Source organism: Nestor notabilis, unplaced genomic scaffold, assembly GCF_000696875.1.
Source record: "Nestor notabilis isolate BGI_N333 unplaced genomic scaffold, ASM69687v1 scaffold16169, whole genome shotgun sequence".
Taxonomy (NCBI): domain Eukaryota; kingdom Metazoa; phylum Chordata; class Aves; order Psittaciformes; family Psittacidae; genus Nestor; species Nestor notabilis.
The window spans coordinates 49902-112450 of record NW_009943439.1 but is presented as its reverse complement, the minus strand read 5'-3'; the positions used below and the strand labels follow the sequence as shown (position 1 = coordinate 112450).

Sequence of the window (62549 nt, the reverse complement as noted above, 5' to 3'; positions counted from 1 at the left end):
GGGGGCGGGGGGTTGGAGCTGAATGAGCTTTAAGGTGTTTTCCAACCCAAACCATTCTATGTTCTAGCTGAAAGTAATCAGGGGTCGGATGTATTTGCATAGGTAGTAAGTACCAGCAGGTGCCCCCAAGATGTGGCCAGCATGGCTTCGTGTCCTTCCTCTGCCATCCAGTGCCATACACAGGGTGGTTTGGGTCCAGGGAAGGGGAGGGAACTCCAGGGGCTGGTTTCTTTCCCAAACCACCTGCATCAGTAACATCTCATAGAAAATTTGTCTTTGGGATCTGCAACATTTCTGTTTTAAGACCCTCCCTTGTCTTAGTCAGTGTCTTTAGGTAATGATATCCAGCTCCAATCTGGTACTTATTACTAAATCATTAAGCACTTGACATGGGAGCCTTGTATAATGTGCGAGGAAACCTGCCCCACTGAATGAATGTGTGTACATGATTAATATTGGTCTGTCTTCAACAGCCCATGTCTTCCTGTGCTCCTTTTCCAGTTTGGTGGAGCACTTGAGTTGTCAGATGTTTTTACCACATCTGAAAGGCAAACTCCCTTTGGAATATAAATAACAAGTATAAAGAGAAAACATCTTTGTAGCAGTTCTTAAAAAACTTTAATGCTGCTTCCTCTTCAAAACACTGTGTACCTTTTTTTCCCCCAAAGTAACTATGTTTTTGCTTTGTCTTTTATGTGTAAAGAGTGGCAGCCTTTAGAAGGACATCAAGGCAGAGAGAAGTGTCCTGTAATTGTTGTATCAGCTGCATATACCCTGCAGGATAGTGGTGCTCTGGGGTGTTGGCTGCAGTCCCTCGCTGTGACCTGACTGTGTTGGGAGGAAATCTGGGTTTGTTCCATTCCTCCACATATGCTCATATCCTTGGGATGAGTGCTGAGTGTGTTGTGTTGTCTTGCAGATAGCTTGGACTGAATCAGTGGGGAAGCCAGGATTGCTGGGATTGTTTCCTTCTCAATGTAAATAACATAACCTAGGAAAGAGTGCTGCTGTGGAGAGAAGAAACCCAAGTCTGAACTGCTCCCGGGGTACAGAGAGCTGTCTAGCAATGCTCTTTGTCCCCCCTTCCTCATTTGGTCGAGTTCTTTGTCAGTCTAGAAGGGTCACCAGAGGTTTTTCCTGTTTCTACTTGGGTACTTAAACAGAAATGCACACAAAAACTTGCAGACCCATTTACAGTCTTTTCGTAGTAGAGTGTCTGTGTAACGATGCAGGAATTTTACAAGCCTTTGTAAGTGTTTGCAATGGAAAAAAAATACATCTTCACTGGCTTTTGATACTGGGCATCTTCATTTTCAAGTAAAAGATAGTAGGCACAGAAATACACTGACCTGTCTCGGGACAGGAATGAGACCTGATGCTGGGTAAATATCCTAGCTGAGGACATTTCTGACTAGCACTCTGCATCTGGTCTGCCTATGTTTGTAATTGCGAGATAACAGCCACATGTTACAGTAGTTTAGAGGAGATGACTACATAAATGGGAGATAATACACTGGTTTGCTCAGTATTTCTCTGAATTCTTAAAGGTTTTTCATTAATCTACTTAAAATAGTGGTTTTTAGTCTAGACCTGTGTTCTGTTTCTTCTACAAGTCAAACTCCTATTGACTGCTCCCACTGTCTGCTTCTACTGTATATTGAAAATTGTACTCTTCAACTGTTTATGCTTCACCCACATTCAAAAGCTGCTGTGAAACAATTACTTAGAAGTGTGCATTTGTAATGTGCCTCGTATTCTTCTTCTCTTACCTTTCTACACAGTGTCTCTGAATCTTCCTCCACTATGAAACAGCTTTCAGCAGAGACAGTTCGTCTCCTTTCAAGTTCTCAGGTGATTACATCAGTTGTCAGTGTGGTGAAGGAGCTGATAGAAAATTCCTTGGATGCTGATGCCACAAATATTGATATTAAACTGGTAAGACCTCTTTCTTTCTCTTACAAAGAATTGGATGTAAAATAAGAGGCAAGAGAAGTTGTTCCACTGCAAATGTATTTTTTAGGCTATGAAGGTTTGGGGAATGGAAGGGTATTTATACATATATGTTTTAACATCAACTACAAATGGTCCAATATCAGTTTCCATTAGCATTTTTGAGGCCCCACTGAAACAGGAAGACATATTTGTGCTCCCGAGTATATCTTGGGTTAAATGGCAAACTGATCAGTTCCTCTTGCTGCCACGAGTATTTCTGGTTTTGCAGTGTTTTGTCAACAGCTGCTTAGTAGCAGCATCTCCTACTTTGTAAGAAAGTGCGTTGTTACGGTCTCTATAAATGGATGTATCCAGAATTGCACCCATTTCCTTTCCTGCAAATAACAGTGAATGTATAAGCTGTTCTTGAATTAAGTGTTAGACAGTGCTCTTAATTAGGAGAGAAATCAATTTCTGCTTGTTTCTCTGTCCCTGTCACTGCTTTCTTTTCTGAATGAGTCTCAAGTGCTTTCCATCTGAGTCTGGTTTCCTGCAGATGCCAAAGAACATGCTTATTTGCTATTTGCCTTAAGTGAGTTGAAGATACTTTTGTGATCTGTGATGACCTCTATCATCTCTGTGATCTGTGATGACCTCTATCATCTCAGTATTTAGACTGAATAATACCTTGCTTCATGAGTAACTCCAAAGTGAGCAGCATGTGCACAGTTCTGGGGATAAGGGTATCAAATTCTGTGAGATGATCAGTACCTGCAGGAAGCCAACAGATGGTTTTGGAGCCTTCAGAAATTGTTAGAACAAACCTTGTCTCTTTTACTGGAGCGCCACTATGGAGCCATGCAGCTAGCTGGGGAGAGAGCCCTCTAATCAGTGTGGGTTTCACGCTGCAATAACCAGCTGTTTCCATCGTGAGAAGTCCCAAATCAATTAAAAAGAGTATTTGCAACCATTTCTAGTGCATGAGTCATCTCCACTGCTCTTAGATTCTTTATCAGTCCAGCCCAATCCAAATTACTGTATTTCTAGACCAAGCAAACCTGGCTTTACAGAGGTTGTCAGTGAGCAAATGAGATTTGCTGATGAGTTTTTCTGTAGGTACTAGGGGAGAAGAGAAAACCTGTGCTTTGCACAACTATAAAACAGTAATACTGTAAAACAGTGGGGGTTTTTTTCTACATTTTTTTTGTGATAAGAATATTTTTATATCAAAATGCTATTTTTATTACATGAAATTTAAATAAGGTCAACCACATAATGACCACCACTCGATGACCACATAACTCTGGATTAGTTCTAAAGCATAAGGGAGAATGGAAACTTTGAAATTTAATTTTACAGCTTGATTTATTTGTTTTTTTTGCCTGAAACTTGCAGCATTTTCATTGTTTTAACCTTTTCTAGGTGGATTAGGAAGGCTAGCAGATTCATGCAAACTGATTCCATTTGCCTGAACAAAGACAGGAATGGCTTTTTTGGAGGCAGACAGACAGACAAAACTTACCCTGCAGGTGGAATGGTTCTCAGGTAGAAACCGTGGCAGTAATCAGTTGTGGTGGGAAGCTAGTGCTTTATTGTGGTTAGCTTGGTTGACCAAACTGCAATAGGTGATGTTACTGAGCATCTTTGCACTGTGTATCAATTTTGCTTTTACACAACACCAGGCAAACATCAGCTTGTGTTGTAGTTCTAGAAAATGTGGTATTTAATTTCAGTTAAAAGCCAGTCATTTGATTAGAAACTGAACTGTGGCCTTTTTTAAAGGTGTTGAGTGGCATCTATTTATTAATTTGAACCTCAGCTTTGTTGCTTTTAGGAATATGAATATGGTGGATCTTGCCTTGTTAGCAGCACAGTCCACTGCCTCTGTAGCATGACTGTGCATTAAGCATATATAGAATTGTGGTTATATTCCTGATAAGATGTCCTGGCTTCAGATTAAAGTATGCCAAAAAAACACTGCTGCAAGAATGTAATTGCTTTTGTATGCATAAAGAGACTTCATGGGCAGGAATTTATGAGAATAAACTGCACAGTCTGACCGAGACCTGCATATTTTAGTAGAGGTGATGAGCATTAGCCTATGTTAATAGTTGGAGCAAAGTTGGGATTTGGGAACTATGAATCTTAGCTACAGGTTTGCTACTATTGTATGAAATTGCCATTGTAAAAGGCAGACACTACAAAATGGCCATTGTAAAAGGCAGACACCCGTTTCTGCATCTTTTTTTCCAATGCATGAAGTAGGAGCTTTAATCCTTAAAATCTTCTCAGTGGAAATTTAGCTTGGGGTTAGGTTCCACTGTATGCCTGATTGATCTACATCCATCCGCACAACATCACAACATCAGTAAACATTTCTGCCTCTCATAATCCATTCATCTTGCTAATGCAAAAGAAAAGTAACCCAACAAGAAAAGTAGATTATTTGTGCCAGTTTGATAAGCTGAATTGACCTTAGATTTGTCATGAGTTATAGAGCTGTAGCTGAAATAAAGATGGGACTAAGTAGTTATGAACGAAAGAGGAGAGAGTTGAACCATATGGTGATCCGGTAGAGCAACTTGAACATCACAGAGGATCATGACTTAAGTAGTATTTAGGTCATGTAGCATGGTAGAAGGTGTTACAAAGCATAAAAAAGTTTAAGCACTGTAATATTTTGAGTGAAACGTGCAAGTAAAAATGACTAATATTAGAAAAGAAATAGACTCATTCTTGTAACATTCTGACAAAAGCTGAAGGGGATAAATCTTGCTTTTCCTAAGAAGTAAAGCGGTTTGGAAGTGAAAAGTAGAATGGAAACAGGGGTTTGTTGTAAAATGCTCAAACCCTTCATTAGTGCACAGAGCAGCAGGGTAGAAGGCTTCCTGTTTATATCTCCTAATGTATTTTTATGTTCAGCTGAGGTGTATTGCTTTAGGTTCCATTTTGCTTTCCAGTGGGAGAATTGTTTTTCACCTGGAGATAGGTTGAGCACCATTCACTAATGTGGAAAGTGAAAGGTAACCACATTTCTCTTTTGTATCGATTAAATATATATAGTTTTGTACCTACCTGAGAGAATTGTGATGTTTCCTAGTGCAGATCATGTGTGCACACAGATAATACCTTTAGATACCTTCCTTTTGTTTTTAATTGCACTATTTTTTTATTTCAAGAACTAACCCTGGGATCACACTATTTTTTCATAACTGTTTTAAGTATATGTCCAGGTGGCACAGCAAGGTTAGTTGTGTTTAATCAGTCAGCTTTCTGTGAGCAACCATCACATGCTCTGCATAGCATCAGTGGTGGCAGCCACTCATTCAAGATACTCTTTCTGAGCAAAACCAGTTTTCAGGTAGCCTGGATGTATTATGCACTGCAGCACATTTTCTGTATGATGCATCATAATCTTTCAAAGAGCCAGGCGCGCTCCTGTGAAAGAAGTTTAGTGGTCCTGCAGCTCTAGTTACTTTCTCCTTCTGGCCTGTGGTTCTTCTGGGTGTGATTTACATGTGTAAGCTGTAATGTAGCTGGAAGGAAGCATTTGTTTGCTGCACCTTTTTGAGATCTTATAGAACCTGGATTCCATCTTCCATTTAGCTCTCCTCATTATCTGGCTTTTCAGAGTTTGACCCTATTTATGCTGGTGCTTATTGAAATGACACATTTAAATGAGAATTCAGGAAAATACGTATTGCATATATGTAAAGGTAAATCACAAAGATTGAACTTTGCTTCCTCCAAAGCTGTTTTTTAAAAGAGCCTCTAGGAACCTTTACTGCTTTCTGTAAGGTATTGTACCTCTTTACAAGTTTCTTTATTTCTGCCTCCATTAGAAATTCACTTCTGTATACTGAGACATGATAGAGACAACAGAAAACTACTGAAATACTGAAATCACATAAATCAACACTGAAACTGAAAACAGTTTTAAGTGAGGACCCACTGATGGATGTGGGGCTGTTTGTGGTGATTTAAAAACAAAAAAAGATACCAAGTGGGCAAGAGAGGTGAAAAGAGGTCAAAAAGTCTAGCTTTCCAGCCATAGATCTCTCTCTAAGCTTACGGTTTGCAGATTTCATCAGAGTATTTTTTTTAAATTACTCAATTACTGTTTTGATTTTAGTGTATTTATATTAGCATGATGTTTCCAAACTGTAGGATATGAATGACACTAATTAGAGAAACCATAAACAGGGGTAGTCAGGTTAGATATAAGGAAGAAGTTCTTTACTGTGAAGGTAGTGAGGCACTGGAAGGGATTGCCCAGAGAAGTGGTAAATGCTCCATCCCTGGCAGTGTTCAAGGCCAGGTTGGACAAAGCCTTGGGCGACATAGTCTAGTGTGAGGTGTCCCTGCCTATGGCAGGGGATTAGAACTAGCTGATCCTAAGGTCCTTTTCAACCCAAACTTTTCTATGATTCTATAGCCATGTTGTAGGTTGTTTTTTAACATTTATTTATTCATTCATTTATTTATTTTTAAGCAGAGACATTTAATGGTTGCTCAGTTTCTCCAAATAAGCAAGCTAGAAGCTGTAACCTTAACTGCTTCAAACTTGTCTCTCAATGCATTCAGTTGTTCTAGTGCTCAGTTATGCTTTGTTCTTTTTCTAGGAGAATTATGGGTTTGACAAAATAGAAGTAAGAGACAATGGCAGTGGAATCAAGGTTGCTGATGTTCCAGTTATGGCAATTAAACACTACACCTCAAAGATAAGCTCTTCTGAGGATCTTGAAAGGTTGACAACATACGGTTTTCGTGGGGAAGCTTTGGGATCAATTTGCAGCATATCAGAGGTAAGCAGTTGCTGTAAATGTGTTGAGTCTTGTGTTGTGATTTTTTTGTGTGTGATTGTTAAAATATCAGTGCAAAGACTGATTTGTTCCAGCAGCCTGCCAGTGGTAGGTTTTCTGAATAGTTTAGCTTGCGTGTGCTGTGTATCCCCTGCTCACAGAAATCATGTCATACAGTTAGGAAGCAGTATGGATTTCTTGTTGATGTCAGTCCTGCCTTTCTGTCACACTCCAGCACTCCATTTATTTTCCTCAGTCAGAAGAGATTGGAGATAGATTGCTTAGTGTTTTCTTTTGAATTGAGATAATGATTCCTTATACATAGATCGAGATGATGTTTCCTTATACATAGACATATAGATACATGCTTCCTTACAACACTGGCTTATCCTTCTTAGTGTTTGGTAGCAAATGTAATGTCAAAGGGTATGGCTGAGTTTGCTCCTTGAATTGGGATAAATCAAAATGAGGAACAGCAGGTGGTGGCCAGGAGAAATAATTTTAGGAGACTGATGGCCCACATAGCTACCATTCCAGTAATGATTTCTGCCTTGATGTTATCTAGGTGATTGGCAGTCATGGGATGTCGCTGGGCTCCATGTTGCTCTTTGACATGTATTTGACTGCAGTTGCACAACCTTTGTTGTCCATATGAGTAAACAGGAACCTGTACCCTGGCCTGGGTCTGATCCATATGTTTGTGTTAAGAGGACTGACAGTGTATTGATATTTTGGATTTAACTTGTTTTTGAAAGTAAGTAAACTTGTTCAAAACCATCTGAATAGCGTTCAGTGTTAAGGGCACAGCATCTACCTGTTCCACTGTGCTCTGCCTTTCTGTATTCACATTGTGCCAAGGTCAAGCTTTAGATCCTTCTGCCTGTCTGCTAAGCATTAGATCCTGCAGGACAATACTGATACCTGTGTCTGATTAGAAACATCAACTGTCAAGGTCAGGAGAGATGTTACAGCTTGACTCCTTGCTACCTTGGGCTACGTTCATGTTGTACTAAGCAGGAGCAGGTTGTGTGTTTGGAGATTTCCCAAGATGCTTTCAAAAGTGCTGGTGTTTTGACAGATCATGATGGACCTCAGTTATTGGCTCTTTCTAATGAGTTGTCAGAGCACAATGCCATCTGTTGTGACTTTATAATCAGCTCTGTGGTACGTTTTGTAAGAGATGGGAGGTGGCCCAAGTGTATCAAGTACTTTAATAGGTATCACTTTAGTCTTTGAATCAGTAATTATGTTAATTAAATGCTCCTGGCATTAATTGCGTTCTGCCTACCCAGACTGCCCCCTGAAGTTTCAGTTAAGAGGTACTTTACTATTGGCCCTTAAGTAGGTCTGTAATACTGTCATTTCCATGTAATCAAGTACTGTTTTTTTTTTTTTTCTCTAAGAGGCATGGCTGAACTCTGAACAATTCGTAGGAGACACTGAAATTAACCAAAATATCCTGAAGCTCTGTGTGTGTGTGATAACCTTTATGTCTTTCAGGTGGTTAAAGTGCACTGGTTCTGTTGTTCAAAATGTCAATACCTCAATTCAGGGAATGGCAGTTTTATTGAACTTCTGGTTTATGACTGGTCTTGCTAAAGCTGATCTGTTTATTAACTTAATAGCTTACAAAACATGCTACCACTGATTGCTAGATATGTTTGGGTGTGGAAAGATAAGATACTGTTTGTTTGATAGGAGTTATGTTTGTGAAATGTCACATGAATTTAAGAAGCTGTCATAGTATGCCTTCTCTCATGAATGATGAAAAGGCAAAATTGTCGATAGATACAGCTGTTTGTTTAACCTGTGTTAGAATAGAAGATACAGGAGTGTGTGTTGTAGATAGCAGGAATTGCTATGCTTTGGTTTTAGTGTGATAGAAATGCATGGCTTTAAGTTAAATGGATGGGAAAATGAATAATAGTGCAGGATATGACTGAGAAACACCCAAGGAAGAAAAACTTTATAAACTGTAATTGTGGTGACTAAACTAATGCAGTGGTAAGTGTGGCAGTATTGCTGAACTTTGTGAATCCTTCATTAACATATTTTTTTAAAAATCACTCTTTTCAGGTTTTGATCACAACAAAGACAGCTGATGATGATATCAGCACTCAGTATGCTTTGGATAGCAATGGGCATGTAGCTTCTAAAAAGCCCTCCCACCTTGGACAAGGTAGGATGTTCTGGTATTGCACTGTGACAGAAGTATTTTAGGTTTGTCTGAGGCTCTATTTGATGTTGAAGTACCTGTTCTGTACTTGAAGGCTGAGTATGAAATCTTTGCAGCTGTAAACATTTCTTGCCTTATGTCTGTCAACTGAGGATGTGTTATCATAAGAAATAATATGTCTTGTAAGTTGCTTTAGATAGCAATTATAAACTAATTTCTCCTTCTCTGACTCACTTCTTCAAGCTGTCAGCGGAAATAAAAGCTGTAAAAATTCAATGCCCCAGGTCCAGGCAGACTTACTATATAAATGTATGAAAGATTTGTTCAGGACTAAAATAACATTTCTGTATTTAGCAAAATCCTTGCTCGGAAGGAGGAAGAGCTGCCCTGCTGCTATGTGAATGAGTTGCAGGAAGCAACGTGGCTCTAGGACTAGGCAAAGTCCCAGTTCTTTCTAACCTGCAGGAAGGGTGTGTTGCTGGCAATCTTTCTGCATATTTGTGTGAAAGATTAAAGGTTGCCCTCACCTCAGAGGCAGCCTTGGTGGTTCAGGCATGGTGCAGGTTTGGGGCAGCCCATCCTCTACCTTGTGCTCTGCTCAGCCACTTGTTGCTCAGTGAGGACTTTAAGACCACACTGTGTCCACACATTCACAGGGTGTATTCCTAGAAGGGGTGCGTGCACCTTTCTTGTAACAAGGATGTGCTCCTGAGCACACTTGCAGCTTTTCCCAGCTGAGCTGCAGCGGCTGCTTGTCAATATTGTGCCCACAAGCTGCCCTGCAGCTGCCTGCAGTGCTCGTACCCCAACAGGGACCTGGCTGCAGCCTGGCACCCCTCCTCAGTGCCAACTGGCCACAGGGGCCCATTAAGCCAGAAGGAGCTGCTGAGATCCAGTACATGGACAATACTGAAGAAAGCTGGGAGCTCTAATTTTAGCTAATACCAACCAGGGACTCTTTTTAGGATTTAGACTGTAGTATTTTCCATGGCTGGAAAACCCGTGGGTTGTGTTGCCGTGGTTTTGTCAAAATTGTTGAAGGATTGACTGAATTCTGTGACATGTTTAATACTTGGCAATATCATTACGAGGTAGGAATTTATGTGGTAGTGTTGGTAGGTGAATATTCCACCCCCTTACTGTGTGTGTTGAACAGAGTTACCTGGCTTTTCAGGTACTACCCTAAAGAAAATGCTTGTGAAAGGCCTTAGTAGAGCACAGTGTTCCTTTGCCTCCAGATATGTCTGATTAGATTCTAGTGTGTAAATTGTTTCACTAATGAAAGTTAACTTAATATGCACTGAAAGTGTTTTCAGCTTTTTTTAGTGCTGATTCTCACCATTGTCAGTGTGTACAAAAGAAAGCTTAATGCTGCAGTCATAACTCTAAATAAAGGAGGGGAATCAACAGCTATTGAAGTTCTTTTTGGGGGAGGATGACTGCTAATTTGGTATATTTCTTCTCATACTAAATTACTGAAGTACTAGATTAATATACTCTAGTGTTACTAGGTTTTATTTTATATGCAGCAGCATACGGACAGGTCTCTTCAAGTAAAAAAGAAGTTTCTCAATATCCCGTCAGTGTTAGGCTTTCATAGTAATTTCTGCTTTTTTTGGTCACCTGCTTGCAGGTACTACAGTTACAGTTCTAAAGTTGTTTAAGAATCTTCCTGTAAGAAAGCAGTTTTATTCAACAAATAGAAAATGCAAGGAAGAACTGAAGAAAGTGCAAGATCTACTGACAGCGTATGGTATCATAAAACCAGACCTGAGGATAACCTTAACACATAATAAGGTAATAATGAGTTTTTCCTCTGTCAGTTGTCTTAAGGATCAGTTTCTGATGACTTTATGCAGTTCATCTAATACTTGCATAAGGTCTTTCCTTCTTGGGAATTTTCTTTCATCATAGGCTTGTTTCAGACTTCCACTTCTGTTTTCCCTTCACAGAGGTGCATTTATGCTGGTTACAGATTTGGATGCTAAATTTCTCAAACTTGGGTTCAGATGGTTTTGGTCCAGATGCCTGGTTAGGTGTATAAAGTATAAAAATTATTTTACATGCTAGTAGTATAAAAGTTACTTTACATGTTAGTGGTTAGTAACAATGGTGGTGGTGGTCTGCAGAACACAAAAGTGAGACCTTACTAGACCATGGAGCCTGATCAAGGCCAGCTGAAAAAACTCTCAAAACTGAATTGGTCAGGGTTATTTTGCTGTATGCTGAGTCATAAGAGCTTAATACATGATGATGGTTCTATTTAAAAAGGCTGAAAAATTCAAAACAATTTGCTAGATGGATGTAAGTAAGAGTAATGTGTAACAACAGGCTTTAGTTGAGATGGTTGTTCCTTGTTTAGACTTGGAACAGATTCAGAGGCTGCTTGGAGGCTACTTTATATTCACAGCATGTTGAACATAGCTAATTTTATTGGCTGTACTCCTGCTTATTTTCCTTTTTTTAGGAATACTCTGCTAATGAATTTCTAAGTTGCCACAAAGTAGAGAGGGACATCTTGTGGCCAGATCCCTCAGCAATGCTTTTTCTGTTCTAAAATACTTCTGTTTGTTGTTCTTGCTACGGGGCCTGTTCATTGAGCAATTTTCATCAGTTACTCTATGAACCAAACATTCATACTTCAGTTCCTTTTCAGTGGGAATGATTAATGACACTGCTTTCTTGAAATGACAACAGATTGCCCATCCTTTTCTAGAGCTGTAAAACACTCTGACTATATTTATGTATGTATTTCTCAACAGCAAAGTGTAGATACTGTGAAAAACAAAAGCCATCCTTGTGGCTACAGAATTAGTATTGCAAAGCTGAGAGTGTAGCTACTTTCAGTCTTACTTCATTGGGACTGCAGAGAGTCTGAAACCAGAGGTCTCAGGGGTATGCACTTCTTAGATTGTGTTAAGCTCCTTGACATACCTAGCAGTGGTTCACAGTGCTGGTCTTAAATGTTGGTTAATAAAACAAGTTTTGTCTTTTATTGGTGGTTTGGTTTTTGATTTCATCCCCTATTGCATATCTTGGTTTTCTTTGTTTTCTCTGCTTATCTTAATACAATAATGTGCAATTAGTTGATCACATCCCTTTGTCACAATACTTACTGCAAAAATGGTGTGGAGAGCAGCATGATAGCTATTACACGTTGGTTTTGACAAACTGTTGGTTTTGACAAAGCTTCAGAGATAAATTCTTCCATACACGTTTTGATTAGGTAAGATAAATCAGTACAGTTGCTATCTGCAGGCAGTATCATTCATTGTAATGACAGAGATGCTACTGAGTTTTTCGGCTTTTCATGTTGCACTGCCAGCCTTAGGTTCGTTTTGATTTGTTTAGGAAAAAAGAAACTGAGTAAGAAACTGCTCAAGCGTTTCAACACAAGAGGTCGCTCAGTAGCTGTTGCTGAGGAGGGAAAATTAAAGGCTTAAGAAATCATGCAAAAAGTGTAGTCAGTCTCTCTGCGTGTGTGAATTCTTTACAGTAGTTTGAAAATGTTAACCTGTGAATGAGATTCCTGTCTTTTTACTGCTGTTGTCATTTGTCGCAAACCAAAACATTACCTACTGCATCACACCTTTTAGGAAACTTGAAATTCTTAAATTCTACTGAATTGGGCTGTCTGGGCTTGGGGTTTTTTTTTGGGGGGTGGAGGGTTGAGGGGTTGGGGGTTGGTTTTGTTCTTGGTTTGTGGGGTTTTGTGGTGGTGGCTGTTATTTCTGTTTGAAATGTATTCAGAGAAAGAATCGACTTCTTAGAATGGCTTTATCTTTCATGTAGCTCATAGATTATGTATTAAAGAAAATGTATGTGCAGTTATTCAGAGGAGTTCCTAGAATCCCAAATTCTTGAGGCTGAGCCAACACTTTCTGTTGCAATGGAAGAAGATACATGTCAGGAGTATGGTCAGGTTCTGAGGCTTAAAAGAGCATGAAGGTAGCAGAGATGTGGTATTACAGGAGGAGATGAGGAAAGATGGGTTGAAAGAGTAGAAGAAGTAGTAAGTGAAAAAAGTGTAAATGAAAGTGTATTTCAGAGGAATCTTCAAAATAAATGACAACACCAGGACATTAAAGGAAAAAAACCAAAACCCAACCAAGCAGTCTTTGAAGTCCTGTATTTTGTAAGAAACTAAAGGGGGATGGAAGAAAGCGTAGCCCTAGCTTTACTGAGGAAGAATGTAGGAAGGCTGAAGCTTTCACAGAGGTGTCTGAGGCTGGGCATCTGAAATGGCTGCCTAATTGATTCTGGCAGAAACTTATTTTGGTGAGTCAGGCCTCTTATGAAGCTGTTGAGTAGAGATATATGTATATATGTTTTTAGGATGCACAATATGTTGCATGTTTTATTTCCACCATGGTTTTTTTTTGAAGGTGTGTCTTGTGCTTCTGAATGAGATTCCTAGAAATTTTTCTTCTTGTTGTGCCATGTTTTATCTCTGTGTTGGTTAAGAAAGTATCACTGTTAAGTGTCTGATCTCTTTTCTGTGAAGAGTTTTTCCTGCCTTTGGGTTGTTTTTTAATAAGTAAGAAAATAGATATCCTTTTATTAGTTGTCGTAAGGTTCATTTATTGTGTGTTCTCTGTCAGTGGATTTTCAAGATAGAAAATAATTCCTCTTTCTGCTCAGAATGTTTTATTTGCATTAGCAATAAATAATGAGTCACTTTGCAGATCAACCTTTGAAGTACTATTGCTATTTTGACAACTTGGATTAGCTAGTGCTCCTTCTTTTTATGAAGGTTTATCCTGCCAAGACATTCTTTGAATACTGATAATGTTGATCCTCTTGCCAGTATGGTTATGTTAGAAAGAGGTATTTTTCTTCTTTCATCACCATGTTCCTTGAAAGCATATTGAATAATGAGACAGCCAAATGGAAATAATTTACATGAGTATTCGGCAAGTTTATTTAAAGTTAATGTTATCTGAAGGCATGCTAAGGGCATTCCAAAGTCAGCTACCGCTTAAGCCGCATCAAACTCTTCAGCCCCAAATGCCATGTTCTGGCCACCTATGAGCTCTGGTTATAATTTACCCAAGGTGGTGGAGGGTTCTTCCCCTCAACTCAGTCTTGCAAGCCACTTACAAGTTCAAGAAATGCCTTTGTGTGTTGAAAGGCTGATGACATGGAATACTTTAATTCTGTTCTACTTGCCTGTATTCCACAAATGCTGAAACAAGAGAGGACACCCAATAACTATACCTGATTTAACAATTTCAGATATGATAGGGCTGAACAAATTATGGCAACAGGTGGCTTAGATGGTGCCTATCAGCAGGTCATACCATACGCAACTGGTCCCATGTCTTGTGCAAAGCACAGGTGGGCCATAAGGAGACTCAATAAATTTTCCAGTTCCTGTTGAGGAAAAACATGCATAAGGCAGTATTTTTTTTATCTGGTGTTTTTCATGCATAATATTTTGAAGCATTGCTCACACACAGTTCTGCCTTGAACTAGGTCTTATTTGTTTCTTAGGAGAATAATGGGTCAGAACTTCTGGATGCAAGAGGTCCATTTTAAAGCTGTTATTATAACTGTGGATGGTATTTTTCCCCAAACCCCGTTGTGGTTGGTGTTGACCTAAAGGATACCATCCTCTTTTCGTGTTCTTTTCAGTAAGTCTCCTCTTATTTCCAGAGTTGGATAATCTCAACCCACAGTCTGTATCCCATAGTCCCAAACCAGTTTGTTTTTTGTGTCTGAGTTCTCTGTAATAAGTGTGGGGATTTTGAAACAGAGTAAGTGCATTAGGGTAAATTTACCATTTTTAATAATGCCATTATACTTTGCATTCATTCATTGTGCTTCCAAACTCTACTGTAGCTGGATGTTGGAAAGAAATCTGCATTGAGCAGAAACAGCAGCATGTAAGCTCTTTCTTGAGTTGGAAAGGCCACTCTGTTTAATGTAATGATGATAAATGAAGTCCCTCCCTGATCTGTGTATCTTAAAATATAAAGAGGAATTATGATTAAGAATCTGCAGTGCTGTGCTTTCATGCTGACCTGGAATATAGCTCAGTCTTTATTCTTATTCGTTGTTCAGTGGCTTTGCTGAGAAAGCCAAACAGAGAGTTAATTATGGTGTTTTTTGTGCTGAGGACACCTGTCCACTAGGAAATGCGCTGAGACCCTCAACTCAATTTACATCAGCCAGGGAACAGCTGCCAGATGGTAACTACTTTTGGTCACTACCAACCTGGTTGAATTTGAACTGGTGACCCAGAGGTGAAATGCTTTATATCCTATTACTAATTCCTTGAGGTTTCCAGTTTCTCATCCATCACTTTTTTCAAATGACAGCACAGTATATGTCTGAAATCTCAAAACAATTACTGTTTCACATATGTGGGGAGTGTTGCAGAATCTGAGAGGTGCCCTTAGCTCTTGCAGGGCTTTCACACTCACTTTGTACACTTAAAAAAGGTTAGCAGAAAAAGGGTGTTTCCAGAGCTGCCTGGGAGTTTTCCCTTTTCCTTACCAATGTACCTTTATTTTTAAGTGCTGTTTACAAAAGGCTTTTAAACCTCCCTTTATTTAAATGGAGTTTTCTGTGTTGATGTACATCTTCTGAATGACAGTTTAGGATTTGAAACTGTGGGGTTTTGACAGCAGTTTAATTGTGAGGGTTTACTTTTTCTTTTTTTTTTTTTTTTTCTCCATTCTGCTATGGAAGTCAATTTCTGTAAACACTTGTAGCTGAACATGCCTGGTTAAAGCAGCCAAAAGCCTTACAGCTCTCCATAGTCTTTGTAATTCTTGAAAGGCTCTGAAGACGTGTTACCAGATAAAGGTCCTTGGTTCCTTTTAATATATTAGCTCCTCTCCTAACTTACCTCCCAGCTCCCAAATCCAAGCATTTCTCCGCTGCATGGTGCTCAAGAAAGCCTTTTCATTGAGCAATATCACAAAAGGGAAATTGAGGCAGGAAACACATGGGAATGTGTAGGATGAACATCACTGTGGAACATTACTGTCTTTCAACAAGTCCCCTTGATAGCTGTAATGCTGATGCCCATGGGATAACTGGGTGTGTCAGCTGCATCCAATGAGGGGAAAAACGGTGCCTTGAGTTTCTCTATTGCATACCTCTACTGGTAGTTGTTCCACCATCACTTCTGAAATGGATGGGACACCTGGTTCCTCATGGCAAGTATAAAATATATGGGGAAGCCAATTATGATTATGTAGAGTTGTGTTACTTTAAGCTGAATTGAAACACTGCTGTGATCTCTGTTTTCAAGGAAAGATCGCACAAGCTCTCTTTTTGTGAGCTAATTTACCATTGGTTTTAAAACAAGACATCAGTTATGGCATGGAGCTGATAAACAACATCAATGCTTTTCAAGGCTGGGATTTTAAAGGATGTGGTTAGGACTTTATTCTAATCTCTTCTTGACCTTAGCTGATAGGCTTTCTTCCACTGCTGAGAATGTGCCAGCCCTTGCAGCTAGGTATAAGGTGATGTCTTGTCTTGGATATATCTGCCTGGCTTTGTTCCTGTTTATAAAAACAGATAGGCAGTGATGTTTTCAGTTATGCTGGGGCCTAATAAACTATCAGGTTTTAAGTCAGGAAAGCTAAGTACAGGATTTTGTAGCATGTAAAAGACAATTAGACTGTGAAATACAGTTCTCTTTTACAGAGCTGACTCATGTTATGTTACCAACCTACTGTTCATGTACCATGCTTGCTCTGCTAGACTTTTACACCCTTGAGCTTTATTACAGAATAAACACAAGGATCATCACAAAACAAATGAAGAAATTAGGGGGGTTCTGGGCAGTAAAGGTCCACATCATTGCATTAACTATCATTACGTAGTAATAACATAAACGAGATGAATCTGTTTAACCTGTAGCATCATGGTTCCACTGAAGTAGTCACAGCAGCAACATCCAATCCCCAGATCTAATTAATGTTTTTATTTTGTCTGTGATTGCAAATCATTGTGGCTGCTGATAGAAGTTCTGAAATATGAAAGGTAGTTAGAGATGAGGAGTGGCCACATTTTTTCCTCTGTCCTTCCTTAGTGTCTGAGGAGACAAATATGAGCAGGTCTTACCTAGTGCCGTATACCAGGGACCCCAGTAGGAAGAGGTTGCATACTCTTTCTAAAGGTATCCTGGGCTATGTGTATGTGTCCCTAAATGGGAGATGCCTTCTCCATGTGTCAGTTGTCAACCTCCACAAAAATATGCGTATATCCTAGGTCTGGATGGGGTGGAGAAATCTCATACACAGAGACACACACACACGTGCTTATCTTCTGTATATGTGCAATAGATTTTATATACGTTATGACATTTTGTAGGACCTAGATCAGGTAATCCCCCTCAATGAAGCAAGGTAGGACGTGAGATATACTTGGCTAGCTCTAGGAAAACCTAAGATGGGCCATATGTAATAATATATCTTTGAGTAGGCTGTTTCTGCAGTGTCATCATACTGACTAGAGTCATATTCTTCCTTGGCTCATCCTGGACACCCGCTTTATATGACCTAGAAAGAAAATACAGGGGGGAGTGTGGGGGTGTATTTTTAGCTAAACTAAAGGGTATCAGCAAGGTTAAAAAAATAGGGTGTTGCAGGAACCTCATGGAAACAGGCACTTGCTAAAATAAACGAAAGGAACGGGCATTGCTTCTTTGTGGTGATATATCTGTTGATACATCTGGAGTGTGTAGAAAACCAATTTTCTTTAAATTATCAGCTATTTCCGTGTTACTGCTTCATAACATGCAGGCAGGGCTAAAAATTAACACACAATCTAATCTGTGCTTATGTAGTATAGAAACTTAGGAGTTGCCTGGCCTTTTTAGTATGTAGGCTTTAATTTAATGTGCAGTGGCAACCAGTTACTGAAACTTTGTCTGTAGTTCTGAGCATTAATATCTGATGGATATATGACTAGTTAAAAAATACCCCCTGAACTTATTAACAGTATCTAATTCTAGCAAGGTTGCGTTTAATAAGTTTTCATTCTCCGGAGTTTTCTTACAACCACCTTACTGAAGTGATCTTTTCACAGTCCTGAGTATCAGCCGTTCAACAGGTCAAGCAGTGTAATAACCTTGCATTAATCAGCAGCTAAGATTTATATTTGTACCTGCAGCATCACACTAGTATAACCTAAAATAAACAGCATGATGTTTATATTAGTCATGTAACAAGTGTCTTTCTCAGTTTGGTCACATGCATTTAATTTAAAGTATATCCAGTAAAGAAAAAAAAAAAAGGCTTGGCACTCTGTGTTTCCATTTTAAGTAATCAATTTTAAAATAGAAACAGTACAGGATATGTTTTATAAGAGGAGCTCTAAAGAAGAGGACAAATTCTTTCATCACTCCAAAATGTCTTTGAGGAGATTTAAAGCAGGTGTTAAGGAGAGAGGCTGAGAGGCAGCATGCTTTGGGCAGCCCTGGGCTGTCCTTTGCCTGCTGCCGAAGCATGGTGGGGGCTCCCTGCCAGAGCTGTGGACACGCGGCCCGTGGCTCTGCCTGCTTGCTTCAGCTTCTCTTCTGCCCTCCCTGAAGTACATTGTCCTTTATGTTCGAGGGGTTTGTGCTCCCTGTAGGATGGCTGAGCTGTGATCCAGAATGTGCAAAGGGCTGACAGGCTTGTGTCTAGGAGGTTTGTTAGATTCAGGCAGACTGGAAAGCCCCACTTTGCAAATGCTGCAGAATGTAAACAGAAATTAAAAATTAAAGATTTGGGGAATAGTTTTAGGCTCAACAGTTTCAAAGCTTTACAATTCCACCTGTCCTGTAGGAAGGGAATATCATTTTACAGGAGCACCGTGTTCTTCTGTGGAATTCACCCCTGAAGGGCAGCAAATACCCCACTAGACAGGTGGAATTTTAGGGCTGTGTATTGCATTTCTTGAGATGGGTGCATGTGTATTCCTTGCTCACTCACCGTGCTTTCACATAATATCCTATACTCAGATACTGTGAACTCATTTTGAATTTGGTGGACAACCAGCACCTATTGAAAACATCCATTTTAAACAGCACTGTAATACCAGGTTTAAACTGCAACTTGCTGCATTTTTTTTCTTTTGTGTTTCAGTGTTGCAGATTGAAATACACTCTGTCAGCTAATAGTGACAGACATAAAGTGGATCTGAATCGAGCAGTAGCAGTTGCCTAGAAGCAGAAAGGCAATTAAGAAAGCTTTTTTAATTGTTGATACACACCAATAAAAGTCAGCAGATTTGGAGTTCAATTCATGGCTGTTTTGTATAGGATTTCTCATTAGTGAGAGAATTTCATGCCCCGAAGTAGCTAATATTTACTGCATATGTAAGAGGACTGACAGGTAACTTCTGATGCAAGTTGCAGTCATACTGCTTTACTGTATTTAGTAAATCTTTGCAATACTGTTGCAACATGTATAGCTAATAGAGGAGATATCCTTTTATCCTTCTAATGTTTACGAAGTTTTCATTGGCTAAACAACTGCTTGCTTTATGCTTCCTTAGATACTGCCTCCCTTTCTAAATAGCAGGCTTGCCATAGAGTATCCAGATGAGAGCTATGAATGGACATTAAATAGCCAGATTTCTACCAAAATGGCCTGTATCTTGAGTATAGGTACCATAAGTATTGCAGTGCTCACCTTCAAATGTTGACCACTGTGCCAGAGACATGTCATAAAACCCTCAGTGTATATGCTTGGTAAAAACACAAAGCCTACTGCTGTACATCAAAGAGGAGAAGTAGTATTTGTGTTGATTTGTTTCTAACAATTATTTCCTGTGCAGAAGTCCAGATTAGCCATATAACATCCGTAAATACAACCTTGCTTAATTTTCCAATCACTATGAGTCTAAGTAAGAAATACAGTATGAGAAGACATGCCAAAAAGTACCATATCTTGTGTTAACACTGAAAGTTGTGATTGTAAAAGGGTCAAAGTACAGAATGTTACATATACAGTATGTGTGCAGTTGCATATGCATGTTCATAGACACGACTTGAGTTCAACAAATATAATGTCAAAAATTTGACTCTGTGCCATTTGTTTCAGGCAGTTATTTGGCAGAAGTCCAGGGTATCAGATCACAAAATGGCCTGTATGTCAGTTCTGGGAACAGCCGTTATGGGCAGTATGGTACCTTTTCAACACTGCTGTGAAGATCCTGAGGTGAGTTTAAACTTCCTTCTCCTATATCCACTTAAAGCCTCAATGAAGTCACCTCAGTCCGTATTCCAAAAGAAGGAGACTTCGAAAAAGAGGCTATTATCTCCAGATTGACACGTGATTAATGCATTTGATTCTATTACTGTCCTCTCTGTAAAATTAATTGGTTTGGTGATTGAAAATCCACTCCAAAGAATCATCTAGTCAGGACTCATGTGGCACTGATCAAATGGCAGTAAAAACAGTTGCGATGACAAATGCAGAATTGCTGATTGCTCAGAGCTGTGTAAGGGGGTGAATTCAGCATAGTAAGTTGTATTTAACAGCATTATTCAGACTTCAGTAGTCTGAATATATATATGTATTACAGTTTAATAGCATTATTCAGACTTAAATCTTGAGTTTGTCAGAATGCTTGTAGTATACATACACAGGGAAATGAGGGGAAAAAAGTAATGTTGCATCTTGTAGTTCACAGAGTTTTAGTTACGCATTTCTGAACAGAACATCCAGAGTCGTTCTTACCTGAATGCAGGCTGGATGTGTCCCACAGGTCAAGTGCAGGGAGTTCCAAAGGGAAGACATGGGGGTATTTAGAAGGGCTTGAAGGAGGCGCTCAGGTTCTCACATTACCTCCCTGCTATATCATGAGGCATCCATATTCCTTGAATAGAAGTGGGGGAACATTCCATCTCTCCCTCTCCCTCTCTAAATAGTGTGTAGAATACCATGTGCATCATTTATAGGTGTATAAGTGATCCATGCATATTGCTCACGCACTAATCTACGTTCAGAAACCACGGGCATTTCTAAATTAAGAATCCAAACACTATGAAATGACAGAATTAGGGTTGCCTGCGTAACCCTTTCTTTCTGTGTGCAGGTATTGGGATAGGTATTTAATAACAAGGCATGTGCTGCTTTTTTCCTTCACATTAGGTCCATGCCTCTTTCAGTACACAAACCAGAGGGCAGCTTTTTCAGTTTTTTTCTTTCCTACTTATTCATTGTGTAGTTTCATACTCCTTTTGTCTTTTCTTCAGAGACAAAATTAATCTTGCTATAAACAACTTTCTCTAAGCTGTGCCTTACTAACTACAGAGTTAAAACTTCTGTAAAAAGTGATCCAGGGGTTTTAAAGACTGGCCTTCTTCAAAACATCTCCATGAAACAAGAACACATTTCAAGCTGATTCCAAAGCATGCACATGAAAACTTGGGAACTACTTGTAAAATGAAAAACTAAGCAAATAAAGAATTGGCACAATTTTTTACATGTACAAAACAGCATCAGTGCTTTTCACATCCCCAGCCTTGTAAATGGATGAATCTATTTTGGCTGAAAACTTTCACACAGGAAATTTTCCTTGTTCCTCCTTCTGTGGAGGTTAAGTTTAGCAGATACAAGTGAAACTGGGAAAAAGATAAATGCTTAAGAAACACATTGTACTGTCAACAGAGATATATTTTAATACTTGTATAACTTGTTTTTTATTAAAGTTACTAATTTTGAAAACAGTTGATACTTAAAAGCAAAAATTCTGTAATATTTTCTAGTCTGTGATTTTGTGTCTATACTTATCTTTTTGTATATCAAAATTCTAATAATTAAGCACTAGTTGTAGAAATTGTTACTGACTTTAATGAGCACACTGATATTCTGCGTGGCTTTAAATAGTAACAGCAGTCAGCCACTTCTCAATCTGGCAACTTCTTAAATGAGTTATTTAGAGACTTTCAGTTTTGCTTTAATGTTGTCTGTATATAAGAAATACAGTTTAGGGTGAAAGACTTTTTTCACAAATATTTGGAAATTAGAAAAGGAGCTTGAAGCATAGAGGGGGAACATTCAGGGAGGGTATGATAAAGTTGCAGAATAAAATCTAGAAGTGCTGCATGTTGTTTTCTGATAATCATCCAACAGATACTTGACACCTCTTTAACTTGACCAGTGGTGTTTGGTTATGTACGACGTTGCTGACCAGAACACTCCAGCTTTAGCACAGAATGCTTATTACAAGGTCAAGGGGGAATAGGGGAGTACATGAGCAGATAGCTGGTGTGACGTAGATGAATGGGAAGGATAGGCCAAATCCCAGGGATTTTAAATTCCATTTCAAATGCATGATAATTTGGATTTTAGTAAATACAAGTGGTTCTGCCAAAAGCAAGGCTAACAAGGTCTGATTTCTGTGTTCAGTGGTCCGCTACCAGAACATTCTACAGTCCATATCTCCAAAATCTCCATCCTCACAATGTTCCTTCAGCTATTAGTTGGGGCAAGTGGCAGTGGGGCGATACGTGGGGCAATATGTGGGCTGGTTGAAACATCAATTCTTGCATGCTGATGGGTCCTGGCTCTTGGAAAGTTACAATTGCCTTTCTCTTGAGGCTCTCCAAACAGCTGTCAGTTATCACAAGAATTGTGGATATATAACATCTTTGGGATTTCTGCTTCTTCATCAGATTGAATTGAAATTGGTCCAGCAGTTTCAAAGTTGCTTGGTAGGGGAGAGGGGGAGGTGATGGGACAAGCAGCACAAGTCATCGGCCTCGTTTTGACCTGAAAAAACTAAGCTGAAGAATCCCCACAGAAAACTCTGAAAACTTGGAGTTTGTTAGGTGCTCAAATTGTGTGAGTTTTTGAGGCTCCTTGGCAGTGCTGTGTGCTCACACGTTGTGCTGGGGTCATGGGTGCTCAGCGCTCTTGAGAGTCAGATGATTTGGATACAGGTGGCGTAGGTAAATTTAGGTGCCCTGAATAAATGCCCTGTGACAGGCTATTTAAGGTGCCCTGCATGTAGAAGGGGAAGGACTGTGTGTTTTGGGCTTTCCCCACAGGGTTAATTCGCTTACTGCCTTCAGGTTGGGCAGCAGTGTATGCCTTTAGCTTGTACAGGGGTTAAGTTGGAAATCCCACAGTCAGCAAGCCTAATGCTGGCCAGTGTTGTTCTCTGCAGCCTTTGGCTGCAAACAGCAACATGGTGCAACTCATAGCCCAGGGGGGAAATTTCCCAATGATTTCATCAAGAAGAATAGGTACAAAACCACCCTTCTCAAAGTCTTTATTTTTTTTTAATTGCTTTTATTTTTATTTTTTTTTAATCATAACTTTCAAGAAGCAATGCATGTGTTTGACTGGGACTCCTGTACAATTTCATCTTAATATCTCACCTCTAAAAAAAGCCCACACTTGTTTGAAAGACTTTTTCACTGTATTTTTTTTATTATTGCAGATAAATCTTTCTGGATTTCTCCCAAAAGCTGAGTCAGACAGTTCTTTGACAAGCCTTTCAAGTTCAGAAAGGAGTTTTGTTTTTATAAATAATCGTCCAGTTCATCAGAAGGAAATACTGAAGGTAACATTCTCTAGCTTTTTATTCAAGGAATAGAAACATTACTTCTTTGAGGACAGAGACACCTATGTAATCTACAACCTTTTTCCCACGTAATATAACTAGAATATTACAGGCAAAGATTACTAGCGTTGTTTCTTGTAAGAGAATTCTTCTAAAAGTAGCTTTGATTTTGTCTACTTCTTGCTGTGGGCATGTCAAGGAAATACACATACTTTCCCTTTAAATTTCTGTATGCGTTGGATAAAAATGAAAGTGATAGTGCAGCAGCATTGGCTGCAGCTAGGCATTGTGCAGGCAGAATTTGATACTCTTGGGTTTCTCACACTACTGAACCTTACAACACCTCACTTGGAGCAGCCTTGCTGTCCTAATGCTTGCCCTCTCCAGAAAAGAAAATCATATTCGTGCCAAAGTGTACATGTAGGTTTTAAGGTGGAGTCAGTGAAGAGTTTTCAGCTGCAAGCAAAGCTTTATAGATGTAAACCCTGAACCTGCGTTGGTATGTTAAGTGCTAACTAATGCTAATCCACCTCCAGGCAGTATTTGATGTGCCTGGTTCTTCTGTGAGTTTAAAGCCCAGCTTGAGTCCCACAGTAGAACCAACTGTTAAACCACTGCACAGAGGCCTAGATTCAAAGTGGGATTCTCATGTAGGGTTGTTCTTGTGCAAACGATGGTGTTTCACTGCCTCTGTGTGTGTGTGTCCAGGTTTTTGCTTTTTGGAGGAGGGTGGTTGGGCTTTCTTTCAACCAGGTGAGAATAACAATACATCTGTAAGAACACATTTTGATGGATTTGGAAAACAAGCTATAGGTCACTTTTATTTCCATGCAGTGTATGGGGAAGAAGTGCTGGTGGACCTCTTATTACTACAGTTCAGTGCCAGCTGAGGACAGACTGTGGGAATATTAAGGTTAAAATAACTTGAAAATATTTAAAGAATTTTAATGTCATTTAAAAAAAACTCAGGAATTTAAAAACCCCACACAATTAAAAAGTTTAAATTTAATCTGCTGTGGCTTTTTGGTTTTTACAATCAATTTATGATTTCTTTGTCTTGTTAATGTATTCTTTTCTTCAGGATGTACATCTGTGGAAGGATCCCTGATACTACAGGGAAATGCAAGGATCTTTATGTGACCCTTCTAGTTAATGAGATCAAAATTCTGAAACAACTGAATAATTCTGTAGTCTTTTGGAGGAGTTTTTGGGAGGATTATAGAGAAAATAGTAAGGACAAGCAGAGTTTGAGAAAAGCTGTAAATGTATAATTGGGTTTAAAAAAGGACCAAATTAATCCCGGTTTGGCTGAAAGCGACAGCAGTGAAGTTACATGCTATATAAGTAGATTTTACTTAAAAAACAACCAACCAAATAATAGTATTTGTGTTCATGAGGAAGTAAGTTATTTGAGTGCAGTCCAATTGGGACATACCATCTTTTCTTCAAAGTGTGATCAATGTATTCGTTCAGAAAGTTGAAGTAGCAACCATTAGTGTCTTGGAATTGGTCCCAGCCAAGGCCCCAACAAATCTTTTGTGCTTTTATAATGTCAAATTTTGTTTCTGTGCCTTTGTGTCTATTTTATTGCCTTTACTGACATCTCTTTATTAAATCAATATGCAGTTAATTCGACAGTACTACAGTCTGGTGACACACAAGGACTGTACTCGTTTATATCCTGTATTCTTTTTGAATATTACTGTACCTGCCTCTGCTGTGGATGTGAATTTAACACCTGATAAAACTCAAGTTTTACTGCATTATAAGGTAACTAAGGTTTTAATCTGGTTTTCAGTTGTCAACCTTTTACTTATGTAAGCATAACAAGGGCTTCTGGGACTATGGAAATGTTTGCATGTAAGCAGTGCCACTTTTTTTTGTTGTTTTATTGGGGTTTTTTATTTGCTTTAGTTACATGATAGCTTGGATATCACAGGACTGTTTTGTTTGAGATGTATTGAATGTGTTAAATGGAGTATTATTCAAAATTCATTTCCCAGTTGATGTCAAGGATTTTTACACTGTCAGATATATGTGTGTATCACTTGGTTTTCAGATGGCTTTATAGTGAGAGAAGCTAAATGGAACTCTGATGTGTCCCTACATAAAACTCATGCTTAACTTGATAATTACATGAAGTAATCACTTTTTAAACACCACGTACATGAAGGGAGAGTGTGTGGGTGAATTGATTTCTGGTCAAAGCAATATTTTGCTATTATGTGTATAAATTGTTGTTGACATCACTTAAGTTTCAGGACATCCTTTTCATGCTATCAAGACCTGAAATTTAGACCATATATACCTGTGTTTTAAAGGCTCCATAATGATAAATTTCCATAAAGTTACTTTCACTTATGAGCACTTCATATGAAAAACAGTGCCACAGAATTTAAGGAGGCAAATAGATAAGGTGGTAAATGTAGATAGTCGCACCAGTATGTTGATGATCTTCTTCACTGCAAGTTTTTGTATGTTAATCTTGTACTGCCTGTCAGATGTCAGTCATGAAAATTAACACAGCATTCTCCCATTTGATCCAGTTAAAATCTTTTCCTTTGGTGTTCAAAAAAAGGTTGTGGTGTTTTGGTTTGGATTTTTTTTCTTTTTCATTTCCATCATTTGGTGCAAAGCTGTCTTGGAAGCATGCACCATAAAAGCACCTACACAAACATTGCTTACGTGAAAAGGGATGTTGTTGGTGCATCTGTCTTGACTATAAGGTTCTAACTCCATATTAGGTGGGAATAGCTTTACGTGATACTGTAGCAGTCAGTATAAGCAGTCAGCAAGTTTAAACAGGTTTAAGCAGTCAGTACCCTGTTAGAAAGAAAGCATTTTGTGATATCAGAGTAAACCAGTGAAGCAGAATACCTAGCACAAAATATTTGAGGTATCCAGGTCAAAGTCTTTTTGAGCATGTGTGAACAACTGCACTGCAATAATCTGTCTAGATTTGCTTGAAAAATATTCTGAATAAGATTACTTTGCTTATTGTTCTATATCCTTAATATCTGTCAGTTACATTTTCAGGTGTGCTTGTGTGTGTGGCTTTTCTGTTTTGTTTTTTTTCTTTCTTTTTTTTTCCCCAGGAATCTGTCTTACTCGCTGTTGAAAATGTGTTGAAATCACTGTATGGGCCACTACCTGCTACAGTCCCTGGTGAAAGTGATAAAACAGATGTTACCTCAGAAGACATGTTTGTTCATAGAACAGAACAAACAGATGTGGTTGTTAATGAAATGGGACCATCTGGAAACGATGATCTACATGCTCATACTTCATTCCTTTCATTCAGCAGTGATGTGCAAAACTGTCAAGCAGGAAAAAACATGGAGATCTGCTTAAATCATCAGACGTTTTGTGGTGATAATGTACATAGTTGCCTGGACAAAAAAGAGATTTCTGAGAGTGACGCCTTTCCAGACAGTTCCTTAAATTTATTGTGTGAGGATGAACAGAATGGACAGAATATGACTGATATTCAAAGTGACAGTGTTACTGTGGACTCCAATTCTAAAAAAGCTGATGAGTGTCTTTTGAGTTCTGGTAATATTGACAAAATAGAAAAAAATGGGGAAGCTTTAGTCTCTAAAGACTTACCTGAAATCTCTGCTGATAGCTGGAGTATGGGAAGTGGATTTAAAAACTTTCTAGGAGACAACCTGGAACCTGTTAAGCTTTTGATTCCTGAAGCTGGAGGAAAAATTAGTAAGCAAAATGGACATCCTAGTGAACAAAGCAGTGATCCACAAATCTCAAATCAAAGCACAGAGAAAAGAAATGTGATAAGTGATAAATTTGGACATGTGACAGCTTATGACTTAATTAGCAGTAGAATAATAAAGAAACCAAAGTCTGCTATTGGATTTTTCACTCAAGAATATCGTCCAAAATTGATAACTGATAACCCAAAGACCAGCATGGAGGATATTCTGCTGCAAATTGAAGAGCAGTGGAATAATTTGACTGAAGAGGAAAAAAAGAAGTAAGTTTTCAGGTGGTGACTTGCTTCTGTATCTGGTAGATACCAGTAAGTCACATGTAGTGAATTAACAAAAAAAAAACCTTCCCAGTTACTTATTAAAAAATAGACTAGAAGATGGGTTTTGACTTTTTAAGATCAGTGTCAGTATTGTGAGTTGTCACATTTTGCTCTGCGAAGACATGCACTGCTGATTTGAGTTCTGCCACTGTGTCATGCAGCAGTTAGGTGGGGACAGTTTTGCTGAATTATTATTTAGAAATAACAGGCAAGTAAATGTACTGTTTGATTCCTGCAAACTTCTGTTTAATAAGGGCTGCCTCTATGTTATCACTCCTGATGCTCTGTCAGTGAAAACCAGGAGGGTGATGGATGAGGCACTGTATCGTTCCTCCAGAGCTTTTCCAATGCACAATTCTTTTTTATTGTTACGAAGTGAGAATTCTTTTTCAATATCTTTAGTACTTGAACATTTGGTAAATTCCTTTCCTTTAAATTCAGTAAGTGTCCCAATCCAGACTACCTCAGGATTATATTTGTAAAACCCAATCAAATGACACAAGGAATTTCTTTTTCCTTAAACAGCTATTCCAGTGCTATTCAAACAATACTACAATTTGAATGTTAATCTCTTTCCGTCAGAACCAAATCTTTTCTTAGATTACAGTCTCAGTAGCTGAATTCCATATGTTTCTGAAACGAATTGTCACTGGTTTTTTTGAAATCCATTTGCAAGCAAGGGAATTATTTTACCCTAATTTGGGGTGGAGGTTCAATCGGTTAAAATATTAGGTATATGTCATACTTTATGTGGAACTTATAGTAAAAGATGAATTAAAAAAACAGATTTTGAGACATTCTAAGACAGCTGAAAAAAAAGAAACACCAAACCTTTGACATCTTATTTGTAATTTTATAAAATGTAAAGCACTCCAAGGCATCATACAAATGAGGAAAATAGTTCTTTAGTAATTTTACATGATTTACATTAGTAAATTTAATGATTTGAATGCATATTGTGATTTGTAGCAGAAAGTTTGGAAAATGAAATTTTAGTTCTGAAAAACTCATTGGAAGTGTCATGAAAATGTGTTTTCTTAATGTGATGGGAGCAAGGAGAGGGAATTAAGGAAGACCACTGAAGAGGAAATGATACTAGCAATGTAATTTTAACACTAATGATAGAGAAGACTAGCAGTGTGATAAGAAAGAGAAGCTACACCTATTGAGTTCTTGTTAATGTATCTGTGGTTTCCTTGACGTTTTACTTTGTTTGAAAACATCTGCCTTGTTCTGAATACCAGCTGCATCAGAGTTAAGTAAAACCTTTTTTATCTAGGTTCTGATTTACCTCATTTAAAGCTCGCTAAGCAAGCAACATGCTGTGATCATAAAACCATACATGTGAGAAAGTGTTTTGTCCATCTCTGCATTAGCAGAAACATTAATGTAATAGTAGGAATCTGCTCCAATTATATTCACACTTTTAATGAAATGAAACAAAAGGTTCTGCCAGCTGTTTCAGAAAATTTTAATTTGCTCTGCTTTAGCTTTTCAGATTTCATGGTTGCTTTCCTGGTACAACTGTTATGTTAAAGAGTGTGCCTGCAGATTAACTTTATATTAGTTCAGGAAGGAGACCTCTCTGGTAATTAAGTTTTCCTTATATGTAGGGTTGAACGCAGCATATTGTATAAACTATATGCGTTTTCCATATACATAGAATTGAATCAAGTGGATGCTGAAGTGAATCACTAGTTTTTTTCATACATTTCAACGTTGGTGTACCTCTTTTCTGCTTTAAATCTTTTTAAATTGCCTCAGAAAATAACAAATATGAAGAGATGCATAGGCATCTTTCCCTCCAATGCAGCAATCCACAAGAACTTTGGTTCATCTGGCAAAGAACGTAAACTGTTGCCTATCAGATACTCTGGATAAATTGGGCCACCTAGAGGTAACAACAAATGTATATGCAACAGGGCAGCCAAAGTGCCACAGTCCTACTGAGCACGCTATACCCCTAACTTCATGCAGCCTTGCTGGCAAGGCACCACTTTTCCTGGGCTCTAGTTCTCCATCCTTCTGTGATAAAGTCACACGTTTATTACAATGGGTGCACTTGGCTTCAGCATCTCTGTTTCTCTCTGTGGTTCCATCGGCAGGTCTAAATGAGTTTAAATCCCTTTTGGGAGCAATACAACGAACAGATGTCTCATAGTGACATAGGATGGCCTTTTCAAAACAAGCCAGCATTTATTACTCAACCGGAATGTAAAATGTTACGGTCTTTAGGTTATAATAGAAGAGGAAAGCTTCCATGCATGTCTGTGTTGGCAGCATCACATATCCCCCTGCTTTGCAAAGCCAGGATTTAATTTATTGCACTTGCTCAGCTCTTACTTAATACAGCTTGCTTATGTTTCTGACCTTAACATTTCTTGCATATCAGGCTCAGGTAGGAGTGGGAGAAATCTCTCAAAGTGCCATGGCAGTGGCAGCAGTACTTATCCTGATGATGTAGGAAAGGTTCAGAGCTACATGCACATTATCGTGGGACTAACAAATTACCTTGTCAGCACTCTAAGGTTATTCTTCATGAGTATATTTGTACCTTGGGAGAAGCATCATTTCAGGTGTATGATGGCCTTTGCTGTCTGTTGACAGGTAAGAGCATGCAGATAGTCACTAGTGGCTAGTAGTAACTCCCTCACGTGTGGTAGTTTCTTATTGCCTGATAAACTTCCCATGCATCTCATGGCTTGTGTGTATGTGCATATTTACAACTCTTTCACACTGGGGTAAATATACTTGCTTAGGAATTCCAGAAAAATTATTTTTTACTGGATTTTAACTTTATAGTTAACATGTTCTCTTTCCTTCGGATGGAGATCATTTTGTGGTACCATCTAGTCATTGGCCATCCATTGTATCTCTAGCCATCTTCATTCATATACTGCCAGATAGCAAATAATGGTATTAGTAATTGGTATCAGTCCTTTCATGCTGTTGCCTGTTCCCAGCATCTGTTAAGTCATAGTAGTAGGTCCATATTGTTCACAACTAGAAAACAGTGCTAGTCCCCTGAAACCTGTGCATATAAAAAGTAAACTGGAAAGCTTATATGGGCAATTGAAAACTTTTGTTTTATTATGCTTTTATTTGCCTCTTCACAAAGCAGGGAAACACAGAAGCTGAATATTACACTTGTGATGACAGCTGAGTTGATTGGTTTCATTATGCGAAGAGGCTGATGCTGAGATGTGTTACGTTCAGAATGGGATGCCTCTTTATTCTGGGCACATATGAATCTACAGAAGGGGCTCTTTCCAGTCAGAGTTCACTCCAAATAGTCAAATGCAGATTATTTGTCTTATAAGGTCTGAGACACCTTACATTAAAAGGTTTCTGTTATTTGCTAAGTATTTCATTTGGGTTTAAAATGCAAGGGGAAAATATTAAATTGTGGATGCATTTTTCTAGTTAAACCAAAGCTGCCATTAAAACTAGACTTCATTCTAGTTTTCCACTCCCTCCTTATACCCAGTTTTGCAAATTTCCTTGGCTTTAGGTTTTGTAGCTTCGGGAAAGGATCGTGAATTCACAAAGCAGAGAAGCAACTGTTCTTGTAGCACATGTTGATTATAATTCTGTCTGTGGAAGGATTTTTGAAAAAGCAGAGGTGTTCCATTGTAGTTTGTACACCTGCTGAGCAAACCCCTGGTTGTGATGTATGCAAACTTGCAAAACTCACAATCAAAGCTTGTAAGGCTAGAATTTTTCTGATGATAGTCTAAAATGTCAGGCAAGTTGGGCTTTCTTTGGAGGTGCTTTCGTTTTGGATTATCAGTGTATCACTGAAAGCTCAGTTCTCATAGTTTTCTCCTGCATTATGATTGGGTCTGTTCGGAACAAAGTATTTATTGATCTGGTCAAATCTAAAAATGTATTTGGGATTTAAAAAAAAAAAATTCTGTTCAAGTGATTTCATCCATTCATTTTAAAGGGAGCAGATGTTTTTTATCTTAACGTTCACTCCATATTTTCTCGGACATGATTTATTGCAAGAAACTATTTAAGCTGACTTTTTTAGTTAACTAAATATTGGTACCATATGTGAATGCTAGCACATCATAATTAATTGCAAATGGTGACCCTTTTGTTGACCTTAATTTTCCAGCATGCATACACATAATTGAATCAAACTGTTCCAGCAAGTAGCAATAAATAAATATGACCAGCTAAAATACTTATTTCTAATACTTACATATGATAGTACTGCTTTTTTTCCTTGAAGTTTGGACTTGTTTGAATTACCTGCTAGAATTCAGGATATCAAATAAGGGCAAAAAGAGGGAGTTAGCAAATCATCTTTTTGGCCTTCAAAAAAGCAAGATTCATATGCAGTAGGCAAGCATAAACCTGGCATCCATAAAAGTTTAGTTCTCTTCCTGACATTTGTAAACTCATTAAGAATCCATTCAGGTTGTAGAGATTTAGTATGTAGTAATGTTTTAACCATTTAGACAGCATTTAGGAGTAGTTCATTATTGAGTACTTTTTGGAAAAATCTGAGCCTGTTACAGAATTCTGTGACAATCATATCTATTCTGTATTCTCACACTTTTTATTTATGTGGGTAATTTTAGACCATTTGAAATCAAATGTACTTCTTTGTATTAAGTAAAGCCTGAGGCTTATGAAGTTAGGCTGCAGACTCCTACCTAACTGCATGGACTCCCCTTGAAATCTGTAGAGCTCTAGAAGCTTATATGACTTTGTGACAAAACTACTTCCAAAACTATTTGTATGAGTGTGAATTAGGGTTAAACACAGTCTTTGGGACTGAGGTCAAAAGCAACTTGCTGTAGCGCTTTATATGAGGCAGTCTACTCCTCCCCCTTCTGTAATTCAGGTTTTGCTGGCTGTCATGGTAAAGGAAAATTTCCAACTCATTGTTTTCAGAGGGTACAGTCCCCTCTGTCCTTCTTTCTTCCATTGTAGTGGAAAGCACATTGATGTGGCTACTTGAATGAACTATGGACATTGCTCTTGTCCGTTGAAATGGTTACCTTGCCTGTTGTTTTAGTTTGTTAGCAGCTGGGGTTTGGGATTTTTAATCTGATTTGTTAGCAGCTGGGGTTTGGGATTTTTAATCTGATTATGCTACTGGTTTGTTTTCTCTTTTAAGTTATGAAATAAAAGCTGATAGAGACCTGGAACGATACAACAGAGAGGTCAAGAAAGCTATGGGACAGAAAGCACGCTGGCCAACAAAAGAGACAGAAAAACAGAAACCCAAGCTGAAGACTTCCCCATCCGACCAGCCGAAACTTGACAAGATATTTCATGCTCAAATTGAAAAGAAACGGAAACCCGAACAGTCTATGAAAATTGTGACAGTGCCGTTTTCTCTGAGTTTCTGTAGACATCAGCGTCAAAGACATGAGAAGAATTATTCAGATGAACATGAGCTTTTCCTGATCCGTCATCGAAGTTTTCCTGATGTCTGGATATTTGCTACTGACAAAAAGCTCAAGTTACTGAATCCATATAGATTGGAAGAAGCCCTGCTATGTAAAAGATTACTCATGAATCATAAGCTTCCAGTAGAGAAACTGGACAAGCCAATTGTATTAACAGACAGGTATAGTACAACTGAGCAAAAATTTGTATGTTAGAGAATCATAGAATCACAGAATAGTTAGGGTTGGAAAGGACCTTAAGATCATCTAGTTCCAACCCCCCTGCCATGAGCAGGGACACCACACACTAAACTACATTGCCCAAGGCTCTGTCCAGCCTGGCCTTGAACACCTCCAGGGTTGGAGCATTCACAACTTCCCTGGGCAACCAATTCCAGTGCCCCACCACCCTCACTGTGAATTTCAAGTATTGTTTGGTAATTATTTACAGTAAATTCTGGTAGGGCCCTGTTAGCTAATTCTGTAATTATTTGTACATTCCTTTATCTGTAAGAACAGACTTTTGTGTCTTGTATAGTTTTACTTTACTGTAGTGAGCAGGCCTGGTCATACTCCAGTTGAAATAAGTAGGAGTTTTGACCAGTTTATCAGTAATGCAGTGAAGACAGATTTCTTCCCCCAGAGAAGAATTAAATGCTCCTCATTTTCACGACTTCAGTGTAGCTAACTTTCCCTCATGGACTAAGGAATAGCTCATGTAATTTTTATTATATGCCTAAATTTGGTCACTCTTTAAGATATGTGAATACTTGTGATTTTGTTCCTTTAACAAATTGCTTTCTCAGAATACTTTTAAAAATCTAGATTGTTCCTCACCACTTACTACTTGTTTTCCTGTATTTTTCTCACAGTTTTAATTTTCATATTTTGGTTTGTAACACTTTGGGGATATTTTTTTTTTTTCCAGTCTGATTGGTGGATCTCAGTATATGGCTGCTCTTTATAAAATGCAGAAGGATTACCCCTGTTTCAATGGATCGGCTTATTTGTCCGATCCAAGGCTTGTAGCAAATGGGTTCCAGATAAAACTGATAGAAGGTATGATGCTTTTAAAATCTTTCGGTTGTATTGGGGCTTGTTTCTTCTGATTTAAGGATTTAAATAATTGTTAATGTAGATCGGTACATTCTACATCACCTTATCATTTAAAGCACTAACATCCTGCTTTTATTAACATCGAGATTTTATTACTTGGCAAAGAATGTATTCTTTATAGAACACTGAGTAATGGAAACTGATAACTGAACAGAAAACTTTAATAGTATTTCAAAGAATGCTCTAAAATCCATGTTTTCCTTGCTTTTATTTTTTCTACTTTTCTCTAAATGCTGAATGCTGATATCCTTAATTGCCATTCTCACAGAATTTAAATTACACTGATGAAAATTCTTTAGTCTTGGCAGCTGCTTCCCAGGTGATACTCACAGAAGCTTCTACAAGCATGTGCTTTATGTGACAACTACTCTGCTTTGAGCAGTTGAGGAGGTCCAGTAAGGAGCTTGATCTGGTTATTGATTTACTTTCATATCAGACATGAAACCCAGAGCCCAAAAAGGCTGGTAAAGACAAGGTCACCTTTTGACAGGGTTCAACCTGAACTTTATTTTGAGAGCACCTACTTCTCAGTGTCTCTACATTCATCACAGAATAAATGTTTCATGTACTTTAGCAAGAGAGAGCAAATGTGTGTAAGTTTTCCTGAAGAATGATTTATAGGGATGCTGTTGGAAACCTGGGGGCAACCCACCCAGTGTCAGTTCTGCAGATAAGGGTTTCTCTAGCAGAATTCCAAGAAAAGCAAAAAAGTCTTTGGGGGTAGTACCTAGCTGACAGCTCAGAGGAAAGATTCACTATAAGAGCTGTTAGAAATGCTATAGCTTCATGTGTTATAGATCCCTACATATGTACAGTGATGACAGATGTACTGTAACATATGGGATCTTTTAAGGGTAGGTACAAAAATGGGTTGTAGAGCAACTTCTTCACTTGGTGGCTGGCTCTTGAGACGAACAGAGCCTAAACTGTTTTCTTTGCTAAATCATGCACAGCAAAAACAAGGCAACTTTTTTCTGACTGGCTAAATCACTATATAAATAACAGACTTTGTAGAAGAGGTGTTCATTGTAAGTTTGGATTGAATGATTAGGGGAATAAAGCACATATTATAAGAGCCAGCTCTTGAAAGTTTTATTCAGCCTAGCAAATCAAAAGCTGAGGAGGTCTATGATATGTCTCTAGACAAATATGGGAGAAAGGAATTGCTGCTTAGCCTTTTTGCTCACATACCACCTTTTTTCCCACCTCCTGATGTTGTAAGTTTGCTCAAAATCTACTTAATGTAAACTGGGTGTGAATAAATTGACTGTGAAAGTTTGAAGAGAGTTTCTAGGCAACAACGGAGGAGAGTTGTTGATTGATCTTGTGGTACTGGAGATGTGTTGTGGTTTAACCCCAGCCAGCAACTAAGCTCCACACAGCAACTCACTCTCTTCCCCTTGGGTGGGATGAGGGAGAAGATCTGAAGAGTAAAAGTGAGAAAACTCATGGCTTCAGATAAAGACAGTTTCATATGTAAAGCAAGAGCCATGCTCACAAGCAAAGCAGAACAAGGAATTCATTCCCCACTTCCCATGGTCAGGCAGGTCTTCAGCCATCCCCAGGACAGCAGGGCTCCATCATGTGTAATGGTTACTTGGGAAGAAAATGCCATCAGTCCAAACATCACCCGCTTCCTTCTTCTTCCCACAGCTCCATATGCTGAGCATGACCCCATATGGTATGGAACATCCCTTTGGTCAGTTGGGGTCAGCTGTCCCAGCTGCGTCCCCTCCCAGCTCCTTGTGCCCCCCATCCTGCTCACTATTGGGGTGGGGTGAGAAGCAGAAAACACCTTGACTCTGTGTAAGCTCTGCTGAGCAATAACTAAAACATCCCTGTGTTACCAACACTGTTTCCAGCACAAATCCAACACGCAGCCCCGTTCTAGCTGCTATCAAAAAAATTATCTCAGCCAAAACCAGCACAAGATGGGGAAATGAGTTTTAAGATAGCTTGATTAGTGCAAGAGCAGACTTATACAGTGTAACAGCAAGTGACTCAATAAGTAACTAGGAATCATAACCACCTTCCAAACCTGTGTTCTGAAGTATGTAAAATTAGGGAAATGAAATCTTATGGGGCAAGTGTTCTCGTTTGGTTTACAGTTAGTGGAAGTAAGAGTGCTTTATATGCACTACATAGTTTGACAAACCATGGTCATGGACTTGACCTATACGGATAACCCAGATGAAGAATGGGAATCTAATTCAGTTCTTTGTCCCAGTGTTATATTTTAACTATTTGAGTGAAATATTAGTAACATCTGAGGCTTGTCAGTCATGTTTATAAGCTTCTGCTGATGACATTAGAGCAGTTACAGCCTCTCTTATTAAAAGAGCATACCACTGCAGATGAAGCTAGAAGTATCGGCAAACAAATGGAATTTCTCACAGCCCTTTTTCCAACTGACCCAAGGATTTTTACTCAATACTTCATCAGACCCTCTTTTTTTTTTTTTCTTTAAACTCATCCCTGAAATATGCTGCCTTCTACAGATACGCTACTGTCTGCCACAAATACTTATTAAAACTGATTTTTAGAAACACAGGTATTAATTACAAAGACTTGTTATGTGTCCTTCTCTGGGAATTTCCTTGTGCAGTCACGTTCTTTAATTTATGGATTCTTGTTATGTAATATTTATGTAAAGTGACCAGGAGTGATTTGTCCCATTTACTCCTAAGTATTCCATAGGATTTCTCAACTTTGAGAGAACAGGTTTGTCTTATAAAACATTTTTCACTATCCTTATAGAAACATTTTGTCGTTGTTTGCTGTCTGAATTCAGTCTGTTTTAGTGGCTTATTTGAAACTCAGGCAAAGCCTGAAAGGAAGGCATTCCGATGTTGAACTAGAGGTTGTCTCCAAAAAGTTTTGTTTCTTCAGGAATATTGTTAACTTTTGGGGACAGGGGTTGCCACTTTGCATGGCTTGTTGTAGAGAGGTGTCAAGAATACAAACGTACACTTAAATCCATGGTAGCTAGAGAGTTTCATCTTAGCAGCATCCATAGGAGCATACCTGAACCCTATTCTCTGTGCATGTACCTTTACAAGTAATCTTTCTCATTTTTGGGTGTGAATTGGATCAGTCCTAGTATTTGCAGTTTCTCAACTGAACTATCAACTTTTTCTTGCTGTCAGGTTCCACTGTAGAATATTTGAAGGTCTGTACTTTCCTTTGATACTTCAACCTTGACATGATCAGATGTCCGTTTCTTACTGCCAGTTGATTAATAGCTGCTAGTGCATGGCTTCCTTTTTCATCCTAGGTTGAGTTCTGTTTTCTCTACTAGTAGAATATTTCCTTTTTCTGACAGAGACATCCTCTTTTATATCACAAGCAAAGGTTCCATTTCTTTAGCTTTGAATTTGAATGTGAGAAGAGTATTTTAGTGTTTTCTTCTTGCAAAATAACAAGACTATCTGTTGATCCATGTGGATAAGTCTGTTATGCCACAAGTGGCTCTAAGATACCTTCCAAAACAAGAATAAAGGAAATTTAGCTGCTCCAATGTGATATTTAGCAGCTTTGGCTGCAGAAGAAGGGGCATTCCTTGACCCATAGTGACCTCTGAAGAGGACTGCGAACCTACTAGCTTGCATTGGTTATTTGTTTAAGTCTCAACACATATTCTGCCAAAAAGAAGGACCCTTCCTTTTGAGAAAGGAAAGTGTATTGGTGCCCATTATCATGTATTGAATCTCAGATATTAATTTGGAATGCAAGATCTCTTGCTTTGGTATTGATCACCTCGCTAGGGCTGTTCCCTAGATAAGTGTAATGAATATAGGACTCTAGATTCATTCCTTACTTCCTCTTGGTGTGGGGAATGTTTTACAGGACTGACTGTTTACTTAATAACAAGAAAATCTGAACAGCTGCCTTAATTTGGAAGGTGTCTTTGGTAATTCCCTTGTTGCACTGGGCTTGCACCTCAGCTGGTCTTTTTGTTAAAGATGTTTCTTCATAGGTTAAATTCCTACCTTTTGGCAACTTCTGGCACAGAGGATCCTGATTCTTTCTCACTAAAAAAAAAGACCACAAACCAACCACCACATAATATTGGTTTTTCCTTATTTGGATGACTGGTCTGAAAGGGACAACTTCCGTCATAGGATTAAAAAAAAATAGTTAATTAGTCCTGCACTAAATTTGACGCAACCTGGGATTAATACTTGGAAATCGAATCTCACTCCCTTGCAGTGCTTGGCATTCATAGAAATACAACTATACTCTTTAATGGCAAAGACCTTTTAGCTAGTGGAGTGGTTCTGACCTTTAGTTACTCTAATAACCTATCAGGCATCTTTTCTCACAAGCACAGCACGGGACATGCTTCACTCTGAACAGCATGGCACCATGTGACACCAGATACTCTACTCCTAGTAGGTTTTTGAAAGGTCTAATTAGACCTTTTCTTCCTAACAGGGTCTCAATTCTACATGGAGTTTTGTTCTTGTTCTGTTATTTCAGTGGAAAAACTTCGAACTTCTGGCAGTGTTTTCCTTTTTCGCAAATATCTGGATAGTTACTTTTACAAGAGCAGAAGAGTTTCAGGCCTTGCTTCCTATTGTTTCATTTGAAGATAAATCTGTCCTTTGAATGCTGTCTTGTTGTAAGACAGGAGTGTAGTTTTGCTCCATATTGTTCAAAGACTCTGTATGGCTGCAGCCAAAACTGTTCCAGTTGATCCTGGATCTTGGATGTGCCCTATCTTCTTCTTTTGGTAGACCAAGATCTTTTGTAATGTCTCCTTTTTTCTCTTTTTATTGATTCCTCAGCAATCTAAGGAGTTTTCAACTAGATCTTTCTCTGGATAGCTGACAGTGAAAAACATGTTGTGAAACAGCTCAGAAAATGCTTCTTGCTGTAAGTATGTCTGGCAAAATCAATGGTTTCTTTGTGGAACGTGCCAGTTGTTGTGATTTGCAAAGCTGTGACGCTGAGCTCCAATCTGTCTTTGCTGCCCTCCCACCCCCTCATGTTCTGGCATTACTGAGGCTTCAAGTGATGCTACCTTTGGGAAAGCAGTCTGTTTGCTTTTACTTAACTCAGTGTTCTTGGATCTGCCAGGCATTTGTTTGCTGGATATAACTTGCAATGACCCCTACGTACAGAGAGCATTTCAAGAAGTAAGATGGATTACTTTCTGTCCAGTTCTTCTTAAGATGTGTTTGTTATATGTACCTTCCCTGCACATCTGTCTGCCTTTGTGGAAGTCCTAGAGAGAGATGTGAATTCTTGGCTAGAAAGGAACTGAGAGTAAGGAACACGTCTTACCTGGTTTTGTAACAATAGTGGGCCTTGGGCGATGCTCCAAAGCAGGCTTTTAGGGTAGAATTGTCTACCTGATAGAATATGTGTATCCAACATATGTGTATGCAGAGAATGTACTTAGGCCTTAAAGAGCTGTAATAGGTAAATAACCCATCTTCCTTGGTAGTGTAAGCTGCTTCAGCTCTTGTAACCGACAGTGGAAAGTCATGCTGCTACTTAATTTCAGTTTGATTTTGACTATAGACTGGAAGATAGTCTTATAATGTCACCTAATCTAGGTGGCAGCTGGAAGAGAACAGTTTTTCCTGGCCATCAAGAAGGAATTATCCAAAAATGATTGTGAATGCTTTGTTTGGAAAGAGAAAGGGGAAATTTGTAGCAATGAGAAATCCACATTTTTAGTCGATTGAAAGATAGTTTATTTGTTCATGGAGATATTTTCCTTGGAAGTTGCAAAGCATTTCATAGACACTACCATGGAAACTGCTTGAAGACTGCTGTTTGAATACTCAAAAAATCTTCAAGTATATTTTATCAAAAATTTACAAGTACACTGAGGCTTGGACATCTGCTTATATCATCAAATGTTGCCAATATCAGAATTCCTGCAAAGACTTGCAGAGATAAATATATGTTCATCAGCATGCAGTGGGCTAATTTGCAGTCTAAAGACTCTAAGCAGAAAAGGAGAATTATACACAAACAAAAATACCAAAGAAGAAAACTTCTCTTAGCCAGGATTTTTATGTTTTGTTCTTATCTTAGACTCTTTAAATCCCTCTTTGTCTTTCAAAATAATGGTGAAGTCAAATCTGGCTGTCAAAATTTGCAGATAGGAAAAATGCTATTGGTACAATTGAAGAGTATCAAGAAGTAACAGTCTTGGTAGCAAGCTGTACCCAGGTATGATTGGTTTATTGGACTGGTGGAGGGGGAAAGGGGAGGGTAGTTTTGCAAATCCAGAACCTTACTGTCATGAAATTTCCAGAGGATGCACTGGAAACACAAGTTTTTAAACTGAAAATCTTAGTACTTGAAACTTAATGAATCTTGTTTCCTCTCTTTGCTAGCACACAGACAGGTAATTATTGAAAGCTTGTCAAGTAGATTGAGTTCTCATTTTAGAGAGAAAGTGGCATAATCAACTGTCCTGTGATCGTTACTCAAATCTAGTCTTTCATTAAAGTAAAATTGGGATAAAAATGAAGTGAAAGAGCTGAAGAAGATTAAAACCAGACTTTATCTTTTGCTCTTGTCTCTTTACTGGCAGCCTTTCCCATGGGGAAATACTGGCAAAGCACATCATCTTATCTCACCTTTAATAACTGGCGAACTTTCACATAGTTTAACTTTGCTTTAAGCTGAATCTGATCACAGTCTTACAGCAGTACATAAAAAATGTCTGGGTTTGCTGGCCACGATTATTCAGCTTGGAAAAGAGAACGAAGACAATGCTGGGTGAAAAAGGAAATAAAGTTTCAAATCTAAAGCAGTGTTAGATATATAACTGGAAGGAGGTTATGTGATTTGGGGGGGTGGGGTTGTTCTCTATATCAAATTGCTACTCTGGTCAAAGTGTCTCTTGCTATGAAGCATAAAAAGGCCCAACAATGTTGTTTACCCAGTGATACCCCCATATTTAGAAGAATTTACAGCCTGCACAGTCTTTGTAACATTTATTTAATGACTCTCAAATAAGCAATGCCTGGTCATGGATAACAGCCTCCTTCTACTGGCTAATGAAAGTACATTGTGGTGACTTAAATTGCATATATATTTATCTCGCTTTTGAAATCTGTCACGTTGTTTGGGTTAGGAACCTGAATGATCCCTTATCCCAGTTTTTTAATTTAATGCACTTTGTAGCAATCTGTTTGTCTCCAGCTCTTTTGACTATGCCAAAACCATTAGTGACTCAGGCTGTGAACGTAATTTATCCTACCTGGAACCATTACACAAGAGTGGATTTGTTTTTGTTATGAATTGTGTTCTTCCATGCTTACCGTGTGACTTGTAGCGGAAGAAAAGGGAAGGTGGCCATGTGGGGTGCGTTGGGATTTCTGTGCACCTAGCATGAATGAGAGAAGGAGCTGTGAGGGACTGTACAAGAATATGTGAGCCTGACCTCTACAGAACTTAGGAGAATTAACTGCAAAGTAGCAACTGCATTCAAATCCTTTGCAAGTAGTGTGAATAAGAAGTGAAATCTCTTATACCTAAAGGATTTAACAGGTACCTTGTTGAGAAGGTTGTTTAAATGTTTTATCATCTGTATTTAGAGTGGTACCTGCTGTAGCAGATACCATATGAATGATAGTATGAAGCCTGTCACAGAGCCTTTAGTTAAATGGCTTGAGTTCTTCCTCTGCTGTGGTAGGAGAAAAAACTGCTTTTTGTTTCGGTAGAAGCTGAATTTGTTATTGTGACATTTGAACTCTACAGATGTTAAAACCAATTACATAGGAAATAGTGCCAACACTCTGTTTTGGTTTTTTTTTCCAAATTAAATTGTATTTTATTACTAGCTTCTACTTCAATTTCCTAAGTTTCCTAATTGTATTTGATTTGTGAGACTAATTTACTAAGTGATTTTACATCATTTAATTTTTTCTGAATTACTCCAGAAGAGAAATGAAAGCAGTGTATAAATTACTGTTTTGGTTTTGTATTTTCAGGTGCTTCAGCTACAGAAAGTCATCTGGAAATAGAAGGAATGGCAAATTGTCTGCCATATTATGGTATTTCTGATTTGAAGGAAATTCTGAATGCAGTAGTAAATGGAAATGCAAAGGAAGTGTATGAATGTAGACCCCTCAAAGTGATGAATTACTTGGAGGTAAGACAGAAGTTTGCTTCTAAGTATTGGCCAGCTAATAGTAAATCCTTAAACAGCCTGAAAATCTTTCTGCATCTTTCTGGTTTAATTAATGTAGTTCTGTTCTAAACAGAAGTTACTTCTGGAAAGGAGAATATCATTTCCTCTCTGAGGCATATGGATTCTGCATTGCTTACCAGAATACTTCCATCAGACACATCCAGAAGTAGTAGCCAGTGTGATACAATATATGCTGAAAGCTCATGTTCATGAAGTGTTTCTACATAGGCAATTTTCAGACTAGAAAGACATTCCTCCATGTTAGAATACAGAACTACCATAAAATTGCTTTACAAAGTCTAGAAGGCAGTTGAATCCCAACAGTCATCAAGATTTAACTCCATTGTAAGTAAGTCTATGAAGAAGTTATAGGTAATTTAAAGTAATGGTTTACAAAAAGTAGGTGCAAATTGAAGCTTAATTTTCATGTAAGCCTCAATGAGATGCACATCGTGAAAATCAAAGTACACAATTTTCACTTAAAGAAGAAAAATCCCTGATTCTTTCAAAGAAATGGCAGAGAGAGATAAATGGAAACTTTTTTTTTGCCAGAAAAGCAAGCTATCACTCGTGTTAAAGCATTGAACTATAAACGAAGTCTCACATACAATGAAGCCCATATGCCTCTGCAAATGCTTGTGTTTAGTTAACACTAGTAACACTAGTTAACACTAGTAACTTCTGCTGTTAAAGGAAGCACATACTGACAACCAACAGTATTGTAAGTCCACTCTGATGCAATAGTGACTAAGTTCTGTAGTGCACTGACAGAGGACACCATGTGTTTGTTCTGCACAAGCAGCCAGCATTATTAATTACTAGAAATACGGTGCTTGAATAAAAGAATCTTTAATCTGTTTTCTTGCAGAAGTTACTATGCAACAGTTGGAACTGGAATGACTCTTGTCAATATTTGATACGCAAATAGATAAACTCATCCATCCAGAGACAATAACAGGGTGAAGTTTCAGAGACAACTAATATATATGGTACTAGTTAAAACTAGAGTAACTAACAATAGTAGTTATCTATCACTTCTTATCTAGATGTTTCACTAATGCTGTCTTTAATCCTAATTCTTAAGATCTCTGTTCAGAAAGGTTACCAAGATATGTGTTAGTCTCTTCTTACTTACGCATTTGCTAGCATGCTTTCCTTCAAAGTGTGGACTAGGTATTTACACAAGAATATGTGCTTTATCTTTTGAATATTTATTACACAAATCTTTCCCTGTCTTTTTGGGACAATAAGTTTGCAGCTGTCTTTGGAGCAAGCGATTCTGTTGTGTACTACTGAACCATTCTTGTGCATTCATGAAAGAAGCTTAAAGAAGGGATGAGTTAAGCGTTGAGACAGGAATGGTTTGTAACTCAGTGGTCAACTTACAAACTTGGTTATAAACTTGGAAAATCCCAGACAAACAAAATAAGATTCAGATTAAAATGTTATGAACACTGCTTCAGGTTTGTACCACATGAGCGGAGATTGTATGCCACATGCATTTCTGTCTAGGCAACGTTACTCAAGAGAGTATTGCCTTCTCTTACAGAAGAGAAGGCAATAGCAGGATGGCCTATCTTGGAGGGGGAAACAAAAAAACTTGACAATTTCTTTTTGAAGTTGTTCGATTCTTTGAGGATGGATACTTCAGTAATTGTGTTTAGCATTCACTTCTGCTTTGTAGTATTGAGAGATAGCTGGATGCAACAAACAGTTGTTAATACAACATTAATCTACGATTTCACCATAGCATTTTTGAAACTTTATTTAGCTGACTGACTTCACATTAATTCTAAAATGTGTCTTGTGAACTGGTAAGCGTCTTCAGCTGATACTGGTGCCCACAGAAAGTAAGATATTCAGAAACACAAAGCATCTTGCAAAAGTGGACCCTAAAAGAAAGAGTGCAAGCATGACCAGGAGACTTACTGTGTGTGACTCCATTATAGAACTGTCATGAAATGACCAATAAGATATGTTGGGAATTACGTTTGGGTTTCTGGGATTCTGAAAAAAAGGGTGGCCTTTAACAGTGAGTGCTTAATTCCTGCTTTCTGGTAGCTGCAGGTTAATGTGTTAAAAAGTAGTACTTTAAAACTACTGGGGTTTTGTTTTTGTTTTTCCTTTCCACAGGGAGAAGCAGTACGTTTAGCTCGGCAGCTGCCCTTACATTTGTCAAAAGAAGATGTACAAAACACAATTTACAGGATGAAGCAACAGCTTGGAAAGGAAAATAAAGGCTGTGTTCATGGTCGTCCTTTCTTTCATCACTTAACAGATATTCCAGAAGTTGACAAGCACAACTCCACGGAAATTATTCAGTAAATGGAACATTTTGTTTGGGATCATATTTCTCTTGCTTAATTTTCATCATTACTGTGTAATTTCAGTATGTTTTGTACAAAGCTTTTGTATAATGACTTTTCATTATATGTTCATCTTCTAGAGACTTGTATTTAAATTCATGGCTACTTGAAAGCTGGAAATAAATACTGTAGAGAAACAACTCGCTACTATTTTTAAAAAGAATTCATTAAAGAAGCGTTCTTAACTGGTTTGATTTGTTTCTTATTGCTGCAGGTTCAGAAAATGCCAGTATGTCACAATTTTTTAGATGGGAAGTGTTTAGAAATTGGTTTCGACAGAGCCTGGCAAAGTTCATTGTACTGAGGACGCGAGATGTTAATTTTCAAAGGAATGCCAGGTAGCTGTAGGTATTGTGACAGGACAAGGAGGAATGGCTTTAAATAGAAAGAAGGTAGATTTAGATTAGATATTGGGAGGAAATTCCCTACTGTGAGGGTGGTGAGACACTGGCACAGGTTCCCCAGAGAAGCTGTGGCTGCCCCATCCCTGGCAGTGTTCAAGGCCAGGTTGGACAACAGGGGCTTGGAGCATCCTGCTCTAGTGGAAGGTGTCCCTGCCCATGGCAGGGGAGGAGCTGGAACTAGATGAGCTTTAAGGTGCTTTCTGACCCAAACTATCCTATGATTCTGTTGATGCTATGATTTAAATGTAGTGTTGCCATATGCAGTCATTATAGTTAACACTTCTATGGTGGTGTACTTCTGTTTGGAAACTGTTAGCTTGTGTAAATGAGCATTGAAGTCCTAGTGTCCAATCTCTAAAAAGCTTTTTTACACGTAAAAATGTGATTCTTAAAAGTACCTTCTTAAAATTTTTGATCAGCAACAACTGGCCAATGTCTTGAAAGGTAAAAGAATCAGAGTCACAGGAGCACAGGTCAGCACCGAACACAGCTGCCAATACCTGTGTATTGGTGCAATGCTATATTCAAACTGTTTGGGGGTGTGAAACATAACCTGTCCTCACTCAAGGAGAATGTGTTATCGCTAGAGCGAGGTCTGCTATACGGAAAGCTACTTATTCTGGTAAACTCATTCACTCTCTTTCTACCAGAATAGAATGTTTATTCCTCTGTTTCAAGTAGTAACCTGCTTCCATAAAACTACCAAATTGTGCTCTCTGTGCATAGCAGATGTAATGTCTCTGGAAGAATATGTTTTAAGAGTTTCAAGAAAGATACTTGGAAAATCCTGTCCATCCCTAGCGAATCTTGGCACTATGAAAACGTGATGGTAAGATTTAGATTTGTGGTGTTCCTGCAGCTGTTAGGTAAATGGTTGAAGGTTGCTGGAAGACCAAAGTGCAAGCTAGTTTGTAGACAGTATTGGACCAGAGAAGCAGATGTACAATCTGAAAATGTAAATTACTGATCTATTGCTCTGTATTGATGCTGAACTGGTGAATTAAGTTAAGAAACCACATCATAGCAATACATGACAACATCTAATTTCTAAAATGAAAGGGTTTATGCTCTTAAAGTGAATTTATCCTTTTTGTAAGTAGCAGGGATGATCAGAGGACACAAGCAGGATGTCTTTCCAAACTTAACCGGTAAGCAGGGCACAAGATGAGAATGTCACAGCAAAACTGGACACTTGTTGGCTGTAAATGTCACTCGGTGCAGAAGATGTGAATTTTTAGAATGGAAGTGAGAAGGTGGATGGAGACACAGGAAGGAGACGTGACTCTTGGCTCTGAGGGGGAAACAGGATCCCAGCCTTGTGGTAGATGCAGAAGGTTATAGTTTGTTTATTTTTATTCTTGTTTGGATACAAACTGTGAGAGTTTAGAGAGTAGCCATTACAGTGAGAAAAACCAAATGCAAGCTGGAGAATGCAAATCTATCTTCAAACTTAAGTCTGTTGGAACTTAAATGAATATGTGCACCAATTTCAGTCAGTTGGGAATATAATGTGTAGTGTTTAATGAGATTAATAATTGCTAGTTCCTTTTGAAAAGGTAAACCAGCTGTATCCCAATTATACTGGAGCAAATATTGATATCTTTGATCAGACCAGAATCAACATCAAGTGCTTAATAGGTATTCAGGCCCTAGGCTGAAGATGAAAAGCGATGGGTAAATTGGGATTCACAGGTGCCATGGAAGCAAATCAGTGTCAGGTGTTCCTGTGGGTGCAGGTGTACCAGGTTTGGCAATTTGAAGCTGGGCTTTCCCTCCTTCTTTCTGGCTGGGTTTGCTATCCTTCACCTCGGAGGGCTGCTGTGGATTTCTTTCTTAGGTTACACGTATGTACAGCTTGTTTTCTGTTGCTGTGGGGTATGGGTGGATTGTTGGGTGGCTGGGTGCCAGCAAGCACTGTAGCACCAATTCAGAGCTATAAGTCTGGTACTCATGGTTGGGGGTGCAGGTTGAATTTGTGAGGTGCTCTGGTACTGTGCTGATGGGAGATGGCTTCGGACAGGGTGGGTGTCCTTGCTTGATCCAGTGTGAACGGAGGGAAATGTTACTTTTTGTTGCTAGATGTGCTTTTACTGTTGCCTCTGTTGATGCATCCATTTTATGTTCCTTATTCAAACAACAGAAATACCCCAGTTCTAGATTTACAAGTTTAAAAGAAGGAAAATGGTGTGCTTGATTTAATGGTTCTCAAAATGGGAGGCATATCAGCTTATTGCCGTTGCATGAACACCTGGTGCCTCTTAGATGTCCCATTAAGCGATGAACACCATGAGGTCTCCCTGGAGTGCATGCAGAGGCTGCCTGTGCTTTCAGTCAGTCAGTGCCTAGCTGTATGGGCTGTCTGAAAGGAAGAAAATTGACCTAAAATGTGTAATACTGAGTAGACTAGGTTATTGGTGTGCTTGACCTCGAGTCAAAACCAGGGAGGCAGGACCTGGTGGGTGCATGTCACAGCGGCAAGGGGATAGGCTGCCCCATCGTTGTACCTCGCACCATGGACCCACGGGAGACTTCTAGTATTTGCAGTGCCCTCTGGTGGCACTTTATTTTTGTACAATTTTGACGACTTGAAATGATGGGTAGGCAGGTCGGAGTTGACCATGAACCCGTATTGTTCCTTCCTTACCTTCAGGTCAAAGTGCTGTTGCTTATGGTGCTTCTCATGGTGCATGTTTGCCTTCCCAATGTATGCCTAGTGCAGGTAGCAGTGTTCTCTAAGTGATAATCAGGACCTTTCCAGGCTAAAGCATGGTTTTGTAATAAAACATAGAAAACCTTTTGGTTGTTGCATTTTTCAGAGGATCATTTGTAGGGTTGGTTTGGGCAGGTTCAGCTCTGGTGATGTATTTGTGGCTGGGGTGTCCACGTCACCCAAATTTTGGAACTTTCTAGGTTATTTTAATAGGAGACCATTGAATATAAATTTTCTCTTCAAATGCAGGAAAACCTCATTGCAAAAATAATTATTTTTCCCTGCATATAAGTATGGGAATAAACATGAAATAGAGGTAGTGCCTTCTACATGTTTCTTTTGTGAATGTATTTAGGAATTTTGATAGTGCAGTTCCTGTGTCCTCTCAGTTAAGAAATGTGTGTGCGGGAAGGGGTTTGGATTATTTCTGGGGATTTTTTTCTTCCTTCAGCATGAATAGTAGAATTTCAGGGAATAATACCAAAACAGAGGAACGCTTCACTTATTTCAGGAGCACTTAGGAGTTTCTGGCAACAGTAAAACCTGGTTGATGTAATTTGTGATTTGTTAAAATGGATTCTTCTTCTTCTATATTCCCCGTGTTTTTATACGTGTGTTTAAAATATCCAGCAATAGAATCAATACTCATAAGGAACACTTTATGTAGTTGAACAAGCACCCATTCCTTGGTCTTTATTTATGCAAGTTGGTTGGGGTTTTGGGTTTTTTTTTCCCCTTATATATATTGGTATTACCTTCATGAAACTAATCATCAAAGAGCAACTTTCTTGTCTTCAGAGCTTGTTTTACCTTCTGTAAAGCAGGTCTAGTTTTGGTTTGGTGCGGGGATTGGTGGGTGTTTGTTTTGCAAAGCAATCCTATGATTCTGAGTTAATTTTTTTGGCTGTAGTAGCAATATTAAAGGATTCTTGAATGTTTTGGTTCTTTTGTGCATTTAGCAGTCAGGGTTGGAAATAGTAAGAAACTTATGGTACATCCATTTAATTTTGCAAATGGAAGGCTACCAGAAATAGCTTTTATTTTTTCCCCTCTCTCTCTCAAAGTATGGAGTATCATATTTGAAATTATGGAGAGTATAAATGTGGAAATGTTAAATGTTTTGTTAATGGCTTCAAATTAAGCACACATTGTTGCAGATGATTTGGAGGACTTATTTAAAGTAAATATACAATTTCAAGCTCAATTATCATTCATAGTTTAACTGAACTTAGTGAGGTATTAGGTCTGTGAATTTGATACAGTGTTACTTCATAATTACGATGCTTTTTTACAGTAAATTTGATATAGAACATTTGCTAAAGGAAAGCTGCTGAATAGTGTGACCAACCGTTTTATGGGACACATCTGGTGCATTAGTTCAGGATGTGCACTGCAGAAGAACAGAGCCTTTTGCACAAAATGAGAAGGAAGCTAACTCCACATGTATACATTTTTGCGGACATGCGAAGAGGTTAAACAATTACGAGTTAATTGTGTAAGCTAATAGGAGGGGTGTTTGTAACGTCATTTCAAAATAGCTAAGGAGGAAATGGAGGGGAATTATTGTTTTAAAATCTCAAATGAACGGTTTACACCTGTTAATGTTACATTTAGAACAGCTGTTTCTTTTATTATCAGTAAACAGATGCAGAAAGTAATGGAATGTTTTAAAGCAATATGTTAATCCTGTCTTCCACTACTGAGCATTCTCACAATATCGTGATAAAATATTGACTGTAATGCTGCTGTCATCTGCAGTTACAGAATTCTTACTTATTTTGTAAATCACTTTTGTATCTGAAGTTCTAAATGTTTATCCAAAGTGTTTTGCACATCACTAGTTTAATAAAACAGTGATTTCATTGGGCTGAGTTACTCCAACAAAGCAACCCTGACTTTGGTTTTGTTCAAAGGTATTTTCTGTATTTGTAATTTCACCCTGAAATGAAACAAGCTATATTTATAACTTAAATTAAAAATTGCTCTTGAGAGCCCAAGCTAACCCATTTTGTATGAACTCCCTATGGAGCTGGTTGGTATTTTAGGTGATGTTTTGCCAGAGCATGCTCAGTGAAGTCCAGCACTGCATATTGGGATAGTACTGATGAGGTGGTACAGGGAGAGTCTTGTTTAGAGCATGGAATTCCTTGTTTTCCCTGAAAATAATTTTAATCCTTGTTCACTTATTTTCTGTATGTCTTATAACAAACGTATTGTGCTACTAAGGTTTTGAAATGAAGAACAGCTACGGTTCTGAGAGCCTCTTGGAAAGAAATACCTCAAAACTGCAGATGGAATACCACATGTACCTAGAAAAAAAACCCAAGGAAAAACCTAAACACAAACCCCAAGTATTTAAAAATATTAGAAAGTTAGTGCCTAAACTGACCTGAAGTTTCCTAGAAACTGGTACCTGCCACTCAGATGCTCAGAGGTGGCAGTAGTAGTTCTTCAACTGGAAAATATATCAGTCTTGATTTGAGAATTACAGCATCTTTAAATGTTCCAAAAAATGTAGCATTTGACTGAAATAACGTGTGATTGTGGAGCATTACTAACGCAGCACTCCAAGAACGGAAGCACAGAAGATTAATACTGTGTAACTTGTTTGGCAGATTAGTTTTCAGGAAATGTAGAGACCAATGAATATGGCAGCTGCATTATGAAAATACTGTATTCAAGCCCAGGTCAAATTGTTCATTCATGCATGGAGTAACTCAGCATTAATTGAATCATTACATTTTTTAGATGTTTTAGATCACTGATATTTTTTGCTTCAGCACTTGAAATTTCTGTTTAAATTACAATATTCACAAGGAGCAAGCCTTCTGACAGAGGAGTGCTGCACAGAGCATTTAAATGTGAGTTCGCTTGTCAGGTCACTGCAGTAATAAGATTGCATTGGTAGAACTGAGGCTCTACCTTATTTCTAATGTCAGAACAGCCTATTTTTGGAGGATTTTAAAGATGCTTGATCAGGTAAAATTAAGTGGATATAAAATAACAAAGAACTTATGTCTTCCCTTGTGCTTGTTAGCCTGGTATTATTTATGTTAGATAAATTAGAGTGTTCCTCATGAAAGGTAAGAGAATTTATTTTCTCAGTTAAAAAAATAGTGGGAAGGGAGGGAGAAACCTTCTATTGTTCATTAAGCAGCTTTTGAAGAGTGCTGTCATCTCACTTGAAGAGAATGGAAAGGAAAATTCTTTTTAAAATAATTTGAGTTTATTTCTTATGAAGTGGTTGTTGAAAGGCAAGTAGTTTCAGCTCTGAGGAGCAAATCTAGGTATGATTCTTGTGAGACTTGGCCAATACTGACTAGTAGTAAATAGATTAATTCAAAGCAATGTGCTGTTGGATTTCTGTTCTTCTTTGCTTAAAGAGGTAAGAGTTTGACTATTACTTATTCATTCAACATTCTTGACGTTCTCTGACAGTTTAGGTGTGTATAGTTAAGAACAAGATCCTGTAAATAGTTACCAAAAAGTGTGAAACTACGTATGTGTAGTTCAAAGAGAAATGTTCCCTCATCAGAGGAATTCATACAGTTGCTTCTCCCACAAGGTAGCTTCTGTTACAGTACATTTCCTTAATTGTTGCACTTAAAACTTCACATCCAGCTTCAAAACCCCCGTTTTCAAAACTGCTTGCCCAAGATCCCATTGCCATTTAGGAGAGCCATACTTTCTATGCTTTATTTGCAATGACCTTTGAGCAACTGAAAATGCTGCCAACCCTTTAGGAAGTGTGGATCTGAAATTCAATTTTGGTCTCTGTCTGCAAATAAGTAAATGTGATTATGTATCAACTGTAACAGCAATAAAATAGATACTGGCCTTTTAGAGCAGTTATTTTATACTATTAGTGAGCTTCACTGTAGAACCTGAAAACACTTAATAGCGCACCAACCACATGGAGATTATGGAAGCTGAAGAAACAGCTTAATCAGTTTATGGGGGGCGAGGGTGGGGGTAACCCCAAACTCTGCAATTTAGCTTACACTGTTGCATTTTACTATGATGAGCATGAACCTAATGGTTAATGTGTAGGTGCAGTTTAGCCTTGAGGACATCTGAAGTCCACAGGGCTGTATAATTCCTGATTCTTTACTACTCTGAGCCATCAAAAGTTATGCATTTTTTCATCATTACTGCACTGTGATTCTTCTAAATTTATTTGGATGCTATATAGCAACAAAGTGTTGTGTTGAATTCTCTAATCATGTAAAATAATGAGGGTTTCAAGCACCACTATGATTTTTTTCTTTTCTTTAAACCCTGTGTGGATGCAGAATTACTAAGACTAAAATCAAGTCGATTTAAGGAAAGGTTTAAATGATAGAATACATTGCCATAATAACTGTCTTGCCAGTTTTCTTCTGGTTGCCAGTCTAAGTCTTTCAACTGTAGCTCAAAAATCTGGAGCAAGTATTTTGGCATAGCACAGTTTGTTGTAAGGAAGATTTAATAGCTTGTTATGTCCTATTTCTATAAACAGAAGTCATTTAGAGTTCAGCAGATATATTTAGAATCAGCATTTGTGCTGGTAGTTACAAGCTGAATAAAATAATCTTTGAAAAGCTCAATATACAGATGGGAATTTGCAAGTTCAAATCTGCTTCACAATCCATTTTCTTTCAAGAGATTTAGGCATAGTCACAAATAATAACCTACAAAATTATGAATCACATTTACTGTTTTATTTACAAATATTTTTCATAATGGATTGAAGTGTTGTGTGCAAAGTTTAATAGTTCTAAGAGAGTTTTATGATTACTGCTGTACAAGTCTGCTCCTGCACTCTTTACCCTAACAAAAGTCCCCGATCTTCATAGAGGAGGATTCCTCTGTCTCAAGGAGTGCAGTGTAAGGCCCAATAAAATTGACAGCTGGAAGCTATGAAAAGGTCTCTATTCTGGGCTGGTTTGGGTCAAAATATTAATAGGAGTTTACATTGAGGGATTTGTAATCTAACCTGTGATTTGTTGACTTCAGGGTATGCATAGTGCCTGAAAAACGTATGTGAAGTCAGTTTAAGATACAAGTTTTATAGCAAATAGTAAATTAAAACCATAGTGACCTTTTGGTCTTGCTGATCATGTGCATAAAGATGTTCATCTGTTGGTCTGTACTAATCACAGTAACAGAGCTCTTGCTGAGGGAATAGCAGGAATTGCTTGAGTAATACTCTTGTATATTTGTTCTTCTACTGTGGTTTTCATTAAGAAAATTTTGTGCTTAAAATATTTATAATCACAACTTGATGCAATTTTTGCATTGGAAAATATAGTAGGTTTTTTCTTATGAAAATGGGTTTGCTTAGTGGTGCAAATAGAGATCAGTGCCCTATTTTAAATATCAGTTGACATTTCTGTCCCGATTGCTGGCTCTGGCCACACTGGTGTAAAGTCTAATAATTTCTATTATATAATTTCTGGTATAGAATTTGACAAACACTTGGGAGCTTGAAGACTACTAATTAAAATCATATTATAGGTTGCACTTAAACATCTCATCCCTCTTGTATTTTGACACAATAATAACTGTTGTCCTTTCTTTTATATGAAGTGTCCATGCTTTCAGCAGCGTGAAAAGTGTCACCTCATCTGATCACCCCATCATCAAAAAGTTACCTTGCAAGGATTGTTTTGCAAATACCTAAACCCTTAATTTTATATTTTCATCTCTAAACAGGAGATTTTTCAGTTTTTACCATGTTTGAATTTTGATTTTTAGTGAGGATCAAAGAAGTTTTCATATAGTTGTATTTTTTTAAATGTCATTACTGAAGACAGAGAACATGAGCACTTTTTTTTTATCTCGTCTTACAGGGATTATAAAATGACACTTTAGGGTGTTCATTGCTGCTCATCCAAGTGTCAGAAACATGAAGTTGTATACACACGAGGGTCATATCAAGCCCTCATTAAACTGGCATACTGAAAAGAGGACTGGCCACATAGCTAGCTATTGGCAAACCTGGGAACAGAACCTAACATGCTGACTGTGTTTCCCCAGTTTAACTACACTGGAAGCCTACTTGTTGGTGAAAATGATATTCTGGTACCAAATGATATATATGATGTGCAACACAAAAGATTTCCTGTTTTCAGTTTATATGACATGACCTGTGGGCTAACTGAAGAAAACATCACTGAGAAAGTGCTATATCTACAAGTGTTCCTATTGATACGTTATTTTTCTAAGATTTTGCTGAGTAAAGCTATTTCCATACATAAGGGTTTTGGCCATCTGCAACTGCTTGTCAGTGAGCCTGGTTTGAGAACACTGGTCGTAATTGTAACCTCAGGAATGTGTGACCAGCTCGCGGCCAGCTGTGCATGCCCTGACTTTTCCCAGGTGTTAAGATACATGGCCACTTTTGTTCGCTTTAACCAATGGGGCAAAATACAGTCCTTGTTTTTCCCCACCTTGCATTAAACCTAAAAACTGCTGGGTTTTATTATTTTTTAGTGTGTCATTGCAAAGAACTGGATGAAGTTCTCAATGTGCCATGCTTGTTCTGGAAGTTTACAGTGCTGTCCCTGAAAATCACAGAAATGATCTTTCTTGTTTGTTTGTTCGAAAAATATTGTACTTATGCTTCAAGAGCATAGATATTTCTGCAGTTTAAGCGTCTTCAACTTGAGTTTCAGTGAGTTTGGCTACATTTTCTAATCAGTTTATTTTAATGATCCGTTAGCTGTCTTCTGCATGGGAGCCCAATTGGAACTCCTCCTAAATCCAACCTGGAGTTATCTGCACAGGGTGGTTTGTGTTTTATCTTTACTTGTGAGCACTTGCTTTACTTGTGCAGCATTTTCTATATTCAAGGCGTGGCACGACTTGCTTGAAATATATATGAGCACAGGTCTCCTCCTTACAGGTTTTGGAGGGGGAGAGAACTTCTAGTAACCACCATGACAAAATTTACTCCACGGGCTGTGACACTGTTTAGTCAAGAAAAAAGTGAAAGTATGAGATTAATTTATAGACATGATAATGTGCACAGCATGATTGTTATAAAGGAATGAGTCCATTTCTCAAGTCACAGCTGTTGGCTTTTATTTGCCAACAAGCTGACATGATCTCCCCATAGTTGATATGGACAAGAAATGTGTTTGTAACTTGAACCGATTCTTTATATTGGTAAAAAGACACGTTATCCTTAAAAGTCACCTACCTATTTGGATCAATTTCCATGGAACGAACTCAGATCTTCAAGCAGAGCAGGTCTGTGTCTTCTGCAACAAGCTCTAAGTTCATGAAGCAGGAATTTCTGCCTTTTATGGGCTTTCAAAGACTGTTGGTTTTGATCATCTTTGAATATAGTGAGAACACACAGATTCTAAACCACCACAGGGTTTTCCTCAATGTTCAGAAGTCAGTGAGGGATGAGCACATCTGAAAAACTTGTATGTGCTTAAATGCTTTTCAAAGTCTAGTTGTTAGCGACTCAGAAAAGCTTATTTAGTCCTGGAAGTCGGGAAAAATTAGGCTCCTAAACACTTGCTTAGTCCTTGAAAAACCTATTGAAACTATTTGGGGAGGAGGAGAGGATCACACCAGTCCAGTGCTGAGACCTGCTTAAACATAAACTTGTAACAAGACAAGTTCTCCCTTATAGCTGCAATGATATGGAGCACTCTTGCATGATGGTCTTCCATAAAACCCTGAATTATGTGATTTTTCAAAGGTATTTTTGTAGTTAAAGTACTGGGTTTTGAATCCTCTTTATAAAGCAGGGACTGTCAGCTCTTCACCAGAGCACACAGAGGAGCTGCTAAGACCCAGGATAAAGCTGCATGGTACAAATCACTCGTGATTTGTGCCTCTGACTGACGTCTCTCCAGTGAAGACTCTCAGATACATCCCAGAGCTGTGAGATTCCTGTAACTACTGGTCTTCGGTATTTCCTCTGAAACTTAAACCTAATGTTCAAAATCTGCATCAGCACTAAACTATTCTGTCCTTTGTTTTCTGTTCGTCAAGGTGGCTTTTCTCATTAGCATAAATCACAACGCTCCTGCAGCAGTAGCGTTGTCCACATGATATACAGCATCTCTGCTGTGGCCAAGGAATATTTACAACCCAAAATGCTTCGCTTTGCTTGATTTGGAGAAGCCTTTCATTGTTTCTTCTTTCACAGTTTCTTGCATCCTAATGAGTAATTCTGGTTATAAGATGGAACAAGTAAGAGCTTTAAGAGAAAACCATACGAAACACTGTGATACTTCCATTATTATTATGCGTGTCTGATGAGAACAAAATATATCAGCCAAAGGCAAATAAAATGCACCCCTCAGAACAGGCAGAAGTTTAAAACCAACAAAACAAAAATATCTATGGTGCATTGCATTAGACTCTGGTAAAGAAGTTAAATGGCTCAAAATTTTGTGTAACCAAGTTGAAGAAATAACATACACATATGGAGCATGGATACAGAATGTAAACAATTCCAAAGAGTATTTGGCAGTCTTTTGGAATTTCCTCCAAATGCTTTTGGTTAAATGGGAGTGAAAAGCTATGCTCCATTATAGCCTAAATTGATATTTTATTTTGGAGGAAGGAAACTTGGAAACAAGTCTACTCTTTTTTATTGCTTAAAGGTGACAGTGGAAAAAAAGTAAGATGAGTTGCATGCTTATATTTCTTCCTACCTGCTCATCTTTCTTACTTTCATTGTTGCCTTTAATTTTCAGTCTTACTTAAGAAAAAGGAATTAAAATGCACAGACATGTCTACTAACATAAGGTATATTAATAAGACTAACTGGTCACAACTGCTTACTTCATATGTGAAAGAAACTGATCTGTACATGTGCTGTAGTTTCCTGCCTTTTCTCAGAGTTTGCTCTTGGAGAGGGAATAGGTATTTCTGATGCTATCTTCCTATCTGTGTATCTATATAATAATTCTTTGTCACTATACCTGCTGATGATCCTGAATGCTTTCTTTATGTGGACTTGTCCCTGCTCATTGCAGGGGGGTTGGACTAGATGACCTTTGAAGGTCCCCTCCAACCCAAACTGTTCTATGATTTTATGACATAGGGCTCACGGGAATAGGAAACGTTTTTTTCCTGTATGGCTTTTGAAAGATCAGTAAGAACTGCTCTGGTTCAGAGCAGCTTTCAATCATGTGGCCTGCTGCATTTTCATCACATATTGCAGAATAAGTAGTATTAATCTGCTTAGTAGTCGGTTGGAAACCACAAGGAACAACTAGAAGTGGATTTTTCCCTGCTTCCTGTGGCAGCATACGAAACCAGTTGAGCAGAGCTGTTAGTCTTGCTCCTGAGGGCTCGTATAAATTAAAGGTCCTGAGCACTAGGGGTTGTTAAAATTCTCATAGGACTCTTTATAAGATGTTAACCCCCATGGTCTGGCCAGGCTCCAAACAGGGTAATTACATTCTTCCTACCTAAATTCCCCCTGCAATTGCAATTCGATGTGCTGGTATTCCTCACTTCCTCTCCTCTGCCGTGCCCTGTGGAACAGTTGTTGCATTTCGTCCCAGAGGTACTTGCTTTGGCTGACGGATGGAGTGATCTGCGAGTAGAGTGTATAAAGCATCTTAAGGGCCTTTTGGATGAAATGTAATTTATGATGCTTAATTTTTTTTTAATTGTCTGCTGTTTAAAATGGACTGGGTTCATCTGAGCCTTGTATGTGTGTGAACTCTGTGCCACAGACCTGGAATGAGACAGTATTAACAACTGTTCTCATTCCTCATTGAACTTCTTACCAGGGGTTTTTAGATAGAAGAAGTAACAGACCAAGCTAAAAGTAAAGGAATGCTTTTCTAAAGGGTTCATTACAAAATAAGAAGAATACAAGCTATGTATTAAGGCTAACATGATTTTTGCTTCAATTGAAGTACATATTGAAGTGTGTGTGTTTATACACACAAATACACTGTGCATATAATGTTCTCTCTGCTTAAGGATTCTGTTGTAACCTCAAGAGCAGCATCTAAACACTCATGTTCTAAAAGTTAGGGGTTTTTCTACCACATCTGATACTAGAAATGCCTTTTACTATAAACCCTATATTTTTAATTAAAAACATTGCATACTAATTGGAAGTAGACTATATAAAAATTTAAATGTTGCCTATAAGCAATGCTAAGGGATATTTGTATGTGCCAAACATAGAGACTTCGGATATAATGTTCTCTAAATACGGGATTTGCTTATCATGTATCTGCAACACAAATAGGATACAGCGATGCTGGGAGACAGCTTTGTGTTTAGTTTAACATTAGTTTCTCTCTTCACTGGTGGAGTGACTCATACTGAGCCTATCAGTACTACATAGGAAATCTTTGTTCAGACTAACCAGAATGAACTGAGCTTGTGTGCCATGAGATCACTTAATCTGGTCTGTTGTACATAATGCTCCATCGCGTTTCACTTGGTGGTAGTGTCAAGCCTAAACATTTGTTTAGGTCAGATATTTGTACTCTATGTAGCACACAGGCTACCGATAAAACAGCTCAGTGGCCACTTGTGCCATAATGTCCTCACTAATGAAGTGAGATCTTTCAAGGTGACCTAGGCAGCTGAACTACTCACAGTGCTGCTGGGAAGCTGGAGATTTTGCAGGTGACTTGTCTGGTAGCACAAGAAATGTATTTCCAGTCCCAGATGGCAAAAATCAATATGTGACCTTACACAAGTGAATATGATGCACTGCTTGAGCTCCTGAGGGTATTCTTGGTGTTACTTTCTGAGTCAGTGCAGGTCTTCAAGCATCTTGACCCCTGCATCAGCCAATCAGTCCCTGGTGTTCCTGAGGAAGGTTAAAAAAGCAAAAACAACCAGACACCAAACTGAGAAAAGTTTCTGTGAAAAACCCCCAAGAACAGGTCAAAAAACCCAAACAAACAAAACTCTGTCTACTATGATACAGTATGAAAACCTTAAGCTTAAAATGTCCTTGCAGGTCTTTCATTGTGTTTCACTAGACTATTATGAACATAAGATATTTTTCTCTTCAACTTGTGATGAAAGCTGAAATAAATTTACTTAAATATTTGACACCAAATTTAGCTCAGTTTGCTCTACTGCTTGCTGCTTAGAAAGGAGCTTATACTAACTACATAGCCAGGTGTTAATATGAGTTATACCCATAAAACCACACTCAGTGTGGCTTTAGTGGATTTTAGCTTTGAATAGGAAATTTAGTTCTTTTGCTTACAATCAATTCAGATGTACTGTCATTTAAAAAGTTTGCTGTTTGAAACTGAAATAACCATCTATGTAGTTTTAGTAACCCTTAAGAATGTGCTTTTTTAGTTACAATATATAATAGTAAATATTTGCATAAAATGTGGCTGTGATATGAAGCTTTTTCTTATGATCATTTATAGATAACATTACCATTAACAGTTTAAAACACATTTAGTTTGTAATTCTATTACAGATGGAAATACAGTTTGTAATTAGTTTATGTGAAGATAAATACAAATAGCTTTATTTATACTGATGATCTCCTGACAGGCACAGGAGCAATGTACTCTCTTGCCACCAACTCTCACATGCACTCATGTCTTCTAAGCATCCTAATTTTATTTGTTTGAGCTTTGGCAAATCAACATCTTTTTACATTTTGTACTAACTTCTGTTTCCAAGATGAGACATAAATCCCTGGAAACACTCATGCAGGAAAAAACCCAAACATGTATTTTAATACATGGAACATTTCTTTTATAGAGTAATATTTTTAGGTAAATGTAATCTGATAGAATAAGGCAGCAAAGGATTTATTTAAATGGAAGATGATTCATAGCTAGATATTGTGGAGATGCATACCCCATAATTCTGTGCATCTGTCATCTTTCTAGCTCTTCTTGCTTTGCATCCTCTTCTTTACCCAACACTGGGTGTAACTTTTTGAGCATCTGCTTTCCTTTACTGCAAGCATAGAATTTAATTTTTCAGAAATTAATATCAAAGAACAATTTATTAATTTACCTTTTTTAAAAAATTCTCTTAAATCCTGATTTTCTGTTCTTTCAACAAGTAGTCTCTGCTGTTTGTGCTTCCCCTGCCCCTCAACTCTCAGACTTTATTCTTCTCCAGTAGATTTTCTCCTTTACTGGTTTTTTGCTACCGCTTCTTCTTGCATCCTCTCCCTTTGTAAGGAAGGAATCTGCTCTCTTCTTATGCAAGACTTTCTCACTGTCTCTTGCTCTTCCTTTTTCCTTATACACAACTGACTCTTTTGTTTGCTTTCTTTTAAACTCTCCATCTACAGCTTCTTTCACCCCTAGCGCTCACTGCTCTCAGGAACACCTTCAGTTAGAAATGCCTTTTAGTTGCGCTATAAATTGAATTGCATAGAATTCAGTGGGCGTTTTCATACATCAAGTTAAAAGCAAAACCTTGTTTTTCTCTTGCATTCAGTTTTCTACCTATTTCTTCTTGTTTTCTTTTTTCTTGTTGGTACCATTTTTCTTCTTTCTCAGCCTCTTTTGCATTCCAAACTCCAAAATTCCCTTCTGTGGCTGCATGTGACTAAAGACACAGCCTGATAATGAAATATCCTAAAAGTTCAGTGGATTCACATTAAACTTTTGGGGAGGGGAAAATAATTTTCAGCACCAGTGTCTCAGTCGATGTGGGAAACATACCTCAGAAGTTCCAAAAACAGCAGCAAAGCATTTTTTCCTCAGAGCTCCAACCTCATATTTAGGAGATTGTGTAGTCTACCCAGAAAAGTAGGTTATTATTGCCATTCATCGGAGTGAAACTGTAGCAGTATCTGTACATACTCAAAAAATCCATCATCATTATGGGATGTTGTCTTTAATGACTGCTCTAAATTCCTTTTTTTTTTTAATTATTTTTTTTACAACCATTTTGTTAACTTGGTTGTGGGGACAGGTGGATATTTACACAAGAATTTCGTTGTGCTCTTGGGGAAACCAGCCATACCAGGGATACTCACTTTAACTGAAATTGAGATAAATAATTTAAGGGTGACTTACATAAGTTCTGAAACAGTGAACACTCTCTTAGGAGGAGATGAGGAGTAGATAAATGGTGAACAACTGGGAAGCTGGCTCTGAAGCACGTGCTTGAGAATTTGGACACCGACTAATCTGCTTTGGCTGTTGCTGGCACTGCAAATAACAGCATAATGCACAACCTTCCTGTTTCTTCCCACTCTGTCGTTTTAACTTTCCACTGAGGGCAAGCAGCGGCCACGGGCCAAGCCCTCAGTGGCAGAAGTGGGAGCAGCAGCTTGGCCAGGGCTTCTCACGTGGACAAGTCCGCAGCCCCCCTCTCCCTGCTGAGGCTCTTGTGGTCCCCATGCTGATCAATGACAGCACAGCATGACTTTGGGAGGGATTTTTCCCCACTTGGCCAGCCTGGAGTCAATCTGTGACATCAAGTGAAGCATATGGATGGTGAAGGGGTGTCAGTTGCAGCCGTATGGCTGGTGTGTGCCCAGGAGCAAAATGAGACACCTGCAATTCTTAAGTTGTACCATCTCTCCTGGCAGAGTCACTGGACTGAGAAATCCCCTAAAAGACAATTGCTAGTATGGAGATGTTACCATTCAGGGTTATATCATGCTGTTTTCCTATTAACTTCTCACACTGTGAAGTGCTATCAGATCTGTTTGGTCCGGTTTGGGGTTTGTTTTTTCCTTCCTTTTAATTGTTTATAAAGATGATGAGCTGTGTATGTGGCTTTTCAAAACGTCCTCATATTTAAATTATGTTTGTTGGTTCCCTCAGAAACCCAATCCTTTGCCTTGCCTTGAAGTCATGCTCTTCAGAACTTATCACAAACTTAGTGGCATCAAGCGTGCTTACTGTTTCATCATCTTGTTCAGAAGTTTATTCTTGCTCTTTATCTCTTGTAGAGTATCTGTCTTTTTTCCTTAACTGATGACCCAGCAATCTAAATTTATTATTTTTTATAATCTAAATTGAATTTTCTTTAAAGGCATCAATAAGATGGAATTTATCCTCTGCTTGCTCCTCTCAGATGTCTCAATTGTCCGTTTGGCCTTGTCTTATGTTGTAGATGTGTGATAAATCACTTGGTTACTGAAGTGTTCTCTGTACCCTCTCTGTTTTTACTCCTCAAACACAACAGTGGTATGTTGTTGAGGTACATATCTAAAGATAATGCCACCCTGTTTCTTGCATCTGCCTGGGCTTCCAGCTCACATGTGGCTTCAAGACAAAATGTGTGACTAATGAAGAGTATGTTCTGATGCTTTTGGACATCAAGAACTGAAGGTGCAATTTGAATATGCAGAGTGCCTATATATAAACCTGTATTAATGTGCACTTCATTCTGGAAATACAAGTTTTCTCATGTTACTGAATGTGCTGATATAAATCTGTGTGTGTGAGTCCTACCAATATAGAGTTTGATTATTTCAAACAGTTTTGCCAACCCTGCCCTGTGGGTGCCCTCTTCACCTTTGTATATGAAGACCTAAAGATAAGTAGTATCAACCATATAATCTCCTCCAGCCCACTTTTACAGTTTCATGTTCTGGACCAGAAGGAATGTTATGGGCTGCCTTAACAGCAGGTCTGCTCATCTTTGTAGTGGTCCTGTTCTTGCCTACAAGGCCTGTTCTGGCACCAAGTCCATTTTTAGCACTGCCATCTCTCTTGGTTCTGTCCCATAGAGCATCTAAAGGAAATGTTCCCTCAGCAGCTTCTCATCTTCCTCTTTTTTGAAATTCTTTTCTTTCACTTCTGGTAAGTGTAGGTGTAGGACAGATTCCCTGTTATATCCATGTCCTTTCTGCACACTTCAATGGCACAACATCCTATGCTTCCAATGGCTGCCCCCTGGGAAACCACAGCTCCATCAGAGGCTGGGAACTTGGAAGGGGCCTCATATGTCCATTGTGGTGTTGGACCCACACTAAGAAATCG

General features: G+C 38.4%; 1 protein-coding gene across 4 annotated transcripts; it reads left to right on the top strand.

The window, feature by feature from the left end:
* Positions 1-1803: 1803 nt before the first annotated feature.
* On the top strand, positions 1804-44705 carry PMS1 (PMS1 postmeiotic segregation increased 1 (S. cerevisiae)). 4 transcript variants are annotated; one of them, XM_010021950.1, is made up of 12 exons: positions 1804-1935; positions 6555-6737; positions 8811-8913; positions 10544-10707; positions 19959-20075; positions 23308-23430; positions 25069-25200; positions 26526-27421; positions 32610-33065; positions 33812-33942; positions 41958-42118; positions 44291-44705. In XM_010021950.1, exons 1-12 carry the CDS (start codon positions 1804-1806, stop codon positions 44480-44482), a joined length of 2790 nt encoding a protein of 929 aa, XP_010020252.1. In that variant the 3' UTR covers positions 44483-44705. The 4 variants fall into 4 exon arrangements, with proteins under 4 accessions (XP_010020252.1, XP_010020251.1, XP_010020253.1 ...); XM_010021949.1 differs by having other exon boundaries at positions 25057-25200; XM_010021951.1 differs by lacking the exon at positions 19959-20075 and having other exon boundaries at positions 25057-25200.
* The last annotated feature ends 17844 nt before the right edge of the window (positions 44706-62549 follow it).

Bases quoted from the DNA above. Each gene is read 5' to 3' on its own strand.
- PMS1 (XM_010021949.1), top strand. From the start codon at position 1,804: ATGAAACAGCTTTCAGCAGAGACAGTTCGTCTCCTTTCAAGTTCTCAG. The intron at 6,738-8,810 runs GTAAGCAGTTGC...CACTCTTTTCAG, and splicing joins CAATTTGCAGCATATCAGAG to GTTTTGATCACAACAAAGAC. The intron at 23,431-25,056 runs GTAACATTCTCT...ATCAATATGCAG, and splicing joins ATCAGAAGGAAATACTGAAG to TTAATTCGACAGTACTACAG.